The 72,089-nt window shown below is 39.7% G+C and overlaps 2 protein-coding genes across 2 annotated transcripts; one reads left to right on the top strand and one right to left on the bottom strand.

Annotated features, from left to right (window-relative positions):
- The first annotated feature begins 36,274 nt into the window (after positions 1 to 36,274).
- Positions 36,275 to 38,269, top strand: LOC146642523 (uncharacterized). The gene is made up of 4 exons (XM_085399214.1): positions 36,275 to 36,404; positions 36,546 to 36,797; positions 37,362 to 37,451; positions 37,623 to 38,269. Exons 1-4 carry the CDS (start codon positions 36,275 to 36,277, stop codon positions 37,880 to 37,882), a joined length of 732 nt encoding a protein of 243 aa, XP_085255340.1. The 3' UTR covers positions 37,883 to 38,269.
- Positions 38,270 to 38,517: 248 nt separating this feature from the next.
- On the bottom strand, positions 38,518 to 40,981 carry LOC146642522 (uncharacterized). Its single transcript, XM_085399503.1, has 2 exons — positions 40,659 to 40,981; positions 38,518 to 39,090 (listed from the first exon to the last, which is right to left on the bottom strand). Exons 1-2 carry the CDS (start codon positions 40,970 to 40,972, stop codon positions 38,706 to 38,708), a joined length of 699 nt encoding a protein of 232 aa, XP_085255629.1. The 5' UTR covers positions 40,973 to 40,981; the 3' UTR covers positions 38,518 to 38,705.
- Between the last annotated feature and the right edge of the window lie 31,108 nt (positions 40,982 to 72,089).

The following is a 72,089-nucleotide window of genomic DNA, read 5'->3' as shown; positions in this document are numbered from 1 at the left end:
AAGTGATATTATGTTGTTCAAACATGACATACTTCTATTCTTATTTTGCCTGGGTGGCAGCTCTACACTTCCGTAATAATCAGTTAATCAGGTGCATTGGATTAGCAGCACGTGGATGCTGCTTACCCTCTTTATTGCCTTGTAAGTAGTAAGGGTGTACTTAGTTTTTCACATGACTGAAACTTAATTTAAATTTTCAAAAAAAACATCCTCCTAAAAATGCAACCTTTTAACCTTAACAAACTATAATACAATATATATAATAAATCATTTTTAGATATAATTTTTACTTTTTGGCAGCCTCAAGTGGCAGTTTGAGGAACTGCAGGTTTTGGTTGCTACGTCATTAGCTTCATTTTTCAGGTTACTGCTTGGAATGCACAAAATCGTGCAAGAGTGGACATATGAGCATTGCTGTAGCCACAGTGAGTGAGCCAAATGATGACCACTTACATTTCTTGTTCGGTTATGACTGATTGAAACTCTTCTTTCACGGAGGAAAGAGGAAGGCAGAATGACAAATATCTGCTGTAACTGTACATATTACAGTGAAAGCAGGATGGTTTCTAACAAGCTCAGCCACTAAGAGGTTATTTATGTTCTATGCAACACACCATAGATACAGTCTTACCTGAGTGACTAATGCACACACTCATACCCTTGTACACACAAACCAATAGTTAGGTCAAGCATAAGGTGACCCAGCTAAGCAATGGGATGAAATTACAGTTCTTACACAGCCCTTGGCCCTGTGCCTGGTCAAAGTGATTGTCCCTGACACTGTGTAGTTGTGCCCACTCGTGTGTGTCTATACGGGAACGCAAGATTGTTTGCGAGAGTTCTTGAAAAGTGGGAGTGATTCACCTGCATTGAATATCAAGTAAATGAATTATTTTTCCACAGAGGAGAGAAAAAGGAGATGGTGAAATTAATCTGAGGAGCCAGCTGTCTTTGTACCCCATGCACTTCGCTGATGATGTATTCTCCCGTCGGAAAAGAGGACAAGATGAGTAAGTGAAACCTTCGATCTTAATGTTCACAATGACGCGATTTGCAGCGAGGATGTTTATTCAGAAGGGCAGCAGGTCAAATCAACTCACTTCCCTCGGGTAATTATGTTTGAATTGGGTTTAAAAGTGAACGGATTCTTCTTTGTCTAAATAAGAGCAGTTTTCTCTTAACCTTACTGCAATTGAAATGTTGGTCATTTTTGGAGATTTTTCTGGAGAAGCACCTAAACTTTTAAATCCAAAGTGCTATGATGTAATGAGGAAATCATATTTTGTTTGGATTGCTTTTTGCTAATGGAACACTTTTAAAATAGTCTTTATAGTTAAACATCATCCACAGAGAAGGAAAATGCAAGACGCACAATGATCTATGATCTTTATACTGTATACTTAATGTTTTACATGTACTTGCACGTAGAGACAGGAAATCCAAAGCCAGAATTTTGCTTCACACCACGACACGTCCAGCAGCCAGTAATAAAACTCAACCTCAGTCCTGCAGTAACGGTACTTCAAACATGTCTGCATCACTGAACTAATTGAGTGAGCTTTCTGAAAGAGCATAATTCAGCCTCAGAGAGAGATTACATGTCTCCAAAATGTTGAAAATGTCAAGTGAGAAAATATGAATTAACTTTTTTTTTAATCCTATCATTTACAACTAAATTACTGAATGTTAACTACTTTGATTTAAGAAAATAAGGCAACATTTGAGTAGGACAATATTTCAATAATTCAGCACTTCAACTTAGATTAGCCCCTAGATTCATAAATGGACTGACTTCTGTTTGCTGAACTAAAAGAATTTTTCCACTAGAAAATCCCCTAAAATTACATATTTATGGCTACCTGGTGCTTTGCTAAGCACAAAGTGGTGGCCCCAAACAGCGATTAGTTTGAATAAATATGCCGTTCGCATGCCCGTGTGCTCGTGTTAGGTTAACTGGAGATTCTAAATTTGGATACAAGGTAAATAAATTGCCTAAAGTGCTCAAAACAAAGCTCTGTATGGACATATGGGAAAATATTTTTGTAGTCTGAAGCACAGAAGGTGCCATATAAATACTATTATATATATATTAAACAAGTAAAGGCAAATAAAGAAAGCATTTTGACAATTACCACCATGTGTGTTAAACCTGCATTTTTTCTAATTGCCAACAGGGGGCAACTCGTCTGGCTGCAAAAAGCCCTCTGTTTGCATAGAAGCCAATAAGAAAATGTCGGCAGCTCACTTATTGGAGATTTATGCTTCAGTATGCTTCGTATATCTGCCTTTTAGTTTTTAATCTGTTTTGTCTGTTTGTGAATTAGCGCTTCCTATTTGGACAGTTACTGTGGTGCCCTGGTTTTCTTACCTCTGCCAAGGAAGTTATGTCCTTGCTTGTCAGTTTGAAGGATTACTCAAAGAAAGAATGTGCTATCAACAAACATGCACATCAAAGTGTTTTTCATCTAATTATCCAGTCATTTTCATTGCACATCTGCTACATGGATCGGTACTACTTATCTTGTTGACGTTTGTCATTTTGGATGTCTAGACTATTGGATGAATTGACATGACATTTGGTTCAGAAATGTCTGGCCTTAAACGATTGTTTTTTGATAAATGTAGTTATTTTGCTATAATATGCCATATTATTAATTGATCATAGCTATAATTTGTGGTTACTGCTAACTAGTAAATGTGGGTTGAACTTTGAGGTAGCCAGCCTGTAAAGTTTGTCCAGTTTAACTTATTCACTTGAAGGCCTAACTTTATATGTCCACTATGTTGTTTTCAGCTTAGTTTTCCTCAGAGCAGTCTACACTGTTTTAAACATCAGGAAGAGGCATTGTTAACGTGCTAATCCAATTTATTTCATGGGTACATTAACTACTTGACAGCTAAATCCCACACAGCTCAATTACTGCTATATTCTGCATGCTTTTATCCAGTTGTATTTACCCCGAGGACACACTGGTCAAGCTGTGGTTAGGAAATGCATAAAAATAATAACGACAGTTTTGTTCCCTTTTCCATGTGGGTATCACCCTGCATAACAAACAGTTTAGTTTAAAGAAAAGGGGGAAAGGGGGCTCTCTCTAAGTCCAGCTTTTATTTTCATGCATCTGATATCATCTGCTTAACTCATGCAAATAGACCACGTTTTTTATTAAATAAATTACTTTTTAATTCGATTCTCAGACACCAGCATTAATTGAAACGTGTTCTTGTTTGATGTTGTAGCATTTTATTCAATCAGTGCAATTATACGCACACAAAATATTTCACTATCATAATGAGTAGTCTTCGTCACAAGCGGATGATTTTTAATCTTGACGCTTTTTTTTCAATTCAGTAAGTCTACTTGAATGGTAAATAAGAAGATAGTAGTAGTGTAGTGTATGAAGTTAGATACAGCATGAAATGGAGGAGATGTGATGGATGTGGGTTGCAAAGTAGCTTACAGATGCCCAGTAACTTTGGCCTAACCAGCATGGCTTATATGAGCTTTGCCAAGTGGGTGTGCAGAAGGGTAACGTTTGATGTGGGCTGGTAGTGGAATCTGGGGGACTGTGGCTAGGCAATATAGTCAAGCTCAGCCAAAGACTATATTTACTTAGTTCTCTAATGTGACCATTAAAAACTTGTCAAGTTATAATATATACCAAAAGTTCTGTTTCTTTCTTTCTTTCTTTCTTTCTTTCTTTCTTTCTTTCTTTCTTTCTTTCTTTCTTTCTTTCTTTCTTTCTTTCTTTCTTTCTTTCTTTCTTTCTTTCTTTCTTCCTTCCTTCCTTCCTTCCTTCCTTCCTTCCTTCCTTCCTTCCTTCCTTCCTTCCTTCCTTCCTTCCTTCCTTTCTGTAGTCTTCAATGTAAATGTGCCACTTCCTTCCCAATCCTAAACTACTGACACACCTACTTTCTACCTTAATAGCTCTGTTTTTCCATCCATTCTTAGCCATTTTGCTCAGCTCAGTTTTATAACTCTAGTCTGTTTGCTCCTAATGAATGTAGCTCTTTGTTTATCTTCTTTGCCTAAGGGGGTCTGCCTCATCAGAAAGTCTCTCAGGATGCTCACCCAACAGATTCTTGATCCCAACTTGTCAAATACATTTAGTCAGGAACCCCTTCTCTTCAAATTTGAATTCAAGGGTCATCTCTTTGCCTAATTTTCCAATCCAGCTAATACTCTTTTAATGTCATTTTCTGACCTGCAGGGTACTGCTACATTATACTGTTTTGCTAGATTATACCTGTTTATTCATTTCCCTTTTCTGGGACTGTGTGGTTACTAATTTCACTGTTTACCATGGTTACTGGTCTCATACAGTGACCACTGAAGCTGAAGCTTCGGAGTTAGGCCTCAGTCACACAGGCCCAGAGGTCACTGGGAAACCATCTGCTAACCACCAGTCAGAAAGGAAATCTATGTCTCTCCAAACTGGTTGCAAAGTTTTTGCTGGCATTGAACTTTGTCGCAAAGACAGTGCTGCACTGAAAACCTTCTTGTTTGCTTTGGTCATTAGCAGATTGCCTCGTTTTCTTGCATTTTGCATTAAGATATCGACTTGTTTGTGAACAGCTAAACATTGAGTGGTTTTGAAACTTGTTTGGCACAATGCAAACAAGAAATAGAGAAATTAAATGCAAACATCCTCAGTTTCTTTGTTACATAACTCCTCCATGCAAGCTATAGATGACTGTAGCAGTCTGCTAGCAACCAAAGCAATTGCAAAGACCTTTTAGTGCAACACCTCTACAACCAGTTTCATAGCCAGTAACATCCAGCTGCCATTCGCCAAAGCCATGAGGAATACTAGCTGCCAGCTGGTCACTGACCTGTTCTTGGCTTTAACAACAGATTTCACAGTGACTCCTAGCAATCTTCAGCTGCTACTCACCAGCTGGTTGAGGAATACCCATTTTGCCAGGGGCTCCAAACCAGTCTATACGCCTGTGTCACTAAGGCTTAACACTGGTATGTGACAATATGGGAGGCAGAATAGATTCCACACAAATAGCAGTTCAAATGGCTCTCCATGTAATAGCTAAATAGCTTCATCACCAACATATATAGCAATAAATATAATTAGTAACACAATTTTATTTAACAACATATGTCTTTTAACATTGCTAGGATCCACCTCTTTGGCTGTACCAGTTTTGCATGTCTTCACCTATTATCAGGTTGTACCTTTGGCAAAAAACAAACAAACAAACCTGTGTACAAGCGATTCAATTAAAAGAATAATTTCCAATAATCTGTATTATGTGTGTGACAGTGTATTATCACACAGTTGAAAGATTATTTATTCCTTATTTTTGCCACCTTAATATATAATACTCAATTAAACATGGCTATCATATGGCATACTTGTCTCTTGATTTAGAGCCAACTGTCCCTTTTAAAAGGTCTGTGTCTCATTTGCATTGACCTGTTCCTCTGTGAGTATGCTCAGCGGGGAGTCGGCAGGAAGCACAGACGAGCCAAAGGAGGCAGTCATTTGAATGGCTGCATGAAATTAGTCAGGTGTTGGCACTGCATGGAGCATATCAATAGCAGCCCCCCTCCCGCCACCACAACCAGCAGCACTCCCCCTCTATCCGTCCACCCCCACCTTCCTCTCCTCAGTAATGTGAAGGAAACAAATGCACCACTAAAGACTCATCATTCCACCCAGATGATGTTTGTTGAAAGCCTAATGACTGTGTCTGTTAGCGCATGCGCACTCACGTCTGGCTGTGTCAAATTCAACCTGTCTAAATTTAGTTTGCTGCTTTCAAAATCCACTATGTGCTAAACCAAACACAGCGCAGGCTCATTTCCCACATCCTTCGAGGCACATTTCAAGCTATTAGCCACACTCTAAATAAGAAAACAAAAGGCAACATTGGCACCTTCATAAGTTCTATATTTTCTGCTTATATGGGAACCCACAAGTGTTTCATCTTTTTTTTTGTATGTCCGCTTTTGAAGTGGAGGTCTTTTATCCTCATGTTCAGTTGTGTTGCAACAGACTTTAATAATAACCACTAATTTATAGTATTTATACTTTGTTTGTCCTTTAGTTGAATTGTGATCTCTGAGTGTCAGTCGCTCTGGTCATTCTCCCTACAGAACTTTTCTAAAGCCACGACACGAGGAATATGTACATGTGTACACATGTTAGGGTTATTTTATATATAACCATCCAAGAATAGCGCTATATTTACAGATGCTTATACTGACCGGACTTGAAAACCTTGACTTAAAAATCTGTTGGGTTTTTTTGCACACACACACATGCAACAAACAAAACAAAAAAATTAATTAGTCATTTGTTGATATGCTTAATTTGACTCCTGTTTAATCTGGCAAGTACTGATACTGCCAAGTAGTTGTTGATACAGCGTTGGATAACAACTGACTCAACAAATGAGTGTTTCTGATGTCATCACTGGGAGGTCTGATGCAGATGCCAGCAAGGAGACTGTGTGGACGGCCTGAAAAACACAAATTACTTAAGACCTATGGCAAAGTTTTCATATTTAGTTGTTAGTTTAAACTAGTACTACAACTGTATTAGGATGACGACACATAATAATTATATTGAATATTAGTTTGTTAAATTACCTTTTTTTTTCTTGGAATGTCAGTCACACAGGTCATGAGGCTGGCAAAAACTTCTAGTGTGAAACTGGTCACAAAGAGGTAAACGGTGGGTGTAAGCCACGCTAAGCTAATGTCACCTTATTTTCATGGTAGACAAAGGCTAATCTACAACACTATTGTGCTAGTTAATATCATGTTAATAAAGCTGTAGTGTCACACTGTACCAAGTACATTTTAATGCTTTCATTTTGGTCCTCACTCATAATTTGTACTTGTTAAACAGATGTGTTTGATTGGCCTCATTAGCTGCATCAACATGTGACTTATCTTTTACTGTTTTAACAAAATATACAATATGTATGCCTTTATATTCTTTTACAATGTGAAATGGTCAAACGAGCCATCTGAAAGAGGTTTTAAGGACACATAAGCTCTTGTCGGAGTAATTTTAAGGATTGTGATGTTATGGTCATGCAAAACACTTAATACTTACATTTAATAGACAGAGAGAATGCACAGTACAGTCCTGAGATGTGGAAAAAGTCAAGAAATAGATTTTCAAAAGACAGAGGGTGGAGGAGGGAGGCTTGTTGACAACAGCTGGCAGACAATGATGCATCTCCTGAAAGTCTTCATCCCAAGGCTGATGGATGATAGCGATAGAAATGGAGGGGGTCTGCACACCAGCCGCTCTCATTTTTATCCTTATCATAAAAAACAAAACAAAAAAACCATTTGTAAACATTTCCATTTTTTACACAACAACAAGCATGTTCCACAGTTCACCAAAGCACTTTTTGTGGTATACAAAGACTATATGTCAGGTATAGACAATATGGATTTCTGCTCTATTTTTTTTGCAGAAGAAATGTGAGTTCCCTCCGGGCACTCTGGCTCCCTCCCACTGTCCAAAAACATGCAGTTTGTGGGGATAAGTTATTTGATTAGTCTAAATTTGCCCATAGGTATGAATGCGGGAGTGAATGTGAGTGCAAATGGTTGTCTGTCTCTGTGGGTTAGCCCTGCGACAAACTGGCGACCTGTCCAGGGTGTACCCCGCCTCTCGCCCATGACAGCTGGGATAGGCTCCAGCGCCCCCCGCGACCCTGAAAAGGATAAGCGGAAGCAAATGGATGAATGGATGAAAGAAATGTGACCATCTTGTGTGAGGAATTCTCACCGTCCTTACCGAGGAGAAATATCTGGGACAAAACTGTGTATATTTTTAATAGCTTTATTGGAAGCTTAATGGCAATATCATCAGAAAACCTACTGAGCCTCCTAATTGAAACCATTACAAGTCTGTCATGAAACTGGAGCAGTCAAATTCAACAACAACAGAAAATGGAGACCATTCAAACCACCAAAAACAACCCCCAGAACGCCATCCAACACATAATAGAAACAATAAAAACACGTGTCACTGAATGCATAAAATCCATTTCCTCAAACAGAAGAAAGAAAATCTAAACCACTAATAAGCAACTGACAGACATTTTTAGATATTTTACTATTCTGTGAAATTATTAGTAATGACTCTTCTTCTTTTTTTTGCCCTGTGACAAACAGTGTCAGTAACTGTGGTTGGCATCAATGAGTCAATCACGTACATCACACTCCAGAGTCCATATCTATATGAGTTATTTCTGACTTGTGTAGAATCCATAGAGCATCCTGCATGTATAAAATTCATCTCTTTTGACTGAGCAGGATTGTCAGAACAGAGCAAGAAAGTCACCTGTAATAATCATTCTGCTGGGAATTGGGTGAATGATCGATAGCACCTCTGAAAACTTTTCTAAAAATACAGCTCTCTGTTTTGGGTGGGCTGCCTAGTGTAAATGCTCTCACACTGGGTTTGCATCTCAATAAAATAGCAGGACATTTCAAGGATGAAGGTTCATTAAGTAAGTGAGAGGATGTGAAATCATGCATGTGCGTTTCAATAAAATAAATACTGTATAGAAAACAAAAAAAATAGGGAAAGTTCATTTTCAACGCAACTGGAAACAAACTAGAGATGAAAGAATTGGTGACACATGGTGATGATTCTTGCTGCAGACCAAGCAGCTTCCATAGTTTTATCAGAAAAAAAGGTGTTGTGATATAAAATTTTCCATTTGGATTATTTGTGTTAGCATCAATTAGTCCCACGAAAGAAAGGAAAACCAACAAAGTCACTGAATATTGTATTTATTGCGTTTCCTTCTGATGTACCCACAGTAATGAATGGAAACAGTGCTAGAAGTGTGTATCAACTCCAGTCAAACAGGGGCAAGTAGTGCGTATCTTTCACTATTTTGAGTCAGTGAATAATACACCCTCTCTATGTCAACGTCAGCGTGTAGGATTGACTTATATTACAATGTATTTGTATTAATTATGACGTCTTTTGTATTTTACAGCTGATTGCAGCAGATTTTGTTATTCAATTAATTGCTAAAGAAAAATGTTACTGTCCATGTTCTCTGCTTTAATAGAAAAAAATATACATGTATTAACAGATAGATAAATATATGTTTCTAATAACTGTATTTAATGAAATCTCTTAACAACCACACATAAATATCTGTTAAACAATTTAAGATTGTTGTTTGTCACAAACAACAATCTTAAATGAAGTATGGCTTTAAAAACGCAGATTGCAAATAGAAAATTGAAGCAGGCTATTGCTTTCCTTTGAACCACTTCACACTACAAACTGGAAAGGGCTGCGCTGGTATTACTGACACATACAAATACCTGCCTATGCAATAACTATGTAATACCTAAATAGTCCTTTCTAGGAGCCACTTCCACACATGCACTGCAGTCTTAAATGTTTCTAGACCTAAAGAAGGTGCATGTTAAATGCAAACGTTCAGCTTAGTCAGGTATGTGATATCTGATTGCCTTCTTGTAAAAATAGTGCAGGTAATTATATGCAGAAGCAAGTGGTCATGGTCATTACGTGTCATGCCTCTTGCAAGTTCTACCCAGGCAGTACCCTGGCATAAGCCAAGAGGAGTATTTCTATTTGTGGAAAACACATCTGCCTTTCTCCTGCCATGTGTGAGAAAAGGCAACTTTGTATAATGTCGCTAACAGATTCTCTAGAATTCATGTATAAAAGCACCTTATGAAGACTGACAATGAAAAGAAAAACATTAAAGTGACACGCTTAAGTTAAACTAGCATTCAAAATTCAAATTTAGCAATGCTAAATTTGCATTTAGCCTAGCAACGTGCTAATCTGGCAGACCACAGACCCAAGCTCAACTGCAATTTCATTAGATCATTGAGATCAGCTCAGTGCCAGCCCACATAATGTGCCTGTATTTGCTACAAACTGCAAGCTTCTTTGCAACCCACCTCTATCCCAACTCATACTTTCATGCTCAGAGTTGTTAATGAGGTCTACTCTGTTATGTAGTATGGGCCTTGTTGCTGCTTCTCTCTCCTACTGATTTTTTGTTACACCCTGGCTCTGCTAGGTGACGGGAGGGCCCAGAGACAGGAGGGTTAGATAAAAAGAAAAACAAAAGGTTTATTACCACAACTGAAAACCGTTAGTGAAACGACTTATTAGGCAATGGGGTGATTTAAACAAAAAAACTCATATATTCAAATAACACAATAACACTAACAGAACACTAATCATCTAGTCATCTCACAGGCAGCTACTCAAAACAAAGGTTCGAATTTCCATCAGGAAGGCGGGCCCACATGAGGCCAGGGGGCGTAACACCCCTCCCCTTAAAATAATAACAATTTATAAAAAGGTGGGAAGATCGAAGAACAATCATTGTTGGGCAGTACCTAATGAGTCTGACATTGCATCTGGTGACTGTCTTCCTTCCTGTAAGAAGGAACTCTTGTTTTGTTGCCAACTACTTTAAGGTTATTAGATCAGAGACTGCTGGTGGTACCGCGCACTCGTTTTAAAACTCGTGGTGATCGGGCCTTTCAGACTGTGGCACCACGGCTGTGGAATTCTCTCCCTCTGTCTCTTCACTGCACGGACTCCATTGATTCTTTTAAGAAACAGCTGAAGACATTTTTATTTAGAAAAGCATTTGATTAATTTCTTCTTATGCTGTTTTTATAGTTTTATTGTTTTACATTGTTTTATTTACTGTTATATTGTTTTTATATTCCCATTTCCTGTGTTGTAAAGCACTTTGTGATTTTTATCTGTGAAAAGCGCTATATAAATAAATTTTACTTACTTACTTACTTACTCATACTATAGTGAACCATTGGGTCATTGGGGTTCTCACTTCTTTTGCTTGCTGTTACAAGGGTATTTAAGTTGACTTACAATAGCACATTAAACTGCATTGAGAGAACTTGTTGTGCACTGGTGATTTATCAGAAATAAATAAATCTAAAGTGAAATGTCTATGTATGCAACTAAAATAGACAATTATACATAAGTATTTACATTTCGGACTAAAGAAATGTAACAATCCTTTCCATTAGATTATGCACATTCATATACAGATATTTGTTTATTGTAATTTAACTTTTAATATGAGAGCTTCACAACAACACTCCTGACTAACAAAGACATGGAAACCAGATGAAATTTGCAGACTGCAGTAGGAACAGCCAGTGATGTACACAATGACTCCCAGCTGAGTAAAGGGAGGGGGAAGGATTGGGATTGTTCAGAGGGAGTCATGAGACAGACGCAGGGACCCTAAGGGAATCAATAATCACAGTGGACAGTGGCAGACTGTGCAGTTGGCCTGTTCCTGTCAGTTATGTTGGCATAGCTGTTGAGCAGCAGAAGAGATGTGCAGCTTTAAAAGAAACAACTTCTCCATCTCAGGCACCTTCTTTCTCATTCTTTAATTAGGAACGACCTTGGCCAATAAATAAATGGCTCACTGACCTCACCATCATCGACCCATCTTTTAAGTGCAAAGTCACAATTTGCCCCACTGCTTTGTGCATCATGTCATAGTAAAATGGACCCTTTCATGGCAGGGGATGTGTAATGGTGAGCGATTGAGCCACTAATAGCATTACATTAGGCCAAGCAGAGGGCTGTATTACAGTATGTCATTGTAGTTAATGGCTAACTGCATGCATGGCTCATTCAAGTTATAACCATTTTTAAAGTTCATTCCATCTGCCTCTCTTTCTCTACAGCTATGTCTAATCCCTTAATGCTGCTTTATTTGGCCTTTTAAAATATTCTGAGCAGCAGCAGTTTGTCTGCCCGGACTATTTAATTCATGGGACGGAAATGTTTTCGATGCTTTGGTCGTGCTGTGATGTACTTAAAGTGGACCTTTTTTTGATCTCTTGTGGATTTTTTTGAGCATGCACTTGTGGCTGCTGCATGCTGTGCGGTGGATCAGAGTTCTAAAGATGGATTTCATTCACTAATCTGCCCTTTCTGTGAATGCAGGGTTCTTGCTCTAAATTGTCTATGTGAAAGGCACTTAGATTACATCACAAGGCAGCTGATTCAGAAATCCCTCCCTAATTGCATTAGTAAATGCAGTATCAGCCATGCAAATACGTCTTAAACTATAATCCGAAAAACTTTCTACTGATAATTTTTGGGTTTTTATCCATCCTGTGCCACAACTGGAAAAAAAAAAAGATTCAAGGTCGCCAATAGAACATTTAAGGTTTCATCTGTTATCCATATTGCCATCATATTTAGGCAGATGATGACTTTGGTTATTCTTTCTTTTTTTGTTTTATAGCAAGTAACAGGTTTTCAAAATGTACTCTTCCACTAATAGCAACTGGCCTCTGAATGTAGCTCAAAGCATCATAAAGTGGCTGATCCAGAATCAGTGATCATTGCACATGCTTGTAGTTATTAACCAGTTCAGAAATTTTCAGAGTTTAGGCTTTTGGCCCCTGGTGGGCTGTGACAGGTACTTCTTAATATCTGACACAACAACACACCATTAAGCTGGAAAATGTTCTTTATTTCATTCATAAATAAACTTTTAATAAAAATAATAATAATAACAATGGATTGCATTTATATAGCGCTTTTCCAGACCCTCAAAGCACTTTAGAATTCCACTATTCATTCAGTCTCACATTCACACATGTGGACTTTTATCCAAGTCCACATTTAATGAATTAAATGTAGAATGATTCATTTCTTTTGGTAGGTCTCACCCTCTAAAAGTGCAACTACTTATCTGATATTTGGATAATTTCTAAAAATAGGCCTCATGTATAAAGTGGTATAACTGCCTATACAAAGCTGTTCTCCTTGCAATAATGCTGCAGTCAGTACCACGAGTAGGTGCCCCAAGTGAAATGGCCAAATAGTTTGGAAGGTTGTTCACGAGATATGGGATGGTTTCATACAAATTGGTATGGCATGAACAGTAATGCGAGGTGTAGGAATCATGGCCAGAAGGCAAAGCTTTCAATTTCCCAGTCACTTTATCAGCTCTGATTAGCGACTGAAAGAATAAGATTGTGGATAAAAGAGACTGATATGAGTTTCCTGTGTAGGGTACTTGGCTTCAGACTTGGAGATAGGGTTAGGAGTTTGGACATCTGGATGGAGGTTGGAGTAGAGTTGCTGCTCTTTCAAAGGAGACAGCTGAGGCAGTATGGGCATCTAATCAAGATTCCTTCAGGATGCTTTCTCTTGGAAGTTTGTTGCTGTGGAAAAGGACACTGAGAATACCCTGCCAGTTTGCTGCCACTATGACCTGACTTCAAATAAGCCCAAGAAGGATGGATGGATGGATGGATGGATGGATGGTCTTACTTTGACGGAAAAGATGAGGCTCTTGGTGATTGATCACTGGAACAGCCTTTTTTATACTGGGATCATGGATGCTTTATTTAACCAAACTTTATTGGGTGTCAAGACCCTACTACATATGCTTCAGGACTCACTTACCACTTTGATAGGGACTGGTCTTAAACTATTCTGACTAAAGAAGTCTTGAGTCCACTTCATGACTCTCTATCAGTATTGTCAGTAGGCCTCAGAGTGTAGTGTTGTCCTGTGTTTGTCCCTCACTCCCCGCCTCTGTGCTTGTAATTACCTTTCCACCACAATCCCTTAATACTTCCAAATGGGCAAAGACACCTCCAGGGTTTCCATAAGTGTGTTTTGTACGCACGCTCATATGCACGTGCATATGGCAGCCCGTTCCCAATGGAGCTGCCATATGTGTTTGTGTGTCTGGGTGTGTGTGTGTGTATGTATAAGGTGTAGATTTGTGTGCATATGCTGGTCCTCTGGGGCCTTTTGCGCGCTGGATAAATAATGATGAATTACAGATTGATTACCCAGGAGTGAAAGCTCTGGTATTAAACTTATTATAAAAGGCTGCAACCTGTGAGCTGTGCGTGTGTTTGCACAGGAGAATGCCTTTAGCTTCTGCTTTGCTCATAATTAAAGGAGTAATATTTCTGGGTCATAAACATAAGGATTGGCAGCATGGGTTTTTAAACTATATTGATTGCATATAGTTTGCGTGCTCGGGCCTAGGCAGCAGCAGCTTTACAGAGCATCAATATTTTACCTGTATACTTCACACAGACACACTGAGTGGGTGGTCAAGTAGATGTAGCTTTTATGGCCAATGCAGAGTAATAACCTGTGTGGACCTGCATTTTGCAAAATGAGATATGTGTTGTTTTTATGTTCGGACACATTGGTGAATTACACAATTGAGCCCTGGAGAGCCTGTTTAAAGTAGCATAGTGAGAAGTTTAAATAGAAAAGGCAATTTATGAGAAATACTCTCTCTGACTGCAAATGTATGCTTCTGTAGCTGCCACACTTTTCTGCTGGCTGGTGTTCACTGATTGTTAGCTCTTGTACCAATTAGGCCCTTTATTCCTGGTGCAGAAATTGTCTATTTTTGTTCCAGCTTCACACAAGTTATGCCATGGTCAGACTGTATAGGAGGGATGACAGAGTAGAAAGCTTGTCCTGTTAGAACATATGCGTCCATATTTGTTTATATTATTCAAGCAATATTTATGATTATGTTCTAAAAGCATATAAATGTTTAAAGTAGCTTCCCAATTGCCTAGTCATAATTATAATTTACAGATGCTGTTTAGTTGCTATACAATGTACATGCTTACAATACAATTTCCCATAAAAATACGTTTTAAATATATTTTTGGTGAAAAAAAATTAGAACCTCTGATTTAAGTTAGCAATTCATGTTTAAATATGCTACCCATATTGCTACCCATACCAATATTGGTTTACACTGAACTGATCATGAACATTTTAAAAATCTCAAGGAATATTTATATTTTAGCTAGTTAGCTAACTTGTTATCACAGCCTCATTTACAAATATTAACCCTCTGTAGCCCATAATGGCCAAAGCCAGCTGACCTAATGTTAGCTAACATCTAGCTAGCTTACGACCAGCTGTTGTTGTTATAGCTGGCTGACTGTCAGATGTAAAGTTGCAGGTTAGTTGTCTAATCTCCTGACAATAGCTAACTGCAACACTATTTAGGAAAAAAATATGAATATTCTGACCCTGACGTCTGACGCAGATCAAGAATAAGAGGAGAAAGAGATGCTAAGAAAAAGATGATGAAAATATAAATGTACAAATCTTAAATGGTAATTTATAGTTTGACAGAGCTATTTGTGATCTTTAACTTAAAACGAACTTATAATAAACATTTTATAATCAATATTTTTTAGCTACATTTTAGACGTATAGTGTTTATTTGGAATATTCTTTTGGAATTCTTTCTTAAGTAACAGTTTCAGGTCAAGAGTGGTGTGAGATTACTCTGAGCCTGAAAGGTGTATCGGTCTGCTGTGACTTGAAGTCATGTTGATAAAGCAGATTTTAAAGATAAGCCCTCAATCTCTGTTCCATTATAACCAAATAAGAATGGATCCCTATGTTCCCATATGTGTATGTAGCATCAGTAAATAGAACAAACTATAAGGATCTCCATTCGCAAGAGTCAGTTGAACTGTTTGGACTTATTAGAATCTCACACCTGATGACTCAATCTGGAAGTACTCTTTGAACTCTCAAACAGGAGAAGACCCTTGAACCAATCTAGAATACACTGGAGGGATTACATATCCTATCAGGCCTGGGAAAGCCTCAGGGTCCCCCAGAAAGAGCTGGAGCACGTGGCCGGCGATGACGATTTTGCCTCGCCTGCTGCGACTGCTGATAAAGATGGATGGCGGGATAAAAATCACACTCCCACTTTGAGCTGCTGCTTCTGAAATTTGTCCAGGAGGGGTTTGGGATCTGATGGTCTCTCGTAAGATTAAAGTTTGATATTTATTTGACATTTCCAAGCAATCACTTTAATGTGCCCTATTAAGCAGTCTGTTGTTTGATATTTTTGTCTCACTTGTTTGAAAAAATAAATGCTTGTATTTTTGTGTCGCAATTTTTGTACAGCACATTTCGCGTAATAAATTATGGTTGAGGAAAATGCATCTTCATATGACTCACGTCTTAGAGAGGGAATGAAATATTAATTCACAACGAAAAAAGAAAAAAAAAACATTATTCCCTAACAAATTTTCATTGCCCGAGTTTTTTTTTCTCACCAAATAATCACTGTAACAAAACGGTAAAGACATTAAACCATGCTTTGTGTGAAAAGAAATTGTTCCTGTGGTGATAATATGTCTGCATTCACTATTCAGATATGATCATATTTTTCAATTGAGAGCCTTTATACATTCAAATAGCGAATATGTATCTTATTACTCTGTATACTCGGCAAGGCACCCATGTCAAATTCAAAAATGGTTCTTTTTATTCACCATTTCACACTTCTTTACTGGTCAACATTTTTGAAATCTCTATTATCCTGCTGTATCCACAAACGGACAAACAAGAGATTTTGCACTTGTTTCGTAACCTCAGCTTTACCCAACATAATCTGCAAAGTTAAGACATTTATTTACTTCACCATCCATATCTGTTCCAAATCACTCAAACTAAATCCAATTAGCTAAACCAACAGCATTTACCTGTGTCTTAATTTAATCAAATCTAATCAAGTGGAAGTTAAAAGCCAAGTAAGTGGTATTAACCTCTGTCTTTAGCTTTTATTTGCACTGAGATTTGTTTTATTCTCCCCTTTCTTTTCATCGTCACCAGACTCATGAATTCGAATTGTCTCAATGCAACATTGATGTATACTTTATTAAGAAAAAAAGAGTTGTATGAGGCGAGATAGAAATCACGTTTTTTGTGAATCTCCAACTAAATAATGCAAAAAGCAATCAGGAAAAACAAAATTCGGGAAGAAAATGTGTGAGATGCAAGGAATGACACTCACAGTAGGTAGCTAGCCTGACAAAATGATAACACAAAAGCTAATTGGCTAACTGAACAAACATATTCTGTACTGTAGACACTTTGTCAAATTTGCCCTTGAAAAGCGCTATAATAAATAAAGCTTACTTACTGTGTGGATAAATGGAGGGAAGAAGACAAAGGCAGGAAATAAAAACAAAAGAAAGCTTTTTAAAATAAGAAATACAAGTGTCAGGTTCAAGGACTGAAGGAAATAAAGAAACACTGACACACACAAAAAAATGCCAAAGACAGGAAGGCATAAAAGAAAGGGAAGAACAGAAGAAAGCGCAAAAACGACAACAGAGGTGCATAACAAAGACCTTAACACAAGGCCTTCTCTCATATCTCCAGTCATGGTTAACATGAGGTAAACAACATCCACACCAAAGGAAGCAAATACTATAAAATGTCATAGTCTTCTTTGTAGTGGTAAAATTGCAATTTAAAGAATCATTAGAATCATCAAGGCCTGTTTAAATATGACAGATTCAGTTAGCAACTGTGGCTGGAAGTTATAATTTGTCTTCCTCAACATAAAGTTAGCAAGAATGAAAATACAGTGAAAGAATTTCTGGCACATTTACAACATTCATTATGCAGAATTGCAGGTTTTTGTTTGCATCATACCAGGCTATGCACATCTTATCCAATTATATGTTCTATACAAGTGATTTTCACATATGGCAGCTTTATAAACATCTGCTTATAAGACAACATGTGAAGTACAAACTGTGAGTCATATTTTAGTTCCCCCAATTTGTAAACTACTTAGTAAACATCCAGTTAGTGTGTTTTTGTTCCTGTGTACGCCTTGGCACACAAAAGCTTGCAAACAGTTTGTTCATTCTTGGCATATGTTTTATTTTTCAACACGTTCTTCTTGCCAAACAATTTGTAGATTTTGTTGCCAGCGCACCTGCAAATTGGGTACTCGGTGGCCTCTTTGGAACACTTCCTCATGTTGCTTTAAAAAGTGACATTAAAGAAGTTGTTGTCAAACCCCTGTTTAATCAGACCCATACTGCTGACTAGCATTCAAATTAATGACTCTCCGGTGCATTTCTAGCAGTGATTTATTTGCCTCAAAGCTGAAATTCCACCCTTCGTGTGACGTTACCTTAATTGTGTCCACTTCTTACATACCACTTAGTCAGTGTTTGTGCAATGTGGGTTTCGGAGTGCATTAATTTTTGTCATGCTGAATAGGGGGAAATTGTTTCCCATAAAACAGACAGCGGGCAGCATAACCTCCCTCAAACATTTCTCTCCATTGTAGTGGTACGAATGACACATACTTTGTTTTGTATTTCTCCATCACTGTTTCCTATTATGAGCCAAAGGATGCACAGTTGACTGTACTCTTTCAAGAGTTGGATCCTCTGGGTACCTATCAAAGACCCATGGGAACCTTACCGACTCCTTCAGGCTTAATTATCCTCACCATCAATATTACAACAATGTGTTGTTTTTTCAAACTCAGTACAATGATCAATAGTTCAGGCGAAAACAAATGATGCTTTCAAAAGCTTTGGGATGTTTTCTGAGTTCTTACCACAGAGGCCAACTGTGGTTATAATAGTTCATTAAGACTAAATTAAAACTAAAACTTATGCAGGCCGTCGGTCCAACACTGAGATGAAAATGTCAAAACAAAAAGGGAAGAAAAGTACAAGTCAGTTTTTGTTAAGTACGAAAAAAAAAATCTTCTTTTTGCATGAAAATGTGAATAATTTAGTATTTTCTGAAACTGGTTGAAAGTCAGCTAAACAAAATATGATAAAGAAAATACTCAGCATTTTACTGTGGATGCATCCTAGTTTATTGTTATTTTTTATTAGTCAGGGACTATGTACAAAAACACTGAACTGAAAAAATGCCAGATTTATCTCCTAGATACAGTTTTTGTAGTTATGCATTTTTACACCACCACTGTGGTAGTAAATTGAATCATCAGTATGTGATTGAAGTGTAGACCTTCAGCTTTAATTAAAGGGATATACTTTGCACCCTTAAAAATAATGGACTTTTTTATACAGGTTCCCATTTTCAAGGGTTCAAAATGGCACTCAGTGTCTTCTTCTGCTGCTATAGCCCATGCTTAATGGTTCAATGTGTTGTAGATTTAAAGATGCTCTTCTGCTTTCTGCTTGGTTATAATGAACAGTTCTTTAAGTTACTCTTGAGTTCCTATTAGCTCAATGCTTGGTTCATATCTTTAAATCTCTGGCAACAAGAGGACAATTTCACTCCCCCTCTTTTGTATACTTTTTTTCTCAGTAAACCTTAGATATGATGTGCAAAAATCCCAGTAAATTAAGTTTCTTACATACTCAGACCAGCCCAACTGGCACTAACAATCATACCCCATTTAAAGTCACTCAAATTTCAGCAGATCGTTTTCATCGTGTCTACATCACCAAAATTCATCGAGTTGTTTCCATGTGATTGGCTGATAAGTGTTATTGAGGAGTTGAACAGGAGTGCCTAACAAAAAGGCAAGTGAGTGTACGTTGGAACAATAATGTAAGGTTTCCATTAAACCCTGAGCTAGACCTGGACTTGCCTCATTGCAGACCATTTTGGAAACACTGTTTGAAGGACTGATTCAGTGGATTCAGAGAGCTCCTGTTTGATCATCTGCAAGCAAAGTTGATCCCAGTGAAGCCGGCCTCCTGCTGCCATGTCAAACTCAGGTAAAGTGGGCTTAGAGATCTTTGTGCCTGAAACTGTGCTGGCTTGCTAGCATTAGCAGCTTTCTACTAAGCCTACTGAATGTGTGTAACCACTGAAAGTTTTTGTTACTTCTATTTTGATATTTGAACATTTTATTTTGCTCCATTTAACCTCATATTAACAATAACCTACAATAGCAGAAAGAAGAGGGAAAAAAACAAAGAACACAAAAACATGTCGCAGTATGTGTAAAGACTAAAAAACGATGGCATTGTTCGTTCAAAGAGGAAATGTAACAGAACAATTAACAGCTTCATTTAGTCAGTAAATTAATTGTGAAATTAGTCCATTATGAAATCAAGCATGTTCTTTATCAGTTAAAGTGCTGTCAAGCAGCAAGCAGTTATACTGCACCTGCTGGTTGCGACCATTCACCTTTTCTAATCTCATCACCTTACTAAGTGGTTACAGATTGTAGTTGAAATAAATTACACGGTTAATGATACGACCTAAGTCTGGGATTTACTATCATTAGAATTATTTCATTACCCACACTAGACAATTAAACCTTGAACCTGACACCTGTATACCGGTTTAATAAGTTCTTGCATTCCTTGCTATGTCATATCTCGTAAATACATGTAGCGTGCCGCTGTTTCATGTGTCATGTCAATATTTTGTATTCATATTTTTGTCTTTACACGGTTACAATTTAGGCAACAAAGCCAACTTAGCTTTAAGAACCTAAGTTGTTAAAATTTTAGCCCACAATCTGGGCTAAAATTTAAAACAAGAACCAGCATGCTGAAAAATTATGGCAAGGTTAGCCAGTGCACAACCAGTTCAATACCACCAATGGGTTCAAACTTTCTTTATGAACTGGATACCTATCTGCATTATTCTAACATGAGTGAAATTGGACATTGGCACTCTCATAAAATCTTTAAATTTACTCAAGTACTGTAGATCATAGTTACAAACAGACAATTCCTATATCATTGCCTTCTGTCAGACCTCTCAATGAAGCCATAATGACTTTATTGCCATACATCCAGTTAAAGCCCCTGTTACCATTAAGGCCTGAAGACCCTGCTGGCAGTCACTGTTGGGAAAGTTACTTTGAAAAAGTAATTAATTATAGTTACTAGTTACTTCTTCAAAATAAATAACTGAGTTAGTAACTTAGTTACAAGATTCTAAAAGTAATTAATTACTTGAAAACTAACTATTGCGTTACTTTGAAAAAAAAGTTTAACATTTTTTCCGGGGTATAACTGGCCATTTTTAGCTACTTTTGATTTGACCTCTACATTTTACTTTTAAAAACTATTTACTTTGCTTGTTTGGTATCATCCTTTTCAGCACAACCTCACGTGTCTGAATTTACATTTATGTTTTCATGTTGGCATACTCTATTAACACAATTGATCTAAAATCAGACAAAAAAAACATAAAATCCGAGTAGAAAAAGTTATATTTTTACTGTAACAACCACAAACATCTTTAATGAATCATATTTCATAACTTTAAATGCAAATATAAATTGTCAGTTTTAAAATCATATGAACAAGTTTTGCAAACAACAAAGTTATTTGCAGCCATTTACCCTTTTACCCCCTTTTTAATAACCATTTCAAACTATTTACACAACAATCAGCTGTTCTGCATTCAATAAGATGCCACACAAATTATTTGTGCCACCCCAAAAATTTCTGTCCACTATAAAGGAGAACATCACAGCCTGATACCTGCAGGTCTGACAGCAGCAGGTGTATCACTCCTCCTGTTTTCTACCCGGAGACAGCAGTCACCTCATTGTTCTGACACACAACACAACACTATCTACAACACTACACACTAACTACACAAGACAACACATTAACTACACAATCCAAACATGCTGAACGTCACAAATCTCTCACATCTCAAAACTCACTCTCTCTCTCTTTTTCTGCTGTCTTTCTTTCTCTCTCTCTCTCGCGATCACTCCTAAAACGTCCCCCTCTTCCTAAACAGCCAAATGTCATGTTGCCATATCACTTTTGATTGGTCGACATGGTGCATTTTTCCACCAACACGAAAGAGCTGTTGTTTGTTGGTGTTTGTTTTAAAGCTCTAGCAAGCACTCTCATAAGCAGAAAGTGCTTGCTAGCGCTGTCCTTAGACAGTAAACATGACGAAACTATTCAGGAAAAAACGCGTATATACTGTTTATCATGACTGGTTTTACATGACCTGTCAACACAATTTAGAAATTGGTATATATATATATATATATATATATATATATATATATATATATATATATATATATATATATATATATACACATATCACCTTGTTGCTTTGTCATCTTGAAGTGGTCATGTGATTGGCTTACCACGATCGTGGCTCAAGAGTTGGCAGTTCATCTTGTAATCGGAAGGTTGCCGGTTCGAAACCCAGCTCCGGCAGTCTTGGTCGTTGTATCCTTGGGCATGACACCTCACCCGTTGCTTACTGGTGGTGGTCAGAGGGCTCGGTGGCGCCAGTGTCCGGCAGCCTCACCTTTGCCAGGGCAGCTGTGGCTACAATGTAGCTTGCCATCACCGGTGTGTGAATGGGTGAATGACTGAATGTACTGTAAAGCGCTTTGGGGTCCATAGGGACTAGTAAAGCGCTATGCAAATACAGGCTATTTACCATTTTTACCATTTTGACCATTTTACCACGTCTACTTTATTCTTCCTCGGTCAAACAGCAGCACTCATGCGATTGTTTTGCCCCCTAGCTCCAGGTGTTGTACCAAAAAGTGATCGTCGGGCAGAAAGCGATTGCCGTCCACGGGAGTGGGCGCAGCTGCTTAAAGCTGTAGCGCCCAGATTACTTACGTAGTTCCGTGCAACTGATGCGGCAAGGTGCGGTAAGCTGAAGACAGCTTAAACCGTCTGTTTGTTGAAAAATAGTAACGCAACCGCACCGCATTTTCTTGTTAGTAACGGTAACGGCATTGTAACGATAGAAGTAGTAATTAGATTACTCATTACTGAAAAAAGTAACGCCGTTAGTAACGCTGTTACTTGTAATGCCATTATTCCCATCAGTGGTCACTGTGAAATTTGTAGCTAAATCCCCAGTCATGCCTAGACACCAGTCGGTGACCGATTCCAAAGACAGAGGCTTTGAAAGTTTTGTAGAAGTTGGTAAAACAACTATGACACATTCTGGTACAGTTGATGTTATATTTAAGATGCCATTGATATCAAAATTCTCCCCTCTGAGGGTCCATGGCCTGAAAAAGCTTGAGAATTCACACAGTCAGTTCGCTGATAAGGATGCCAAGAAGCATTTGTCAGGTAGATCACCTGTCGGTAAGAAATCAGAGAATTTCAATGTACTTATCCTTAGAATTTTAATCAGAATAGAGTTTTTGTCCAACCCAGTGAAAAATGATTTTGACAAATAAAAACCATCATTGAATTCAATTTACACAAGTCAGTTTTTAGTCAAGTCTGTGCTGGATGATTTGAATGCAAAATCTGTGACACAGAGGGAAGGATCAATGTGGTTATTTGGCAGAAAACAAATGGCCTGTGTCAGTATGTTCCCGCATTCAAGTGAGAGGCTTAGTTTCAGCCAAATCTATAGGTCTGCCAAATTAACACAAACCTATTGTTGTTTGCAATCATTATGATAAAAAGCAGAGTGTTCAGTGCGCTCATCCCTTAAATGTATCTAATTTTTACCTCTCACTGGCCTATTTGAGTTTCATTGTTCATCTGGCACTGCCCTCAGATTTGCTTTGCTGCAATGCTTTGATATTTACTGTGACGTCTATGCTAATACCTTTCTCCCTTGTTGGTATTTGTGTTTCGTTTTGGTGATTTCCTAGCCAGCCAATTTAAATGTCTAGTATATAGCATATACAACTTTTGTATAGCATACACATTTTTAGGCACTTTTTAGGACTAATTGATGAACTACAAGCAACAGAGCAAGTTAAATGATTTTGGTGATATGATATGAACAGTTCAGTCACAGAAAATTTGAGACCACCACCTATAGAATGTATTAGGACTACAGACTGACTTGCGTAGCTTCTGAGATTTCCATCCACTCTTTCTATCTTCTGATAATACCGCTGCTACATTCACAACAGGCCACATCAACAGTCATAGGGAAATATCCAGGTGCTCCCAAACTGCAGCCAACCAGAGTTCTGCTCAATGTATTATACATTTTCTGTGTGTGTGTGTTTTTAATGCCGATCTTTTCTGTGTCTTTGTGCAAATAAATAAATATATAAAGAAGTGGTTTAGCAACAACAACAGCTGACGCTGCACAGACAGCAGCTGCATGCCTGTTCTGCAAATTGGGTTGTGAGTTGCCGGGTTGTGGTGACAGAAAGGTTCCCATTATGTGCATTGTGTGTGTTTGTTTCATAGACGGTCTGGCGATTTCGGCGACATTCAATCAACTCACAAAATTTATGGATGCTTGCATCACGGGAGTTTATCTGGAAGTTGGGGCACACTGTGGAGATATGGAAGAAACCCAGGGGAAAAAATTAAATTTTGCCAGGTGTGCTGTTAAGAAAAAGATGAAATATTGCAATCATTTACCAACAACCTCACCTGGACGCCCATCTGATCGCAGGCTGACAAGCGAGCTGGAAACATTGTGTGTAAAAGGACTAAAGGACAGGGCCTTCACATTTGACATTTGTAGCAGGTTTCCGTGCAGATAAATACTCATATTCCATCATTTGGCCCCCTCTCTCTCGCTCTCTCTCTTTCTCGGACTGTCACATGGCTCTATCCCCCGGGGGAGACATCCACTGCCTTGAAGTCCGCTGCACCACCAATCGCAGTCTTCCAAGGCTCAGAGAATAGAACGACTGCACCCTGCTGTATCTAAATATCACTGCCACTGCTTGAGTGTGTGTATGTGTCTTAGTCACACAGATCTTGCCTTAGCATAGTGGAGCCAGCAAATGATTAATTCTTTCTCCCTGATTTTTGGCCGGTTCTCCTTATTACCATCACTAACGACATCACAGATAACGCAAACTAACGCTTCTGCTTCGCCAGCAGCCAAGATATATTTACACCAAGCTTGGTATCGAGATGCACGAGCACATATCACATGAAGCCACAATAAGGCTCGCTGACATCATCTCCAATGATCGGATCAAAACCCCAGAGAGTTGTGATACACAGACGGAGAAGGAGTGTGATGGAATAAAGGGAATCAAAAGGAGGAAGTGGAAAGGAAAGATGCAAAGCAAAATGAAACCGAATGGAAAAAGCAGAGGAGGGAAGCAGAGAGTGGAACAGAGGGAGAGGCTGAGAGTGGGGGGGGGGGGAGAGAAGCAGTCTGACTAAGCAAGACGAGCATGTTATGAAACAGCAACGGGCTGCGTAGCGACTGGCTTCTCAGATTGATTTATAAATGTGAGCTGACAGCTGAAGACGAGTGAAAACAAACTTTCTGGTTTTGCTGCCAACAGTCGTTGGAAGCTCGCAGGCATATTATTCACTGTCATGTGATGCAACTTGTAACAGTTATTCTGGCTCACACTCGATTTGTCTGAATAAAATGTTGGAAAAAAATGTAGAAAGAAAAGCGTTTGTATACATTTACATGCTCTATGTAGACATACCCACTGTTGGGTATCACAATCATGGTACAGGAAGATGGGACCATAGTGCGATGCTGTATTGTGAGTTCAGCCTTGATTTCAGAGCCCTGCTAAATGAATACATAAACATAATAAAAGAGACATTTATATTTTTTTTCAAATAACTACATGAAAATAATGTTTTCCTCCCCTTACCACCAACCTGAGCCTGTTCTGGCTGAGGTTTCTTCCTGTAAAAAGGTAGGTTTTCCTTCCCACTGTTGCCAAGAGCTGTTAATCTGATTGTTGTAATTTGGTGCAGTACTAAAGCTCTGAATAATCCATTAATATTTATGAATGTACAGCATTTATTCCATCCATTAACATTATGACATAGCTTTACTACCTTACAAACACTGAGTCGCTAAAACAAACATTCAAACGCAGTCAGTCAAGGGTCTGATGACTCTTTGTTTCTGCTTGCTGGCATGACTGCCATGTCACAGTAGACTGTGTAATTCTATGTATGCTTCCTTTTTTAATTTTAAAGGCTACCAAAGTTTTCCTTCATAATTGCTGCTAAAACTCATAAAATAATTACACTTTAAATGTGTGGGTGGCAGAGCCGAGTTTCTTAAATGGGGTGTCACAGTGGGGACCAAGAACAAGACCAGGGGCGTCGAGAAAAAGAATACAGTGTAGTAAACTGTAGAACAGGCTGGATTGTCAGGCTGTAGAACTGTTCCCAAATACAGATGGTATTTCATGAGAAGCAGTGTTGCATAAAGTTGCATAATCACTGTTTTGTGTTGAATAACTGGTTCACAAAATGGTAAAACAAGTATTTAAACTTTTTACTTACATTAAAGCCATAATGTTGTTTGTTGATCAGTGTTTCCCAGCCACTGTGCTGTGGCACATAGGTATGCCATGAGAAATGATTAGTACTCTAAGCGATCGACGTGAGTAACCGGCAGAACGATTACATTGTCTTCCACTAGAGGGCAGTACAACTACCTGCTCTACTTAAATGGGTTGCCAACAATGTTCCCTCTAATTTTTCATTTGTCTGAGCAAACACACAAACTCCTTGAGCGACCCCTTGGACCACTGTGAGCAACAACAGACGTGTGCACTGTGGTCACGCCAGCATCGAATCCATCCAAGTTACATGGTTTATTAAATTAATCAAATTACAGCATTTACATTTGTGTTAGACTCCTTTTAATTGTGCTTTAGCCCACTTACAATGAAAATTTAAAAAAATCTTGTACATGACCTGTGTAGTATGTTCACACTATTGGAAGTAAAAATAACTTGAACTCCAATTTATAAACACAACTCTCTTTTTTTAAAATATAAAGCTCTGACTTGTATTATGAGTATGAGTCTGTGATCTGGGAGAGAGTCCTGTAACTCTGTCTGCAAAATACAGTATATAATGACCAATGTTGGGCAATTAATTATATAGTTACTTCTTCAAAAAAGTAACTGAGTTTTGCAAACAACAACCTTTTTTGCAGCTGTTCACCTAAAAATGCAGCCAAGGCGTTTTTTTAAATAAACACTTCAAACTATTTACAGAACAATCAGCTGTTCTGCATCAAATTTGATGCCACACAAATTATTTATGCCACTCCAAAAAATAATTTCTGTCCACTATGAGATAAAGGAGAACAACAGCCTGATACCTGCAGGCCTGACAACAGGAGATGTATCACTCCTGTAACACCTGTAACATTCAGCAGTCGCCTCATTGTTCTGACACACACAACAAAACTATTGACTACACTACACACTAACTATATAAGATTTGTGCTAAACGTCGAAAATCTCTCGCTTCTCAAACCAACGCCGTCACTCCTAAAACTTCCCCCCTTCCTAAACAACTAAATGCCATGTTGCCATATCATTTTTTGATTGGTCGACATGGTGCATTTTTCAACCAATAGGAAAGGGTGGGGTTTTTTGGTTTTGTTTTTGCTCACAGGCGGAGTGTTTTCCTTATAAAACGCCGTTTTTTACCGTTTCTTCCCGCAGTAATTCAGGAAGAAAACCAATCATTGCATATATTTTTATCATAACTCTGGTTTTACGTGGCCTATCAACAACAATTTAAAAACTGGTATAAAGTTCACACTTTTTCCGTCAATCGTTCCGTCCGTCCTGCTCACATCTCCAATGGTTGTACACGTTGTCATTAATGTGGCTTCACTCCACATCAGCCACGCCGCTTTGCTAGCTAAAACACCGGTGTTAGCACATAAGGACGTTGTCATAGCCTGTCAACGACGTTGATTAGCTGCGTATATACGAATGTGAATCGCATTATTGGCTGGACTATGGGATAAGGTGGCATCGTTCTAATCCCATACGGAATTCTGTTTTCTGCAAAACAGAATTGTTAAAGTATTCATTTTAATTTCAATTCAGGTTAGATTTTTTTTTTGTGTGCGCAACACAGATTTTTTGTGCGCAGAGACCGTGCCAGCAGTGCGCAATTGCGCACGCGCGCAGCTTAGAGAGAACATTGGTTGCCAACTGCCAGTAAAAGAGAAGAAGTTGAAGAAGAAATTACATAATAGTCATGCTGTGAGAAATAGATAAATATTTGAAAAGAAAAAGTAACCAGTCTGAACTGGGTCCTGGAGAAAATTCCGACCTAGATGAAGGCCCTAGCATAAGTAGTGGTCAGAAGAAAGCAAAAAAGGTATACTGGGGACACACTGAGCCAATTCCACTGTGCCTGGGGCGCGGGGAAAAAATGATCAATATGCTTTTTGTGACATTTTTGTTTGGTGGTGTGCCGTGTGATTTTTCTAATGTGAAATATGTGCAGTGGCTCCAAAAGGTTGGGAAACACTGCATTAGATTACTGGAAAATAATACTGTTGTTGAGATTTGTCAGAGATTTACAGTTAACAAACAGTCAGGTGAATAAACAACACTGAGACACTTGTTACTGATAACGTGCGGCACGGGTGAATCTCAGACAGAGAGACACACCGAACTGCAGTATTCGTTTATTTTTATAGGTTACATCGTCAATATGCAAATATAATCACATTTCCTGTTACGCAGGTCCTGATGCTGTCTGTGTGTAAGCTGTGTATGTGTGTGTGTCACAAAGTGTGTGTGCTACAAGTCAATTTCTAAGAATAAGATAATGCAAGTCAACTTCTGCGGATGTGTATTTCTGTGCTGATCTCTTGCGGTAAATGTCACAGTGTCACAGGGTCAGCTTCCTGTTTCTACAGAAAGCTGTGTCTGGTGAAATATGTGAACATAAGCATAACATAACATTTGAAGCATAATCAAATAAAACAGTAAAAAATCCTTAACAAGATTAAATTGCTGTATTAGACGAAAGCTACCCAACAGTTGGTTAGATCCATCCATCCATCCATTCGCTTCCGCTTATCCTTTTCAGGGTCGCGGGGGGCACTGGAGCCTATCCCAGCTGTCATAGGGCGAGAGGCAGGGTACACCCTGGACAGGTCGCCAGTCTGTCGCAGGGCTAACACACAGAGACAGACAACCATTCGCACTCACATTCACACCTAGTGACAATTTGGATTATCCAATTAACCTATCCCCATAAGCTGCATGTCTTTGGACGGTGGGAGGAAGCCGGAGTACCCGGAGGGAACCCATGCAAACACAGGGAGAACATGCAAACTCCACACAGAAAGACCCCGGCCTGGTGTTGGAATTGAACTCAGGACCTTCTTGCTGTGCGGCAACAGTGCTAACCACCGTGCCACCATGCTGCCTCAGTTGGTTAGATTTATAGTTTAAAATCTAAAAAAATAATGAGGAATTATTGCTTTGAAATAAATTGTATACAGTACAAAGTACACTCTTAAATATACTGGAATAAAAGTAGCATCCATGCAGTCACCAATTCTTGTTGGTCAAGTAAGATTAATAGTATTGTGATATAGCAAAATGTTATAAATAGGTTGTTTGGGATGTCCAAGCTTTAGTCACCTTGGTCAACCCTCTATGACTGAAGTGGGTTTCATAAGTCACTCATTAAGTTGAACTGTGGGAAATGTCCACTTTAAGAAAGTCATTCAAAGCTATTTCAAATAGCGATGGGATTTACGGAACCGGCTCTTTCGGCTAGGCACACTAAAAGAGCCGGCTCTTCAGGTTGTTTTGTTGCTTTAATTAATTTATTATTAACAACAATATAAAATTATAAACAAAAGGAATTACTAATGTAAAAAAAAGTGGTTTTATTTATATATGTTTATATATAAATATATACGGTGGCCCCTAGAGACAAAGCACGTACAAACTCCAAAGCACATTCCTAGAGTTAACTGAACTTCCAAAACAGCTACCTAGATCACTTAAATTACACAGTTGAAAGTATATGTGTATTGTTTGTGTATTTATACACAAGCACTCATATATATTCCAATAATTAAAAAAAATTCATTTACCTGTTACTACCACACACCAAATCTGGTTGTTGGTACTTCCTGGCTTGTGTAGCCGCTAGGTAATCAGAATCAGAATCAGAATACTTTATTGATCCCTGGGGGAAATTATTTTTTGTTACAGTGCTCCATTTTAAACCAACATTAAGACAAGACAGACAATACACTAACTAAGAATAGTACAATATATACATATATATACATACATACATACATAAGTCACTCATAAATAAATAGTTGGAAAAGAAACATGTGTAGTTGTAGCAGCAAACAGTGTGTTAAGTGGATGCGTTGTACAGGGAGATGGCCACAGGCAGGAATGATTTCCTGTGTCGTTCAGTGGTGCTTTTCGGTAATCTCAGTCTCTCACTGAACGAGCTCCTGTGACTGACCAGCATGTCATGGAGTGGGTGGGAGGTGTTATCCAACATTGTCTTTATCTTGGACAGCATCCGCCTCTCCGACACCACCTTGAGGGAGTCCAGCTCCATCCCCACAACATTGCTGGCCTTACGCATTAGTTTATTAAGTCTGTTGGCATCTGCGACCCTCAGCCTGCTCCCCCAGCATGCAACAGCATAGAGGATCGCACTGGCCACCACAGACTCATAGAAAATCCTCAGCATTTTCTGGCAGATGTTGAAGGACCTCAGTCGCCTCAAAAAATAGAGATGACTCTGGCCCTTCCTGTAAAGTGCTGTGGTGTTTTTAGCCCAGTCCAGTTTATTGTCAATGTGTACTCCAAGGTATTTATAGTCCTCCACAATGTCAACACTGACCCCCTGGATTGAAACAGGGGTCAAGTGTTTCCTGGTCTTCCTGAAGTCCACGATCAGTTCCTTGGTCTTTGCCACGTTGAGCTGCAGATGATTCTGCTCACACCACGTGACAAAGGAGTCGACCACAGCCCGGTACTCTGTCTCATCATCCCTGCTGATGCATCCAACCACCGCAGAGTCATCAGAAAACTTCTGAAGATGGCATGTCTCTGTGCAGTGGCTGAAGTCTGTGGTGTAGAGGGTGAAGAGGAAGGGGGAGAGGACAGTCCCCTGTGGTGCCAAAAAACTCAAAAACTCAAAAACTCAGGTAACAAAAGCTCAACACTGCCCCTAGCATCCTGGAGCACTTCTGTTGTGTTTTTTTTTTTTTTACGTGTTTTGGAGTTCGTACGTGCTTTGTCTCTAGGGGCCACCGTAAATATACTTTTATTTATTCACACCAAATAAAATGTAATAAATAAATCATATAATACAAAAACCAACTATTTACATTTCAACTTTATCTATTTAAATTTTCAGCTTTTTCCTTTTAAACAAATTTAAAGTGAAACAACACAAAACACTGCAAACCACAACACAATTAAATATAAATATGAAAAAATATGAAAACAAAAAGAAGATGCACATTCTCTGTCATAGGCCTGCATGAATAAATCCTTTATCATCTGCAACTGAAAATAGTTGTGGATGATTACTATACCTTTCTAATCTGACGTTGTCGTCACTGGCTCTCTTTCTCTCTCTTTCCCTCCCGCTCTGTTCCTGTGCTACTGCGACTCCAACTACCGCCCCTCCCCCCTCTTCCCAGCGCAAAGCACAAGGCTCGCGTGCTGAGTGAAAGGGAAAAAAATGCGAGAGAGAGGGTGAGAGAAAGAAAGAAAAAAGGCGTCGCTCACTTCAAAGGGTCGGCTCTAAGAGCCGTTTCGTTTGCGACCAACACATCACTAATTTCAAATTTACTGTCAACTGTCAACATTCAGTTGTTTTGTACAGTTGTAGTGCAAATTTCACAAGAATTTATCCCAAATTTCTATTTTCTGAATTTTGGTCTCATCATTGAGTGCATAACTATATGTCATTAATTATTCGCAACATCTGCTTGCAGCGCACCAGGAAAAAACTTTTCCATCTCAACCAAGTTAAAAACAAAACAAAACCAAAAAAACACTATTCAGTATTCCACCCCATTTCAGTGTGGCTTTTACATGAATATCGTATTCACTGTGTTTCTTCTACTTCTAGACTTAATGTATTTTATGGAAAAAGCCCTTTTTATTGTGGTTCAAAGGTGCTTCATAAATAAACTCGCCTTGTCTTTTCTTTTCTTTTATAGCATTTCCACTTAAACTTTTTAAAAATGCACATAATAATGGGATGAAAATAACGTGAACCTTAGCACTAGTTTTAATACATACACAAACATACTTCAAATTTTGACGTCTGATCTAAAAACAAATCCAGTCGGAAAGAACAACAACAATTTGTTGCGATTTCATTAACAATTTCCTCCCCTAGTAAAGATGTAGATAACCATATGTGTTTGGTAAATAATGCTAATAACCCCAACATGAGCAGAAGGATCTTATTCAAAGCCTTATACATCCAAATGAGTTAAAAACATGAATCTAAAGTCTATAATTTTCATATATAGCTTCTATTAATTTTTAGCTTAGGAACCAAAAGTGTTATCAGTTTAAATATTATTTGATGTGATACAACCAACAAGCAAAGCCCTGTCAACATTTCGCTCACTGCAGCCAAGACATGTAACCTAAGTTTGCATGTGCTGCCAAAGAAATGTCAACTGCCTTTCCTCACCCCTCCAGCCTAAACACACTCACACACACACACACTTTCTCTCCCTGTCTCTTGCGCTACCTCGTGCTCTTCCCCTGGTTCCCCCGGGAGACTGATGCAGTGGCTGATTGTGTGGGAAGTTCCTCTGTCATCGTTAGCGAGGTTGGAAGCACTTGTCAGGAGCCGCATTAGGAGTTTCCTATGAACTCCTCTTTGCCTCTGTCAGTCATGGAGGAATTTACGGAGGGGTCAGCAGTGCACTCATCGTATCAAAGGAGTACGTCAATGAAGGTCAAAGACAGCCAAGAGGGGTCATTCTGCAGCACATGTTTGCTTGAAGCATTCTGTAACACGTTTTAAAGGAATTTCCCTTGTCAAGTACAGTGTGACGTGCAGCACAGGCAACAAATCAGCTGCCTATCTGGTACTTAGCCATTAGAGGTAAGAATTTAATGGGGGGGAAAAAATAAAAAGTAACGGCTTTGTATCAGCAAGGAATGCAAATGCTACCTCCTCACATGCCATATTGATTTACCCACCAAAACACCTTTTTATTGGCATTTAACTTGCTGAGTGCTTATTTCAGTGCTGCTGCCATGTCAGCTTTTAATCCCAACCAGAATCTTTTGTAATACTTTAAAAGCAAGCAATGAGTAACTCTCTAAAGATGCCCTTGAGCAAGGGAACATGCTTTAAGCTGTACAAGAGGACTGTAGCTGTGCTGTGCAGCTGTAGGGCATGAAATGCAAATTAGCATTATGCTGAACCAGCAGCAAAATGGACCTAGACAGTGCAACGGAACCATTGGAGGAAACCTTCAAGACAGTGAAAATGAGGAAAATGTGTCCTATCTGTCCAAACCTTCAATTTCAAAATTCAACACCCGTGATTGAATCTGAACAATTCTCAAATGCAAGAAGAAATAAAAACACAAGTGTGCACGAACTAACTCGAACTTTCAGCCAATTAATTTGCCCCCCTGCAAGCCATGCATCACTTGGCAACTGAAGATTAAAGAGCAATACATGGATAAATAAAAAAAAGTAGCAAGGGTAAGCATATACCTTGATATAAGGTGTTATGGTGGGAAAGGCAGTCACACTGTATATGTCACATTTCTATATTGAGATGAATCTGCACTGTACGAAAATATCTGAGAAATCCGCAGAAACTATAAAAGGTATCTATAAAATATATCTCATATTGCCTGCAGTTACCATCAGCTGCTGAGGAGGTGAGAAGCTGTGGACAGCTTTATGTCCTCTTAAAATTGTTTGATATATATGTGATTATTTTATGAGCCTATCTGTTATTATTATAGCATAATACAGCTTTGAGAAATACATCAATCTGAGCTTTAACCTGTGCGTTTATGAGTGCATAGCTAGTGATAACTTAAAATAAAATGCAGAAAACATTTTGACTGGATTTTATAGCCTAACTTGATTAGCTGTTTCTAGGTCCAAATTCGTCTATGGTTGCCAAAAGCAAACAATAAATATATAGGGTAAATAAATAAATTTTTAAAAAATAGGATTTTGGATAAAAATAAAGATGAAAATTGAATTACACTATAGTCCTGAGGGCTACTTGACACCTAAAGCTGTGCCAGCCCGGGGCCAGCTACAGATGCACTGTCAGCTTAACAAACACAGCAGCACAGGAAACAGATAAAACGTTTTGGGATGCGGTTTAGATTGTTCCCACTGAAAGTAGCACAGATTGGATAAAAGTAGCGACTCCGATACCTTACATTTTGTTTTGGACTTTTTGAAACCAAAAAATTTGAATTTCACCAAAAACTGAAGCTCAAATTTCTCGATGGGTGGCACACAGCAAGTGATATCATTAGTCAGTTTATGCTGTTGGTCCCTTTTTAATGGAACAAAAATGATCAAGGGGTCATTTCACTGATTCCACTTAGTGAAGGTGTAGCTTAGCAGCTGCCTGCATCAGCACACCTGTTAATCAACATGGCTATGCTCCTAACTCCAGCATCAAGATGGATGATTTACTAAAAAATTGGTAGGAAGAATACAGCATGCTGTTTTTATGCTTTGGGCATTTTAGCATGAGACTCACTTAAGTTGCCATTACTAGCGCTTCAGTTTTTGTTACTTTGTGGCTTTATTTTTTTTAGCCCCAGGTTGCTGCTTTGATAAATACACAATAAAGAGCTCTCTGTGAGGTGCAGCACCTGCCAGCGCCCTGTGGGCAGAGTCAAGAATCATCATATGACATAAAGGAAAAATAAAAAAATGACAAAAGTCTAGCCAAGAAATTGTCTGAGATGACCTCTTTTAGTTCTTTCAAAGAGTCATGATGTCTATACTGAAATCTTAGTTGGCCCGGATGGAATTCATTTCTTACCTGTCACAGTGTCTGGAACACAGTGAGGCAGAAATCTGTAGTGCAGGCCATCCTTTGCTTTCTTTCTTTTGTAAGAGTTTAGCTTAGGTGTGCTGCACATGTAAAGCACAAATTAAGAAGGAAAGAATGTATATAGGAGAATGACAACTGACTGAGATTTAAGGGACACAGTGCTGCAGCATGCTGAAAGGACAAGGACCTCAGCCAACTCAGCAGAGGCTTGGATCCTGAAAAAGGTTCAATATGTCATCACTTAACAAGCAGATAATGTCAATACAAGACCAACGCCAGGGCGAACATTTGGACTGAACTAGAAAGTTTCTCAAGTTTTTCATTTACAGACTGCATTTTCTTTCCTTCTTCTGCAACGAGTCAGTGACAGATAACTGGATAATTAGCATGACCAGGTATTTGATTTTCTATTGAACTCCTGTGTCAATTGTTTAAATGTGAATGTTTGTTACATTTGCGTAAAACATTTGGACTCAAAGAGAATCATCACATCACTGCATAAAGAGCTTTTAGAATCTTGCTGTTTTCTACATGCTTAAATACTAAAAATTCAGGTATATACATAATGTGAAGGATTTATCTCCTAAATCCAGGTGTCTTCCCAACCAGTTACTTACTTCATGTGCAAATTGCTTTACATTGCTAGAGCATTCATGTTTAGCAACTTTTGTATTTTTTTCACCTTCTATCCTCCCCTCTGACAAGAATAAATATTAATAGTAACAACAATAGTTACTAATAATAATAATACTAATAATTTCTGACTTTCCAGAGTATTGTCATTCAAGTGAAAAAGCTTTTGGTTTTATCCCAAAATTTTTTCAATTTTTCACCTCAAATTTCTACATATACTACCCCGTAATAACAAAGTGAAAAAGTTTGCTAGAAGTTTTTGCAGATTTATTAAAAATAAAAGAACAAAAATATGACATGTTCATAACTATTGACATTGATGACACTCAAAACAGAGCTGAGGTGCATCTTATTTCCACTGATCATCTGTCAGATGGAGTCTACCTGTGGTAAATTCAATTGATTGGACATGATTTTGGAAGGCACTAATCTGTAGATGGTGCATGTTAGAGCGAAAACCAAGCCATGAAATCTGAGGAATTATCTGCAGACCTCTGAGACAGGATTGTATGGAGGCACAGATCTCGGGAAGGGTACAGATTTCTGCAGTATTGACAATCCCAGTGAGCACAATGGCCTCTATCATCTATAAGTGGAAGAAGTTTGGAACCATCATTACGGTGTGTTCACACCGAACGCGATGGACGCGAATAGAGCGTCAGGTTTACATGTAAAGTCAATGGAAAGGCGCGATGACGCGCGATTGCGGGTCCCGCGAAAATTCGGAAGCAGATTTGCGTCGCGAAAACGCCAAAACGCGTGAAACGCGCGTCAGTGTAGCGCGTCAGGCGCGTTTGACGCGCGAAACGCGCGTCAGTGTAGCGCGTCAGGCGCGTTTGACGCGCGAAACGCGCGTCAGTGTAGCGCGTCAGGCGCGTTTGACGCGCGAATAAAACCACGCGCGTGAGTTTTTGTGTTGCACTTTGTGCATACGCGCGTTTCGCGTCTACCGCTCGAGTTGGAAAAATCTGAACTCCAGCGTCAAATCGCGCCGCGACAACCAATCAGGAGCCTGGTGACGTGGCTCTGACCTAGGTCAAAGGGGCAGATCCAGCCAAAGCCCTTCATTCTTCATTCAGTATGGAGGAAAAGCTGATCAGCGCCGTGGCTAACCACCCCGAGCTATATGATGCCAGCTCCTATTTCTACCAAGACAGGAATAAAAAGGACCTAGCTTGGAGACACATAAGTGAGGAGATCGGGCAACCTGGTAAGTTCATTCCTTCTTCTTTTTAATTTTCAGACTGACCCGATGAAGCCGTGCAAAAGCTAGCAAGCGCGCCTACTGTCCCGCGATTTTCCCACTGTTGTACAAATACCTTTCCGCTAACCAGATAATGCGTTTATTCAGAGGACATCTGCAGGAGAAAGTGGAAGAGCCTCAGGGACACCTATAATAAGGAGAAGAGGTCAGAGAAGGAGAAGAGGAGTGGGTCTGCAGCAGGATCGGGGAGGAGATGGAAGTTCTTCGCGGTCATGGGGTTTCTGGACCCCTTCCTCACCCCGCGGGAGACCAGCGGTAATATGGTGCGGACCGTGGAGAACTTCTCCCCCGAGGACCAGGGACAGCCCGAAGAGGCAGCAGGGGAGTGTCAGTCAGAAGGTATGTTTACAATTAATTAATGTAGGCAGTTAATTTATGCGTGTTGTCATACAGGAATATATTTTGTTTATTAATAAACAGTATAAAGTAGTCCCGCTGTTCATCCGTCACTGCCTCGCCTTTTCGCTGATTTTTTTATTGCACCGTACAGCTTTCAACGATGCGCATTGCATTCTGCAGCCCAAATGACAAATCTCCTCCGTGTCGTGTCTCCTGCGCTTGCCAAACTTATCATGTTTGGTTTTGATAACCATCACTTCAAATAGAAAAAAACAGCACAAAAACACTCATAACTATGACCCTCATTCGGAAATAGACACCTGCACCGGGAGCAAAAAAGGCGCACAAAAGTGGCGCCGCAGACGGAGAAAAAGCGCGGCATAATACTTTTACGTTTTAAAATCGACAAAGGTTTGCACTTTGAGAATCAACTTGTGAGAACTGTGACTACTGTTCATGTGCTGCAATAAATGGGAGACCACTGTATATAATAAGTATATAATAATATAATATTCTCTATGACTATTGTCTTCAACCTGTTAACATTTAATATTGTCTTGATAGAGTCAAGTTATCATGCAGCAGAGTCCTCCCCTGTTGCTTCTCCTGACTCCCCAGTCCCTGGTCCCTCCACTCCTGCTGCTGCACCCACAGGTATGAACATCAAGCACTGATAGCTTTTTACTTGCTTGGATTCCCTTGTGATCACCTTTACTAAATATCTACAACCAATCTGTTCATATCCTGGTTTTTTTCAATTTTGAAAATGACAATCTAGTAGCAGCCTTCTCATTTCTTTGTGGTGTTTTGTTCTGTTTTTTACAGGCCCACAGAGGAGGAGAGCTCGAAGGCGGTCGAGGGAAGGGTCCCAGGATGGTCCATCGGCGGTGGAGCTGGCTATCCTGGAGTCCCTAAAGAGGCCACGCCCGTCTGCAACAGAGTATTTCCTCCTCGGCCTTGTTCCTGCTCTGGAGAGCATGCCGCCTCAGACACGAGAATTCGTGAAATTCCAAATTCATAAATTAGTTTTTGACAACAGCACAGCTGTGCTAAATTTGGAAACATTGGACCCTAATGATCAGTAGTTTTCTGATGAGGCAGCAGCTCTCCAGGGCAGAAACAATGTTCTTATTCTTCTCCTCCTTCTCCCCTGAGGCTCTTCCACTCCAAGCTGGGTCCTTTTTATTCCTGTCTCTCTGTAAATAGTTAAATTTCATATATTTATGTTGAATCTTTTTATTACTGAATTTATATATTTTATCAAATAAACATTTATAATGACAAATGTCTCTGTTCTACTACACAGCAAATATTGGCACCCGACTTGACACAAGTAGAATTTATTTCATATTATACTAATGACAAAATATACTGATACAGTGGGATGCAAAAGTTTGGGCAACCTTGTTAATAGCCATCATTGTCCTGTACAAATCGTTATTTGTCACAATTTAAATTGTCAGTTAAATACATCATATAGGAGACACACACAGTGATATTTGAGAAGTGAAATGCAGTTCACTGGATTTACAGAAAGTGTGCAATAACTTTACACTAAATAAAGCAGGTGCATATATTGGCAACACATAAAAAGAGAAATAACATAAATATGTAGTGTATATTAATGTGTGTGTCTCCTATATGATATATGTAATTGACATTTTTTACTGTAACCGATTCATACAGGAAAATAATGACTATTAATAAGGTTGCTCAAACTTTTGCATCACACTGGTTATAGGAACATAGTGAAGACAAGTTACTTAAGAGAATAAAGAGAGGTTAGGTTATTTTGGAGTAGAGATCCATTTATTAAGAAAATTTTAAAAAGACAGGAACACTCTTTAGAGGTTTGTGGGTGGCTCTTAAAAGAGCCGTTGTGGGGAAGTCACTCAGACTTCAAACAGGCTACTCCTTTGGTTGCCAAGACACAGCTCCCTCTGCCGAGAAGTGGGCCATGAACTTCTCCCTCACCAGGACAGCCTCTCTGGAGGAGTTGTTTGCTGCTACACGACCCAGGCCTTGCAACGGCTCCACCACAGCAGGTGCCACACCCCTCACAGCAGGTGCCCCTCTCTCGTCCACACAGCGCAGAAAATTGTGGAGAACACACGTTGCCTTCACACACTCTGCGATGGACCGCCAGTCTTCAGTTGAAGGCACAGCCATGAAATCGTCCACTAGACAGTCCCAGATGGCCGTCGCTACCTGGGGGATGATCTGGCTCACCGTGGACACACCGACTCGAAAACTGAACGTGATGGTCCTGAAGGAGTCCCCGGTGGCAAGGAACCTGGACAAAATTGTTTAAAATGTGTATTATGTGTACTGCAGTTACAAAATACATTATTGAAATTCCAAAATTACAAATTCCAAAACATAAATCTTACATAAAACATTTTGTAATTATAAGGATAATTACATGATATATATTTGATATAATCTAAAACAGTCTGCAGTGATTATATACAAATATTCAACTATCCCAGAAATTAAACCAGGTATAAATAAACAAAAGGAGTGTGTATCACTACAAAGATTAACCCACAGTGGTCCTAATACCAGTTTGATATCAGCAAACACCGAGAGCATACCTATGACACCACAGCCATGCTATCATTCAACCACTGATAACAGCATAAATCGAATTAAATCGGGACTTGATGAGACCATCTGAGTATCACTAGAAATATTATAAACAGTACCAGTTTGCTATCGGTAAACACCGAGAGCATTCACTGTTATAGCACATCCATGTTAGCAGTGTATACACGATACACTGCTAACATGGATGTGCTATGCCATCAGTAAACGCCGACAGCATTCACTGTTAGCATAGCACATCCATGTTAGCAGTGTATAAACGATAGTTTATACACGCCGACAGCATTCACTGTTATAGCACATCCATGTTAGCAGTGTATACACGATACACTGCTAACATGGATGTGCTATGCCATCAGTAAACGCCGACAGCATTCACTGTTAGCATAGCACATCCATGTTAGCAGTGTATAAACGATAGTTTATACACGCCGACAGCATTCACTGTTATAGCACATCCATGTTAGCAGTGTATACACGATACACTGCTAACATGGATGTGCTATGCCATCAGTAAACGCCGACAGCATTCACTGTTAGCATAGCACATCCATGTTAGCAGTGTATAAACGATAGTTTATACACGCCGACAGCATTCACTGTTATAGCACATCCATGTTAGCAGTGTATACACGATACACTGCTAACATGGATGTGCTATGCCATCAGTAAACGCCGACAGCATTCACTGTTAGCATAGCACATCCATGTTAGCAGTGTATAAACGATAGTTTATACACGCCGACAGCATTCACTGTTATAGCACATCCATGTTAGCAGTGTATACACGATACACTGATAACATGGATGTGCTATGCCATCAGTAAACGCCGACAGCATTCACTGTTAGCATAGCACATCCATGTTAGCAGTGTATAAACGATAGTTTATACACGCCGACAGCATTCACTGTTATAGCACATCCATGTTAGCAGTGTATACACGATACACTGATAACATGGATGTGCTATGCCATCAGTAAACGCCGACAGCATTCACTGTTAGCATAGCACATCCATGTTAGCAGTGTATAAACGATAGTTTATACACGCCGACAGCATTCACTGTTATAGCACATCCATGTTAGCAGTGTATACACGATACACTGCTAACATGGATGTGCTATGCCATCAGTAAACGCCGACAGCATTCACTGTTAGCATAGCACATCCATGTTAGCAGTGTATAAATGGATGGTTTAGCATATATTAGCACAGGTATCAATAAAGGACTACCGTATTGACCACTTTTACTAACCTCAGGCAGACGGACAGGCGCTCTGCAGGTGGGATTGAGCGCCTGTAATTGGTGTCTAGGCGGGCGATTCTGGGACCGACGCGGGAAAGCAGGTCCTCAAACTGGCCGGGTGACAGACGATGATATCGCTGGAATCTGCCGTCATCCAGGCGCAGCTCCTGGAGCAAATGGTGAAACTCACCAAACTGCTCACGCGCCTGGAGGACTTGATGGACCCAGGTACGGCGAGGACGTCTTTTACGCTGCTGCTCTGCTCTCCACAGTAAATAGAGAAGGGAGACTCTCTCTTCAAGCGCTAGCTCGACAGCTGCCATCTTGCAAAGATGGAAACTCCCACATTTCCGGTTCACGCGCGTCACGCGCGTCAAAATATCATATTTTGACGCGCGATGGATTTTTCTTGGACACGCGTTGAGACGCGAATGTACACGCGTCAAATTAGGGGCGTTTGGGGCGTTTTATTCGCGTCCATCGCGTTCGGTGTGAACACACCGTTACTCTTCCTAGAGCCTGCCACCTGGACAATCTGAGTAATCAGTGTAGAAGGGCCTCAGTCAGGGAGGTGACCAAGAGCCCGGTGGTCACTCTGACAGAGCTCCAGTGTTGCTCTGTTCATAGAGGAGGACCAGAGAGAAGCCACTTCTTATTAAAAGGCACATGACAGCCCACCTGAAGTTTGAGACCATGAGAAACAAAATTCGCTGATCTGTTGAAAGAAGGTTTGTATGCTTTGGCCTAAATGCCAAATATCACGTCTGGAGGAGACAAGGCATGACTTATCATTGGGCTGATACCATCCCAACAGTGAAGCATGGTCGTGGTAGCATCATGCTGTTGGGATCTTGTTTTGGCAGCAGAAACTGGAAGACTATTCAGGGTTGTGTAAACGAAGAATAAAGCAATGCACCAAGACATTCTTGGTGATGGTGACCTGCTCCAGAGTGCTCTAGACCTCGGACTGGGACGAAGGTTCATCATCGAACAGGACAATGACCCTAAAGACACAGCCAAGATAACACAGAGTGGATTCATGACCACTCTGTGTGAATCTCGTTGAGAGGCCTAGCCAATCTGCAGACTTGAACCCAATTAACCATCTCTGGAGAAATCTGAAAATGGCTGTACACTGATGTTTTGGACACCAGTTGTGTCCTAATGCTCTGTTAATAGCTTTCATTTGTAAGGGTTTCAAAACCTGAGCTAAATCATTGTCTTTGGGTGTACTCATAACTTATAACTATACTACTTTAATCAGCAGTTTACTTTGCCTGGTGCTTACTACCAATAACCAAAAAAAGAAATAAACTAATCAATAACAACCAATAATTGCAAGCCTTAAAAAAATAATACCTGACCCTTGTTTTTGACATGTATACCACACATACCTATATTTAGTTACTATTAGTGTAATTGCAGTTTGCACATGTTGTGTATGTGAATATATTATATGTGAACTCCTAATATATTTTTGGAGAGTATAGCCTTAGATAGTTAGAGGGCCTCTGAATGGGGGAAGTGAGTGTTTTAAAGCCAAAGCTTGTTATGCCAAGGAGATTAATGCCCTGCTATTGTCTCCGACTCTCATCAGAACACTTTTATCTGCAGAAAATGACAGAGCTTGCACTTTTCATTATGTACGTTAGCTAGCAAGCTGCGCTCCAAACCCCTCTCAGCCCCCCCGCTTTCCAATTCAAAAAAAAAAAAAGGGATTGCTTATGGGGGTGAATGTGTGTGTGTGCATGTGTAAGATGGGGGTATTTGTGTGTCTGAGGCAAGGAAAGGAGGAAGAAGCATAGCTTGCATGCACATTTGGAATAAAGTTTGTGTGTGTTCCCGTGTGTGTGTGTATGTGTATCCAGGACTCATTTGTATGCCCTACTTGTCATTCTTGACTTCAGAATAAAATTTGACACAATAATTGATGTTTTATGTCTTGCAAACACGGATATGGAGAATATGGATTACTCTGGAGAGGACATTGATTGTTTAAAGTGTCTCTGAAAAATAGGATGACAACTGCAGAACCAGAGTGTGCACATGTGTCTTTGTTCTTTCCTGCAAAGTCCCTTAAGCCAAGTGGCTATTAGTGTGTTTGTGTGCACTTGTGTTAAAAGTACTGAACTATAACACTCCAGGCGTTGTTCATCCAATCAAAGCATGAAAGTGCTGCAATAAAGCTTATACACATCCAACTTTTAAACAGCGTGGGAGCTTTTGCTTACAATTAAGGTTAGACTATTAGTATTCTCTCCCATCCAAGAACATTATTCACTTAAAAGAACAGATGAGAAATAATGTACGTGTGTAGACCCTCTTTTTGGTTTGTAGCTAAAATCCGGGACTACTACCAGCAACTACCAGCTGCCTTATTTTATTTTATTATATATAATTTAATTTTATATATTTGGGGGTTGTAATTTATTGGTAAATATTACAAAAAATAATCCAAGCTGATGATTGAATTTAGCAAAACAAACCATGGGGCAAAACAGAAAATGATGAGTCATTTTCATAAGGATTTACTCTTAAACAGAAGTAGAATGTGAAATTTCAGCTCCTTCTGTCAAAGCCCTTTTGTAAATTTTGCTTTTAACAGGTGCTATGCTGATGCAGCACAGGAAAAGCTGGCCACAGACGCAAACTGAGAAACAGCCCATCAATGAAGCAATCAAGAAAAAATGGACTTTTTGATTTTTCCCATCTTTGTTATCTTAACGTCACTGTCTGCAAAGTTTTTGCAAAGCTATGTCAGAGAAATCTATTTTCCTGCATATACTGCTAATTAAAAAACAGACTATTTCTCCCTAAATCCTCAGCTACGAGGGGAGCCCCGCTCAGCGCAGCCACAAATAAATGGGGGTCATTTGCCCCAAAATGGTGCTGGTGACTTTTCTACCTTTAACCTGTAACAATAACGCTGTTTGATTGCAACTGATCTGCAGTTTCTTGTTAAACGTTAATGTTTATATCATAAATGTAATCACTTACAAACATGCTGTGACTGTTAATCTAGTTGCACCATTACTAAATTACAATAATTTAAAGAATTTACATCGTCAATATAAAAATTGAAAGAAAATAAAAATAAGTAAAGATAGATACATGATATGTGTTTTTTGCTTTTTATGCTAAAAGTTTTACAAATTTAGAAAATGAAATTTAAAAAAAATACATGGAAATGAGTTTTTACAGCTTTTCATGAATATTTAGACCAGTGGTTCCTAAATTGTCTTCCAGGAAGCAAATACCTGTGTCTCCAGGGACTGTGATATCCACATATTATTCCACTATATATTCCCCTGCAGTCAGTATCTGTATTTGTATCTACTAATTTGCAAATATGCACTTCTATACTAGAAAACTGAAAAAAAAAAAGTTTTTTGCTAAGGTGAAATTCAGGAAGTTTGTACAGATGGTGCAAAACATGACCCATCAAAGGCTTGTATTAACAGAGAGGAGGATAACAGTATGTCAGGGAGAAAACAGACAATATTCTTAAGTCAGCAAACAAAATCTGTGCCACCCACTACTTAGAAAAAAGAAGTAAAATACCAGGTAAAACAGACCTCAGCTCAAGTGCATCACTTGTTGGGAGAAGCTACTGTGGGCCAGGCTATTTATGAGGAACTAAGAACCAAACTCTTCTCCAAAGAAAATTTGACCTGGGTTAAATTTATGTTGTTTTGGCACTTGTTGAAAAAGAAGATAATCTACCTTCAGATAATCAAAAGCCCCTTTTTTCCTGCTAATGCAACCCAAACAAGAACTGACACTGGTACGTAAGCTAGCATAAATGCTATTCAAGCAGATATGAATACAGGCACTCCTTGAAAGTTTGGCTAGGCCATTGGTGTGCCTTGGGGGAAAAGTACTGTTTGTATATATCACCAAAAGACACATAATGAAACACTTTCCCCAAAATATGTGTGCAAGCAGATAAAACAAGAAAATAATCTTTTTTTTATTATGAAATGAAATGAAATGCCATTTATTTTACAACCCAGTAATTAATAACAAAGATGAGCCAACTCCTATTAAGAAGCAAATACACGTCTGGGTTTTCAAGGTCAAAATAACAAATAAAACCCCACACTCTCTGGAAAATTAATAGTTGTAATTATCTATGTAACCAGAAGAAGAATGAGCCAAGAAACCCCTACAAAGCTTCCTAATCTAATAAAACTTCTCATACAAACACTTCTGATAACTAAGACAAGAGCACATTATCAAAAACTCTAATTCTAGGTTGGAAAAAAAAAAGCAGTCTTCTGCAACTAGACAACAGGTTATGTATACACCTGGTTGAATTAGATGATTCACCAATAAACTGATAAGAGTGAGCAATTGTTAACTTAACCAGAAAATCCGTGACACAGTATGTCATCTGGCTCATAATCCAACTGTAATGTGTGAAGTATGGAAAAAAGTTGTGTGTTCTTTTCATTCAATGGCTGTATTGAAGCAATGATAATTAAAATTCATTCAGAAGTCAATGAGGCTTTTGGCCAGTACTCAAGCAGGCAAGGTGATATTTGTGAAATATGACAAATGTTGTCAGGTCAGGCTCCAAAAAGGGGCCATAATGTGGCCCACAGTGTTTTTGAGGCAGCACAATGCGGAGTTAATAACCAACGGATGTAGTTACTATGGCTACACTGACAAATGCTGATATTCTCCGTGTCTTTCCTAGCCTTTAAAACTCAGTATTACAATTATTTTGAGGACATTGTAGTACAGGAACAGGAAACGGCAATGAACCCATCAAGAAAATAAAAATGTCCCTACCTTTTCGAAAACAGTAGTTACTGTGTCAGACCAGGCAATTCCTACTTTATGTTTTCCAAATGTCATTGAAACATTGTGGCATTTTTGAAAGATTCTGACATTCCCCAAAAACTGCAAAATAAAGTATTTTTATAGACCATTACATTTTTTTTCTTTGATCAAAGCAGCTATTTTCATACTCTGGGATATGATGTGAATTTATATAAACGATCACTTCTGAAAGGTAAAAAAAATGATAAGCCAAACTCCTTGTTGCACACTTGAAAGACTTTTTTCTTTGTACATGGATGCTGCAGAGTGTTTTGTCACTGATAATAAGGCAATAAAAAAATCTGTGTGTGCATCACTGTTAGTTGGAAGTGAGATCAAGAAGCCACATGGGGACATGAACAAAGGAAGTGCTCAGTAGTAGTCAGTCCCAACATTCATTTGATCAAAGGTTTGAGATTTAATAACAGGAAACGTACATGCTATCATGACAGTGAAGCTGCCAATCAATCTCTTTGACAGTGATCATCACTCTTCAGTTTAGGATGGTCCACTTTCCTCAGATGTGCTTTTTTTTTTTTACTACAAGAACACAGGATCTTTGCCGTGGAGCAGTATACCTGCATTGGAATGCATTGCATTCCCATAGAGGCTGGCATTTCAGTTAATCCTGCGCCAACGCCTGGCCACTAATAGATACATTTAAGTAATTATTTAGAGATGGAGAGAAATGGAGACACTGCAGAAGAAGAGGGAGAAAGGCGGTGGGCAGGCGAGAAAGATCAGGCAGGCGTGCATCCGTCGGTTATTAGGTGTTGTTCACAAATCCTAAAGGAATGCAACAGACAGCTATCATGGAAGCAAAAAGGGAAATGGGCAAGACAGAGTGACATTATGCGGAAACTTATTGACCATCTACTGTGTGAAAAATGCAATGTGTCACTGAGAGCACAGGGAGAGTGCAACTGTGCATATCACCCACATTAGGAGTGTCAACAGTGACACACAAACAGCACCAACAGCGCCATTAGGACCATTTTGAATATCAGCAACCATAACAGGTACGGAGCCCCAGACTTGATTAGATTTTGCACTGACAGTGCATATGTCTTCCTCCAGCCTGCCAGTGACTTCGGAGAGTGAAGAAATTGAATTGGGGAGGGGAGAGAGGCGCAGTAAATTCTGTTGTTATCGACAGTGGGAGGGTCTGGATGGGAGACAAAAGATGACAGTTTCACAGTAAAACTGCTACAGTGTGATAAACATATTTAAGACCCCCATTAGTTAGATCACACTAAAATAAAATTAAATAATTCAATCTGCTTAAATATCCATTGTTGTTAATATTTAATTGATAGTTAATCTGAGTTACTTTGCAAAGTTTAAGTACCAGTGGCTACTAAGTAGTTAAATTTGGGTTTTAAACAATCTGACTAACATTACTTGAATGGCTGTCTGTTGAGAGACTGAAATAGGCAGCTTTCTATTTCCCATCACTTCATATAAATTGGCAGCACCTTTACAAAATATTTGGTCACAACTATTAAGTCAACAAATCATAAAAAGAAAGTACACCTTTAAATTCCAAAGTTTTCAGAGCCTGATAAAGGTTATCTGCTCTTAAAATTGGGAAAACACAACTGGAGAAAAACTCCAAAACACGATGTGCTATATTGCAATTGATTATCTTTTAAGAAGGCAAATAGAACCCAGGTGCTGATAATCAAATGCACTTGATTAATTGATTATCTGGATGTCTGCGCCTATATAAAAGCATGTATGTGTTAACATAATGCCAAGGAGGAAAGTCATCAGTAGTGATCTTGGAGAAACAATTTTTGCTTCCCATTAATCTGGGAGGGTTAAACCCAAGAGGTCCATCACACACCCTCCAGCCCTCAGTTAGCATCTTCAGTATTAAGGGACATGGATTTACAATTAGAAAACAGTACACCGCCTACCAGCTATCATGCACAGTGGTGATGATTTGGGTTTGTTTAGCAGGTACAAGACCTGGCAACTTGGCGTCACTGAGTCAAGCATGAGCTCATCTCTGTGTACCAAAGTCTTCTAGAGTCAAATGTGAGGCCATCTGTCCAACAGCTACAGCTCAGCTGAAACTGGGACAATGATACCTAGGTGCATTAGCAAATCTACCATAGAATGGCTGGAAAAAAAAGATAAAGGTGCTCCAATGGACCAGTCAAAGTTCAGAGCTCAACCAAGGCTGAACTGAAAAATTGTTATAAAGAAGAGCAGGCCAAGGTTCTTCCACAATGGTGTGAGAGAGGGATAAAGAACCCATTGCTTTAAATTATAATAATAATAATAGATTGGACTTATATAGCGCTTTTCAAGGAACCCAAAGCGCTTTAAAATGCCACTATTCATTCACTCTCACACACTGGTGGAGGCAAGCTACAGCTGCCCTGGGGCAGACTGACAGAAGCGAGGCTGCCATATCGCGCCATCGGCCCCTCTGGCCAACACCAGTAGGCGGGAGGGTAAAGTGTCTTGCCCAAGGACACAACGACCAGGACAGAGAGCCCAGGGATCGAACCGGCGACCTTCCGGTTACAGATACGCTTCCCAACCCCCTGAGCCACGGTCGCCCAGTCATTGCTGCTGAATGAGGTTCTAGAGATTATTAAATCATTATTTAAGATAAGAACTTAACTCTTCTGAATTATAGATGAGCTTTTATTCAGTAAATACCAGAAAATTGATTTTGTTCATCCGGACGTAGCGTTTTCAGTGGGAGAAACATTTCATGACTTCCACTCCCACACCGAGCTCCAAGTGAAGACAATCTCAAGACTGACGAAGTTTTCTTTCACTTTAACCCGTCCTAGCCATATCATTTAATGTCTAATTAATGGCCTTCATTTAAGCAAACTGACATAAGCCATCTACCATCCCACCTCTCTCCTGATATGGATTATTGTGGGTTTTTGCTGTTCCTCACATTGGAAGCTAAAGCTCCTGTACTGAAACATAAGAATCTTTTACAATTTACTTGTTTATCACAAATAGTTTCCTAGTATTTTGTTACAAAGAAAAATGATGCTGCTTTAACATTCAGTCATTGCATGTAGGTGGGATTCTGTTCCAGCAGCTAGTAGGTCTGCTGTATTCCCTTACAGACTGATGCTTGAATAAAACACCCCAGTGCTTACCTCCAAACACGCAGTTTACTATCCAGTCATGCTGCTAATCTGTGAATAAGTGCAGAGGGAAGATGAATACAGCAGTCAATGTATCACAGTAGGCAAATGAATCCTTCTTAGCTTATTGCACAACTGAACTGGGACATACAATGTCAGCCCGTCATTTAATTCCAATTTACCATGGCTTGTCGTGGGTTATATAATAATTAATCATCTGTCCCAATTAGTCCAAAATAAACTGCTGAGTAGAGATAATAAATAGATGCATGGTATTGTGCTCACTTTACGTTTCAGTGCGTCCTACTTAGCAGCAAACACAACGAGGAATTTTCAGATTTACTTTTATTTACACATTGAGCCGTCAGGATTGGATGCGGCCCACTGACACGGCACGACGCAGCGCTGTAATCCAGGCACAGAGAAAGTGCTGAGGTTGATCGGCCTGATGGACACCGTGGGGCCTTTAATGCAGTAATGACAGGCTAATCATGAGGACGGGGAGTGATTCAAGCGGGCTGCTTGGAGTCGTCTGGATGGAACAGATTTCTAAAGTGACCAGGTTGACTTGCTGCGCCGGACCACTGCTGGTGGTCCATATGGCAGCCTGTCATTTCCTCTGTGTGTCCGGCTGGCACACGCAGAGCCATGTATACGTTTACAACCCTCCAAAAGGGAGGGATGAGATTCCTTTCCCTTCCTGCGCCGGTCAGGCTCAGGTTTAGTCTGCAATGTGATATGCAAGAAAAGGAAAAATGACAATACGAGGAAGCTAATGTGTGGCAGCGTAAAAATGAAGAAGATGCCACACTGGCTTACACTGCCAGCTGCCAGCTTGTAGGCACTATTAATAATGCTGATGAAGAAAAAGCTTCTTTCTTTTTTTTTAAAATTTAAATGGCATTGCTGTTGTAATCATCTACAGCTTCAAATTTGAATCTTTACCCTCCTTTATGTTCTTGACTGTTCATTGGATTTTTTTTTTTATTGTAATCATTAGTTTGAGTATTTCTTCGTCTTCCTCTTCTTCTTCTTCTTCTTCTTCATGCATCTCACTGCTATTTTTATGAATTTATTCTTGGTCCCTGTTCGAGCTTCTTTCCTCTTTTGTTTTGATAAACAGTTCCACATTGTTGTTAACTTTTTCGCAGCATCTGGATTGCAGGAGAACTAAAAGACAGTCCAAAGAGTGTGATAATAAAGTACAGGTAAACTCAGTCTTTGTCAGGTTGCTGCTATTTCAGTGCTTCCCTGTTTCCAGGTTTACCTACTTTCTTGTTTCTCTGTCAGACTTCCTGAGCTCCCTGCCTGTACATATGTATATTGCCACATGCGGGTGTGCCTTTACCAACTTGACCACTAAGTGTGACATTAAAAATAAACTGCCAAATAAGTAATTTCTGACTGATTTTGTCAGTTTCCAAGCCAGTGATTGAGTTGAACATGAAAAAAAGATGCCTGTCATTTTGGATAGGAAGGCAATAACAGATTCAGTGTGTCCTCATGCTTCTTTCCCTCTGTGTCAATCACAAAAAACCACAGACAAGGTCACATCTCATGTCCCCTAAACCCTGCTTCTTTCAAATAAAATGCGATTCACAGCTTTAGCCCCTCGCTCCCACAGTATTTCAAAGCCGCCAAGGCAACTATATCTCTCCCTTGTCGCTGAATATGGCTACCTTCAGTTAAAATGATGAAGGGGAAATAGTAATTGGAGGCATACGTTTTTCCTTTGATGGTATTTTACTGATGCTTTATGTGACAAAATGTACCTAGGGGGATAAAATGCTATTCAAATGCAAACTAAGTTCTAAAACCTCTCATTTGAGCAGCATATGTGAAAATTATTCACAATAGTGAATATGGTGGGAGGATGGGAAAAGGCGAGAAAAGAGAAAAAAAGATTTCTGGTCTAATTAGAATTTCGGTTTAGTCCAATATTTTGTGAATATTAATTCCAAATATTAATTTATCTCATATTCCAGAGTGTGATTACAAAAAACAACAACAGTTCCACCACCTGTTCTCAGATTTTCATCTTCTCATTTTTCTGTTATTTCTGTACAGCCTGTTTTTTTGTTGGTTTTTTTTTTTTACCAGGATGCACAGCTTCAGTTTCACAGCTGCATTATTTGTTCTTTGATTCTGAACTTTGCATCCTCGCTGTAGCTTCACCAAGGTGACAAGCTCTTTGATTATGTTAACTTTTGCTGTCATCTATTGTTTAATGTCTGATACAGATTCTTTTAGTGGAGCACAGAAAATAAATGGTATGTTCTTAACTCGTTGTACAAGCTTAACCTTTTAATGCTCTAAAACATAAAGAACACATTAGTGAAAAAAAATAGTTCCAAGCTAAAATACCGGTCTTATTGTGAAACTGTAACCCTTGTGTAACACAGTAAGGGGAATTGTTGAAAAGAATATATGAAGAAAGAACCAGACAACTTTAGTGAAATAAACCATAAGGTTGACAAGCACAGGTTAAAGACACTTTACAATGGTAGAAGGGTTACTAAACTTACAAAAATTAAAAGAAAAATAAAATACATAAACTACTAAAGCAATGACTTGGCCAAGTGTTACTTTTGGTTTTCAATGTTGGGTTTCAATGCTCGGGTGCACCTTAGTAACCTGACTCCTTAACTCTTATAGAAACAAATTACACAAATCCAATGTACATTCAAATGAAAATCTCACACTCTTTTCACATGTGGAGAATGTTCTACACAACAGCTCATTATTTAAAGTCCCAAATAAAAAATGTCCAAGGGGTAAAGTCCAAAAAATTCCCAGGGTGTGAAAGAAAATAGGGATGAGAGAATGTCAGTCAGTGGTCTCATGTATAACCAGCTGTGTGTGAAAGTGTGAGTGATACAGTCCTACCACACCGCAAGGTGCAGCAGATCATCAAGTGGAAAAGAAGCGAATCTACCCATATGGAAAAGAAATAGTAAAAACTTATATGATTTACTCATGAAAGTGGCCACTTTCCCATTACTTTCATATATTGTTCTAGTGAGTATCCAAAACATACAAGTTTCATTATATAATTTTTTCAAGGGATCTTATATCTGTTTTCACTCTTGTATGCTTTTCATACAAGTTTCACACAAGACAGATACAAACTTTATAAGAGTTATATATATCTTTTCCATATGGGTCAGTCTCTCTAAGTCCAGGTGGGAAGGCACGCCATCTATTTCACCGGAGGAATCCACCTCAGGAACAATTCAGCATACAAAAAAAAAAAAACCCCTGACCTGTCAACAGACAGGGTCAGAAGAGCAATTCAAATATTAATTATGCTGTTCTAGCTATAATTCACAACTTAGGATTTTGTTGAAATCACATTCAACATAAATTTGCAATTAAAATACTCAAATTTGCAAAAATAAAACATCTCTCTTACACAAACTATGCATTAAACCAAGTAAAGTCAGTGCATATACGACAGTTATTACTGAAACAATTAAGATAAATTCAGTTTCTCAACAATAAAATGCAAAACAGACTTAACTGAGACATACAATATGTGCTCACCGATCTCAGTGCATCACGGCCGAAGACAATGGTATGGTGTCTCTCGGTCAGAAAATGCGGGGCTCTAAATAACATAACAGGACATGTTGTTTTTCTCTTTAATAACTGTAATACAACATGGAGGAAAATAAACATAAGTTGCGCTTCAAGTGTTACCTAACTTCTGGAAGCAGATTGAGATGAACTTTCAGGCAGTTGATAACAACTAGAGCTAATGAAGGCTAACAGTTTAGCTCCACGCTGTCGGTCCCAGAATCGCCCGCCTAGACACCAATTACAGGCGCTCAATCCCACCTGCAGAGCGCCTGTCCATCTGCCTGAGGTTAGTAAAAGTATTTAATACGGTAGTCCTTTATTGATACCTGTGGTAATATATGCTAAACCATCCATTTATACACTGGTGCCCATGGATGTGCTATGCTAACAATGAATGCTCTCGGTGTTTACTGATAGCAAACTGTGGTACGGAGACGACTGTTTATAATATTTCTAGTGATACTCAGAAGGTCTCATCAAGTCCCGATTTAATTCGATTTATGCTGTGTGAATGTGTGTGTGAATGGGTGGATGACTGGATATGTAAAGCGCTTTGGGGTCCTTAGGGACTAGTAAAGCGCTATATAAATACAGGCCATTTACTATTTTATGCTGTTATCAGTGTTTGCAATGATAGCATGGCTGTGGTGTCATATCAATGTATGCGCTCGGTGTTTGCTGATATCAAACTGTAGCATTAGGACCACTGAGTTAACCTTTGTAGTGATACTCACTCCTTTTTATTTAGACCTGGTTTAATTCTGGGATAGTTGAATATTTGTATATAATCACCGCAGACTGTTTTAGATTATATCTAATATATATCATGTAATTATCCTTATAATTACAAAATGTTTTATGTAAGATTTATGTTTTGTAATTTGTAATTTTGTAATTTCAATAATGTATTTTGTAACTGCAGTACACATAATACTCATTTTAAACTATTTTGTCCAGGTTCCTTGCCACTGGGGACTCCTTCAGGACCATCGCGTTCAGTTTTCGAGTTGGTGTGTCCACGGTGAGCCACATCATCCCCCAGGTAGCGACGGCCATCTGGGACTGTCTAGTGGACGATTTCATGGTTGTGCCTTCAACTGAAGTCTGGCGGTCCATCACAGAGGGATTCCAGGAGCGCAGGAACTTCCCTCTGTGCTGTGGAGTTCTGGATGGGGAGCACGCCCAAAGGAACCCCATATATCATATAGGAGACACACACATTGATATACACTAAATATTTATTCCATTTCTTTTTTTGTGGTGCCCAAATTTATGCACCTGCTTGATTTTATTTAAACAATTATTGCACACTTTCTGTAAATCCAGTGAACTTTTGCATCCCACTGTATTAGTATATTTTGTCATTAGTATAATATGAAATAAATTCTACATGTGTCAAGTCGTGTGCTAACATTTGCTGTGTAGTAGAACCGAGACATTAGTCATTATAAAAATTTATTTGAAATAATATTAAAATTCTCACACAGAAATACATTAAACATAAATATATAAAATATAAGTATTTAAAGAGAGACAGGAATAAAAAGGACCCAGCTGCTCTCCAGAGCAGGAACAAGGCTGAGGAGGAAATGCTACATTGGAGACTGGTGTGGCCTCTTCAGGACTCCAGGATGGCCATCTCCACCGCCGATGGACCGTCCTGGGACCCGTCCCTCATCTGCCTCGGAGCTGTCCTCCTCTGTGGGCCTGTAAAACAGCACAAAACACAAAGAAATGAGAAGGCTGCTACTAGATTTTAATTTCAACATCGAAAAAAAAAACCCAAACAGGATATAATCAGATTGGTTGTAGACATTTAGTAAAGGTGATTTACAAGGGAATCCCACCAAGTAAAAAGCTATCAGTGCTTGCTGTACATCTGATGCTACAATTACATACCTGTGGTGCAGCAGCAGGAGCTCAGGGACTGGGGAGCCAGGAGAAGCAACAGGGGATGCTCTGCTGCAGAATCAGTTGGTTCTATCAATACAGTATTAAATGTTAACAGGTTGAATATAATAATCATAAAGTAGACAGTGGTCCCTCATTTATTGCAGCAGGGGTTCTCAGAATAACTAGCCCTTCGCCACACACTTTATACACTTTTTTCCCCACACACATGAACATTGGTCACAGTTCTCACAATTGATTCTCACAGTGCAAACCTTTGTAGATTGCAAAACGTAAAAGTATTATTATGCCGCGTTTTGTCTTCATCTGCCTGCCACTTTCGTGCGCCTTTTTCCCTCGTGGTGCAGGTGTCTATTTCCAAATGAGGGTCGTAGTTATGGGTGTTTTTGTGCTGTTTTTTCTATTGGACGTGATGGTTATCAAAACCAAACGTGATAAATTTGGCAAGCGCAGGAGATTTGTCAATCAGGCTGCAGAATGCAATCAGCGAAAAAGCGAAGCAGTGACGGATGAGCGGGACCACTGTGTGCTGTTTATTAATAAACAATAAAATATATTCCTAAATGACAACATGCATAAAAGCAGAACGGTATTTGTACATCAGTGGGAAAATAGCAGTGGCTTGCTAGCTTTTGTGCGGCTTCCCCGGGTCAGTGAAAACTTTAGAGAAAAGAGAAATGAATGAACTTACCAGGTTGCCCGATCTCTTCACATATCTTCCTCCAAGCTCGGTCCTTTTTATTCCTGTCTCGGTACAGAAAGCAGCTGGTGTTGTACAGCTCCGGGTTGTTTGCTACAGCATTGATTAGCCTTCCCTCCATTGAAGTATGAAGGGCTTTGGCTGGATCTGCCCCTTTGACCTAGGTCACAGCCACGTCACCAGGCTCCTGATTGGTTGTCGTGGCGCGATTTGACGCTGGAGTTCAGATTTTTCCAACTCGAGCGGTAGACGCGAAACGCTCGTATGCACAAAATGCAACAGAAAAACTCACGCGCGTGGTTTTATTCGCGAGTCAAACGTGCCAGACGCGCTACACTGACGCGCGTTTCACGTGTTTTGGCGACGCAAATCTGCTTCCGAATTTTCACGGGCTTTTCCATTGACTTTACATGTAAACCTGACGCTCTATTCGTGTCCATTGTGTTCGGTGTGAACACACCGTTAGAGTCGGATCTTTGACGTGAACGACGCGAGCCGGCACCTTATCGCCAGCCGGTGGGTTTTTTTTTTTTCTTTCTCTCACCCTCTCTCTCTCTCTCACACTTTTTTTCTGCTCCCCACTCTTCCCAGCGCTGGGAAGAGAGGGGGGAGGGGCGGTAGTTACACTCGCAGTAGCACAGGAACAGAGAGGGAGGGAAAGAGAGAGAAAGAGAGCCAGGGACGACAACATCACATTAGAAAGGTATAGTAATCATCCACAACTATTTTCAGTTGCAGATAATAAAGGATACAGAAAGTTTATTCATGCAGGCCTATATGACAGAGAATATGCATGTTCTTTTTGTTTTCATATTTTCATTTATATTTAATTGTGTTGTGGTTTGCAGTGTTTTGTGTTGTTTCACTTTAAATTAGTTTAAAAGGAAAAGCTGAAAATTTAAATAGATAAAAGTTGAAATGTGAATAGTTGGTTTTTGTATTATATGATTTATTTATTACATTTTATGTGGAGTGAATAAATAAAAATATATTTACGGTGGCCCCTAGAGACAAAGCACGTACAAACTTCAAAACATGTCCGAACTCTGAAGCACGTACAAACTCCACAACACATGAAAAACTCCAAAACACGTACAAACGCTAAAGCACGTACAAACTCCAAAACACGTACAAAAGACAACAGAAGTGCTCCAGGATGCTAGGCGCAGTGTAGTGGCTACACAAGCCAGCAAGTACCAACGACCGGATTTGGTGTGTGGTAGTAACAGGTAAATGAACATTTTTTTGAATTGTTTGAATATATATGAGTGCTTGTGTATAAATATACAAACAAAACACATATGCTTTCAATGTGTAATTTAAGTGATCTAGGTAGCTGTTTTGGAAGTTCAGTTAATGCTAGAAATGTGTTTTGGAGTTTGTACGTGCTTTGTCTCTAGGGACCACCGTATATATTTATATATAAACATATATAAATAAAACCACTTTTTTTTTTACATTAGTAATTCTTTTGTGCATAATTTTATATTGTTGTTAATAATAAATTAACTAAAGCAACAAAACAACCTAAAGAGCCGGTTCGGAGCCGAAAGAGCTGTCTCTTTTTATTGACCCGAGCCGAAAGAGCCGGTTCTCTAAAAAGAGCCAGAAATCCCATCACTACTCCACACATAGCAGCTAACACAGCGAACGTGGGTGGGAAATACAGCGGCAGCCTGCTCTCCCATTGGTCTAAGCATACTGGGACCTGTGCATTTCGATTGATTGGGCAGGCTGTCCATCTCTCCTCATATCAGTCCTTAAAGTGGTACCTTCATTGTATGTGGGTTACACTTGTGCAGCAGAAAGTGGATCTGTCACAAATGGACACAGGACCTCAGGGTTGGTCCTACACTGTGTTGTAAGCAAGGTTGTTCTAGAACATTCCAGCACATCCCATTCAGTCAGACATCTTCCTGTTAATAGGGAGTTTTTCCTTCCCACTGTCTCCAAGTAAGGTTTTCTCTCCATTATTGTAAAGTCTTTACCTTAAAAGAGACTTGAGGCAACTGTTGTGATTGGGGCTTATATAAATAAAACTGAATTGAATCAAAATATTCTGCTAAGAGAGAGAATGATTTTATTGTTGTGGTTGACTGAATAAAATATTTCACTTTCCAGTAAAGGACAATATTTCTTGCTCTGCTAATAGATCAGTGTATACTGCAGAGTTTGAAAGGATGGAAAAGGACACTGTTAAAATGTACCCTGATGATAGGACAATCACTTTTTGCAATTTTCAGTATCCCTTTAACATGGCAATCCTTATTCTTTACAACATGCTTTCAGGGTGGCAAGAGATATTTTAACACCATGAGGATAGTTGACGGCATTATGCAGAGTTCTGCCCGCCTGTGTTATGCCGAGTTCACCGTGCTTGCCAAAGAGCCTTGTTATACAATCAACAATACGGTTTTCTTTGTAATATTCAACAGTGGTAATGTTTTGGCTGTCTGTAGATTCCTAACATCTTTTTAAAGAATATTGTATTACGATAGAAACAGGAAATTACAAAATAACCCCCCCACCAAAAAAAAGGTGAAAAAAATAAATAATATACCAACGCCCTTCCTGTAAAGCGAGAACTTTTGTTTTGAACCTCAGGGCCATTGTACTCCATTGTAATCCCCATCGTCTAATATGCGGCCACCTTAATTGTCCTCACTTTTGATCGACCCACAGCTTATTTATTCCATTTTGTGAAGGAAACCAGTAGCATGCAGAGCAGTAATGACAATAATTGAAAATAGGGAAACTGATTGAATAGACAAGTTTTACACGAGCATATATTTCATGGCTTCCCGGATGAGTAGCTTGAGAAGAGCCATTGAACCCTGAAATGGGATTTCTCCACAGAACATTTGAGATACTCGTTCGACAATGTTCACATGCTGGAGTTACATCCATTGCTAAATGGAGAAATGCATTCAAATCAAATGCAAATCGCACTGAGGCAACCACTTCAGGAGTGTGTGTAACTGCACCGTGAATGCATATTTCTGGTGCTGTTGTGTAGTGGGGAAATTCATCACGTTCTTTCCCTTTTTTTGTACAATATAAACTGTATATTGGTGTCTGTGTAACATACTCCGTGAAATATTTGCTTTGCAATCTATAAAGTAGCAAATGCAGCACTTTTTATTTTTCGCCTTGGTGAAGTACTCCGATGTGGGGTTTGCCTTGGCTCGCTGCTGAACAGTTGTATCAACCGGCTCAATCAAAGAGAGCTTGCGCGAAACAAGTGTATCTAATCCCCAAAGCAAATTGGTTCCACTTGAAGATGTATAGGCCCGGCAAGTCATTAATTGTTATCCCAAAGTAAGGCACAACTCACTCCCACCACCACTGGATAGCTCCACCGGGAGAGAGCTGGCCAAATTAAGATTCAGGATCTGAGCAAGTGCCCTTCGCAAGTGGAAAAAGGAATCTATCCAGTCTTTTCCTAGGTGACGCTGGATTTGGTGTGACCATGGGGACCTCCATATAAGGAAAAGCATTCAGGGCAACACTTGTGAGATTGAGCGAGGAAGAGGCTGAGGGAGAGGAGAGGAACAAGGGAGGGACAAATCCTAGAAGGGCAAAGGGGCATTTTTGAAGCAGAAGAGGGCCCGCGGGAAGGAGTGAGAAGTTCCAGGAAAAAAATAACTTTTGTTTAGTTTTGTAGCCGAGAGAATTTACACATTTACACGAATTTCCCCGGACGGATTGAAAGGACCATTTTTTGCAGAGGAAAGAAGTGGTGGGGTGGGGGGTAATGCATGCAAGCATTTATTCCTCAGTAGAGCAAAGGATGCTTCTTAAGCCTGTCTTTGTTTTTGAAAGGTTCCTGTCAAAGGGATTTATTTTTTTTTTTTTTAAAAAGCTCCTATTATACCTGTACCTAAATAACATATCCAGAAGGTCTTTGTCCCTGAGCTTTCTCTTTTTTTTTTAAAGAAAAAGGTATGCCTCCCAGTTTGGAATATAAGATGCAAAGAACATAAAGGTTGTGCTGCAGCTCTTTTGTAATTTATAATACGGGCCTGAATCCAATCTGTCGCATTTATCTGCGCACTATTTTTATCACCTTTTGATCAGAGCAGCTCGGGCTTTTAAAGACGAGCAGGCGCATAAAGATTTTCGGCAAGAGAATGACACGTCTGTATCGGCGTTTGCGGATGAAAGCGATTTTTGAATATTCAGGCAAACATCTAAATGAAAGAAAGAGTGTTCAAGCAGGTTCGTTAGTGATGAAACCTGTTTGATGTTTTTGACAAGAATAGGCACGGTGCCCTGCCCAGGGCTGCCCTAACACAGCAGGCGGTAACGGGGGGGAGGGGACTACAGATGGGAGGCAAAAAGAAATAAGATGGCAGCGAGGCTTGTTTTTGTGTGCATGGCTTTGGAGTTATTCATAGAGGTTTAATGTAGTGTGATCTGACAGCAGACTCCATTACGGTGGAGTTCAGCAAAAGTAAGTAAGCCACCCTTAGTGTCATCCAGGAATGTAATTACAAAAAAAACCAACCTACCAAGACCTGAAATATGAGCTCATGGCAAACTTCCTGAACACTCAGGTGTCAATAATTTCTCATGAAAACCATAAAAATGTCAAAAAAAAAAAAAAAGGTATGACAGACCTCAGTGTCACTTTCACAGCACAAGTCTAAGCTGGATTACTTAAATGTTGACTTGTGTCATTTGAAAAAAAAAAAGAAAGAAAAAGGAAAGAAAAGAAAAAAGCAGTTGCGTAACACAAACAAATCAGCTGTGTGCGAGGTTGTGCGGTGCATCGTGTGGCGGCACCCCTGCACGCACCTGTGGCTTATTTGTGTCTGGGATGCAGCTCAAAAATTTGCCAGTTAATCAGACAGAAGTAATTGGGAATTGTTTGCACAGGCGGAGGACAATTGTTTGCCAGATGGAGAGCTCATACCTCCCAAAGTGTTACCTGCTCGGCATCACCGGCGCACGTTTAGAAATTCCATCACAAATTAAATCTCAGTTTAGCTCGTGATATCTCATTCCTTCGACTCATCTTATCTCCTGTTCCTACTTAAGAAGTTGCCTCAGAGCGGAGATAAGGGAGCAGGGAGAGAGGAACGCTGCGATCCTGCTCTTGACAGATTAATTCATTGGGGTGGGGGGTGGGGGGGTTGTGTTCCTGCTAACGTGGCAGCTATAGGCATGTGATAATGTATGTGATAGCGTGGAAGGGAAAGATGGAAATGTGCCACAGCCCACATGTGTGCTTGTTGGATGAGTTGTGTTGAGCAAAAACAAAAACACACTAAAAGCCAAAAGACCAAGTTGACTGTTGTCATGATCGTGAAAAAAAAATGCAAATACCTGTAAAAGAGAGAAAATACAGTGTTCAGGCAAAATATTGCAATATATGTAGGCCACAGAGTTTGGTATATTAAAATCTGATGACCTCTGATTGCAGCTCAGCTGAATGTTTCTCATTTTAAACTGCTTGGGCCTAACAAAACAGCTCCCTTGCGGTTTATAATGGAGACGGAATTTATTAGTAAAATAATTTTCATTAGCACCGTATCTCAAACTGCTACTAAAACAGACAATAAAACACCAAAGACTAATACAGCCCGAAACTGCTGAACATAAGTAGTGTTTTCAGAAATGCAAATCAGTTTACTTGTTATGTTAAGTCGTACTCAGTGAAACCATCTGCCTAATGTTATAGAATTTACCCTCATTCTGTGAAATACATGACCCCTTAGGACTTGGACCGCTGCAGGGATTCTGTAGTGGACTGTGACATTGGATCCATTGGATCCTGTGGGTTGCAGGATAGGACCCTCATGGATCGTGCTTGTTCCACCCCATTACAACAAGCAGATGCTCGATTGCTATCGGAGCCAGGCTAACGACTACAACTCTTTCCTCTTTTCCTAAGAAACATTCCTAAACAGTCTTTTGGGTATATCACCTAGATGAGGCCGCAGTGATTGTTCAGTGTTTGTGGTGTCTTTTGGAATATTTTTAATGGAATTACAGAAGTCTTAAGCCACCTCTTGTCACTTTGCTTTCAAGGAGTCAGACTGTCAGTAGTAGCAGTAGCTGTCCAGGCTTTCTGAAGGTCTTATAAAGTTTTTCGTTGGACATTGTCAGCTTTTTTTGTGGAGTCACTTAACACTCCCCTTCGGCTTATTCAATGCACAACAGAAAACTCAACTAAGAACCAATTTGTAAATTGAAATTCTTGTATTTAAAAGTTGCTTGTGACAAAGATAACACAGTTTTTAAAAAATTGCATTTTTGGACCAAAAAGGTGATTACCAAAGAGCTGTTAGTTGTAAACTTCAGCCAATGGTGATCACCAAGACAGCTCAGGCTGTATTGATAAATGAAGGTGGCCATGTCAAATGTTGACTTTCAAACTTGTCAGAATTGCACAGACTTGCACAGTTTTTGCCTTATATGCTGTATTTTAATGTATGCTGAATTGCTATCATTTTACTAATGTTACTAGTTAATTAATTATGACCCCAATGATGTCATCAGTTGGGTTTAGAGATGCAAATGTCTCGAGTGATGTTTCCATTTCTCTGTAAATATAAAGGGAAACAGTAGGATTGTGTAACAAACTTATGGTTTTTATCATTCAGGATGTTACAAACATATAAAGCTGTGTTATATAAATTGTCCCCACTGTAGACGGGGGGCTGTAAAGTGGCTTCAAAAATTACAGCAACCCTGGGCAACCTGAAGCATCTTAAATAGCATATCCTATATGACATAGTGAATTGGATCTGTAAGGCATTAGCTAAGGCATCACCTTATATTATATTGAGATAAGCTGCTCTGACAGGACTGTAGCTGAACTTGACTTTGTGGCATGCCTGAACTAACGCTGTGCTTGATTTTTGTAGGGTACGCCAATGTCAATTTTATTTATAAAGCCAAAACCCACAAAGTCGCCTCAAAGGACTTTACAGTCTGTCTAAGGCTCCCTTTATCATTACTTTGATTCATGACTTTATTTAATGTAAAATATAATGCATCGTGACAGTTTTATTCTTGATTTATTACCTATATTGGAGAGTTAACTTCTGTGAAAAGAGCACCTTCATATCACAAAGTATATAAAAAAACCCACTAACTCACTGCCTGTGTGTTGAAGCCTCTTTCCATTTCGCTCTCTCTCTGCCCTCCATCCAGATATTATTGAGCTTTTTGTAATTCCTGTTTCTATGGCAACGTGAGCCAAGTCATCCTGTGGACAGTGGGGGGATGGACTAAGAGAATCAGCAGGTAAGTGTCTGAGTGTACCAGCAGTTATAAGAGTTCCTTTTTGCCTTAAAAAGTTCTGCACTTGTCTTTCCTTCCTTACCTTTTTATTATATTTTTAACCCTGAAAAATTACAACTCATGTTCATGTTTTGTAAGTCGCTGATTATGGATCTAGACACTAAATGCTGTAGGCTAACAGAAATTCAACGTAACTTTGCTTTTTTGTAAGCATTTGATGACGCTTTCTCAATTACCAACTGGTTCCCTTATGTGCTTGTGGCAGTCCAAATATGACCCAAAAACCATCTGAAAGGCACTGATTTGGTTCTAAAAAGTGGGTCATACAGAAGAAAGAAACAACCCCCAATTTCAGATGAAATCCATGAGGCATTTCTGGCTTGGCTTAAAAGGTTAGCCATAGTTTTCCTGGATATAAAGAAAGTGAAAGTGTATTGCAAACAATGAAATATTAACAAAGGGGTTTTACAATCTTGCATTCAAGTCTAAGAAAGATACAAATATGAGTGTGAATATGAGAGCAGCTCAAGCTTGTTTTGCATAGTTTTACCTTCTCTCTGTCCTCAAATGATATGACACACTTACACATGTCTCCACAAGCTCAATTGTCCCCAGGCCATCAGCATCTCACACTGCTAGCTCCTTATTTCTAAAGGGAATAATTCATAATGAAGTTTCATTCTCCTGTGTAGAAGGGAAATATATAAGCGCATGATGTTGCATGTAACATCATGCGCTTATATATTTCCCTTCTACACATGACCCAAGATGCAGACAAAATAAGTGAATTGCAATTAAATATCATTTTAATGCTGTAAGTCTGAAATTTAATACAGATAACTTTCTTACAGTTTTGTGTAGTTATGTTACACTTTTAAAATAGTACTATGTTCAGGTTTAAGTAAAAACTGTGTATTAAATCCTTAAAAACTGAATTGTCAGTGAATCTTTTGTCCCCCTTTGACAGTTGTGACTGCATTTGCCTGAGCCTGGAGAGCCTCAAGAGCACTTCAGCAACACTAATGCAGGGTAATAACAGATCAGGGCTTAATGGCTACAGAGTGTCTTTAAATGGGAAAAAAAGACTGACTTTAATATTTTGTTGCATTTGGTGTGGTTGTGCAAAGAAAGTTCAAGTCAAGCCAGTTTATAGTTTGTCAAGATCAGTACAGTAAAAAAGTGAGTTGAAACAGGGACAGTAATAGATAGATAATAGAACCAAAAGGTAGGCAATAAAATATAAACAAATATAGCTAAAAGCAATAGTCTTTGAATGATATAAAGTTGGATAAAACATACAAGAAAATCTTAAACATCAGTGGAAACATCTTCCAGGGGAAAAAATGTACAACGCTGAAAAATATATGTTAGGTTGGTCAATCAGGAACACTATGGTCAAATGGATTTTGACATTTGATGGAATGGATTTGTTCCAGGACCTCCCGGACCTTCCATGTTCATACATGGAAAGCTAGAGCAAAACCCAAGCACAGTAGTGACAACATACAGGGAGTGCAGAATTATTAGGCAAATGAGTATTTTGTCCACATCATCCTCTTCATGCATGTTGTCTTACTCCAAGCTGTATAGGCTCGAAAGCCTACTACCAATTAAGCATATTAGGTGATGTGCAACTCTGTAATGAGAAGGGGTGTGGTCTAATGACATCAACACCCTATATCAAGTGTGCATAATTATTAGGCAACGTCCTTTCCTTTGGCAAAATGGGTCAAAAGAAGGACTTGACAGGCTCAAAAAAGTCAAAAATAGTGAGATATCTTGCAGAGGGATGCAGCAGTCTCAAAATTGCAAAGCTTCTGAAGCGTGATCATCAAACAATCAAGTGTTTCATTCAAAATAGTCAACAGGGTTGCAAGAAGTGTGTGGAAAAACCAAGGCGCAAAATAACTGCCCATGAACTGCAGCTGTGCAGCTGCCAAGATACCACTTGCCACCAGTTTGGCCATATTTCAGAGCTGCAACATCACTGGAGTGCCCAAAAGCACAAGGTGTGCAATACTCAGAGACATGGCCAAGGTAAGAAAGGCTGAAAGACGACCACCACTGAACAAGACACACAAGCTGAAACGTCAAGACTGGGCCAAGAAATATCTCAAGACTGGTTTTTCTAAGGTTTTATGGACTGATGAAATGAGAGTGAGTCTTTTTTTTTTTTTTTTTTTTAAATGACATCAGAAACAGCAGTATGCGACATTACGTGATGGCAGAGCTTCAGTTCATCCTTTGTCATTTTTTTTTTTTTTTTAATAAATAGGACAGGGGGAATGAATGAGAGAAAGAGGGGGAGAGAAAGAAAGAAAACCAAAGGGGAGAAGAGACGGTGAGAAGGGGGGGGAAGAGAGAGAAAAAAAAAAAAAGAACTCCTGGGTCACCTGTATGGAGAAAAAAAACAAACAAACAAAAAAAACAAACAGAGGAGACAGCAAACAACAAAGAGTAACATAATAATAGAGAAAACAAAGCACCATCACAATAAACTAGCTAGTCATAGATATCAATATTTACTAAATAATAAACGATATTGTGCAGCTCGCAAGATAGACAGCGCACAGTGTGCTTTGAGGCAGCAGCCAAGAAAGCTTTAGTCCGCGTCTGTGAATACCCATGTGTGCATACCTGTGTGGATCAGCATGCTTGCATTCCAAAGGTTTCTCCATGTAATGATCTGCTAGGGAGTGTGGGGGGGCCACAGCCCCGTCCTCCAGGGTGTGAAGCGGGTATGGAGGAGATCAAAACTCCAGACATCCAGAGGCCCCGAGAACACAAGAGACCATGGAAGACCAACAGAGGGGCAGCCGCGCCACTGTTCCAGTAAGAGCTGAGGAGAGTCCCAGATGAGGGCTCGCCCAGCAGCCGCGGAGCAGAAGCCAGGGGGAGTTGCAGTGACGCGCCCGTGAGCTCCGCCGGCCCCCAGCTGTGCCTGAGTGACCGAGCCCCAGGCCGAGAGGCCGGGGGCACCCCACCTCCAAAGGGGCCCGAGCGAGCCCCAGGCCCCAACAAGCGGCCGCCAAGGAGTGAGCCGGTGTGTACCCGGACGCCCACCCCCAGACACAAAGAACCACCAACACACCGACACCTGAGGGAGTCCGCCACCGGCAGGGGAAGTGGTGGTGGGTGGAGATAGGCCTCCAAACCTTGGAGGGCCTGAGGTGTCCCCAGAGAGGTGGCGTCTGATACCCAACCTGACATATAGACACAGACATACAGGCACACACAGACACAAACATCCATTCCCACCCTCATGCTCTCATATGCACTCACTCCACACTCAACCAACGTGGAGACAGACATAAAGAGACGCTGTACACACAATCACACTCCCCAAGCGTACTCTACAAACCGGGTCTAGGTACCCCCAAGGTAAGAAAGGCTGAAAGACGACCACCACTGAACAAGACACACAAGCTGAAACGTCAAGACTGGGCCAAGAAATATCTCAAGACTGGTTTTTCTAAGGTTTTATGGACTGATGAAATGAGAGTGAGTCTTGATGAGCCAGATGGATGGGCCCGTGGCTGGATTGGTAAAGGGCAGAGAGCTCCAGTCCGACTCAGACGCCAGCAAGGTGGAGGTGGAGTACTGGTTTGGGCTGGTATCATCAAAGATGAGCTTGTGGGGCCTTTTCGGGTTGAGGATGGAGTCAAGCTCAACTCCCAGTCCTACTGCCAGTTTCTGGAAGACACCTTCTTCAAGCAGTGGTACAGGAAGAAGTCTGCATCCTTCAAGAAAAACATGATTTTCATGCAGGACAATGCTCCATCACACGCGTCCAAGTACTCCACAGCGTGGCTGGCAAGAAAGGGTATAAAAGAAGAAAAACTAATGACATGGCCACCTTGTTCACCTGATCTGAACCCCATTGAGAACCTGTGGTCCATCATCAAATGTGAGATTTACAAGGAGGGAAAACAGTACACCTCTCTGAACAGTGTCTGGGAGGCTGTGGTTGCTGCTGCACGCAATGTTGATGGTGAACAGATCAAAACACTGACAGAATCCATGGATGGCAGGCTTTTGAGTGTCCTTGCAAAGAAAGGTGGCTATATTGGTCGCTGATTTGTTTTTGTTTGTTTTTGAATGTCAGAAATGTATATTTGTGAATGTGGAGATGTTATATTGGTGTCACTGGTACAAAAAAATAATTGAAATGGGTATATATTTGTTTTTTGTTAAGTTGCCTAATAATTATGCACAGTAATAGTCACCTGCACACACAGATATCCCCCTAAAATAGCTAAAACTAAAAACAAACTAAAAACTACTTCCAAAAACATTCAGCTTTGATATTAATGAGTTTTTTGGGTTCATTGAGAACATGGTTGTTGTTCAATAATAAAATTATTCCTCAGAAATACAACTTGCCTAATAATTCTGCACTCCCTGTACTGATCAAAGGAGGTGCTGGAGCAGGGAGGTGGGTTGCGAAGCAGCTTGCAGATGCACAGCAATTTTAGTTAATCTGATTTATACCCCCACTAAAGCAGATCTAATTGGCTATAGGAGTTGGTCAATTAGATCTGTAGAAAGGTATGCGCTAATGTGGGCTGGTGCTGAGATGGGTTGATCTGGGGAGACTGATCCTTTGCATTTTTTCTAGAACTGAATTGAATATACCAGGGTTGACAAGCCTGCCAGATGTCAGACAGAACCTTTGCTTGTACAAGCTGTTACAAGGGCTTCCACATGGGGAGCGATTCACTCGTTATGCATCACAGATCTTCCCGGCTTAAGTTGCCTAGGTTGCTCTATGACAGATGACTGGGTAATAAATACAATCAGTGGTTTCCTCTTCTGCCTTCTAAGGTAGCTCCTCAAATTGCTGAACCTGTAACATTTCCACCCGTATAATTGAATTAATGCTCACAACAAACTCACTTGGGTGTCCACTTTTCACCACATCCGGTCACAGAACTCTCTCAGTCTACAGTCATCTCAAACCTGTTATGCATGAAAGTAATATTGGCAAGAATGTATCCCAACAACCTATCTTCTTTCCTCTGGCAGTCATCTGGAGATTACCACTCTTGCTCCTAAAAACCTTACCAGTTTTATTCCCAACTACTGAAAACCGTTCCTGTTATAATAACAGTAAATTCATCATTGGTCCCTTGTCCTGCATTTGACTCCCATGCTATTTTAAATGCTTTAAATGCTATTGACTCTCTGTGCTCACTACATGAACTGGGAAATGCTTTTTATATGGACACAAATTAAGTATACCCAACTGTGTTGGGTGGGGGTGTCAACAAAAGCCATCAACTATAGTGCTCAAATACTATGGTTCATCATGGCAACAGGTCAGTAAAGAGCAGGGCTTCAGTTTGACTTGTGCTTCTAAATGTTTTGATCAACAGAATTTAAAGACCACAATTAAACATTTAAAAACAACGTGTGCCCTCTAAAGCATTTTCTAAATTCATTATCTTACAAAGAATTGTGTTTGTTGTGCAGTTTATTGTACCTACAGACCCTCCAGTAAGTCAGCTCTCCAATTCTGTTGAGTGAAACTCTATATGCATGTTACACTGTTGCTTATTAGCAACTATCTTTGTCTGAATGATGCACCAGTACAGTTTATGGATGCAGAAAACTGATTTTCCAGAGCACATTCAAAGTTGCGAGTATTTTTTTTTTTTTTGCTCGAAGAATTTCTCCATTTGACACGCCACTGCTTCGCAAATGGGGAACGCTGTTGTGCGAGTGGTCCCTGCAATGTGCTCTGCCATTTGGGATTTGTGTATGCACATTTCCATAGCGTAGTGCTGCCCGTGACTCTCACCGCTGCGTCACTAAGGTCATATTACACTGAAGGCAGATCTTTAGATAACGTCCAAATTGGAAGCAGTCGCAGCCTCGCGAGCCAGTGGGAAAGACGACATTGCTTTAATAGTGACACTAATGAACACAAACGATGCATACGACTAAGACCTTTCCTATGTGTCTCCTTGGTGCCCGTACTGTGGACACCAAAGGGCAAACCTAACAGAGGACAAGAAAGAGAAAAAGAAATAAGTGTTCCTCATTTATTATAATATAAGTGCTGGCCTTCAAACCCCCCTTTTGCCCTCTTTACTCTCTACATATCTGTATTAATGAGAAATGTAGAGAGTGCAATTATCAATTAATATTGTATGTGAGGAGTTTGGATAGAGGCTTGTAAAACGCAATGTTTGATTCCTCTTGCAAATGACTTTCATATAATTCTGCACTTTATGCAATTCCTCTATTTTGGTTGCTTAACAACAACACCCCCCCCCCAAAAAAAAGAAAGAAAATGTGGGCAGGGGGGCATCATTAATTCTGTTTGAATTTTTTATGATGTGGTGGCAATGTTTTTGTCTCAGATGAAACACAGCAGGGTTAAGTCAGGCTTAAAAGCCTAAAAAGTTAATCCAGCTTCTTGCCGATTGTAGCAGCCTCTAATTCCCTAAGTAGTTTAAAATCTACCAGCTGGCCATGACCAACGCTTCACACCCCAAAATGCCTAGTCACCATAAAAAGAGCCTCCTCTTATTTAACCACAGAGATTAATCACTTTGTTTCCTCACAAGCGTGTCTTTTGCACAACTGTAAAAAAAAAAAATCAATGAAATTGTAACAGAGTCAAATTACGGAAGAGAGGTTATTCTTGACATAGTATGAGTTGACTGCGTTTACCCTAAATCCCAGCATGATGTGTGTTTATCCTCTTATCCTCTTTATTCTTGCACCCCCACACCCACCATCTCCCTGCTCCTCCTTTAATATTGCCCTATCATTATCCTTCCCTATCATCCATTCTTATTCACCCGTCCCTATTCATTCACTACTACTTGTCTTTTTTGTCTTTACATCTAGTGCCCTAACCCTTCCCATTTTCACCCACAATCTTTTTATCCCCTCCAATCTCTCCATATATTCAAGATTTGTTTATTTTTTTTCTTGCCCTCCATTTCTGTAATCTGTAATACACCTTTCAGTGCTGTCTTTGCACTGCACATCCCCGAGATTGTTAGCAGAGCAGTAGGTGTAGGTGACCTTACTCCCTGTGGGTGTTGTGTTATTGCCAATAGGCTCCCACTTGCAGCTCACTATGCAGTGGTGTAAAATGTAAGACAGAATCTGATTTTGACTAAGATAATCAAAGTATCTCTCAAAATCACAGTCAACCATCTAGCAGGACAAAGAGCCCAATGTCACACTGTCATCATCCCGCTGAATAGCCATTTATAGTTGTAATCACTCCCATAGATATCACCAGTAGGAGCCATCCATACGTAATCTCAGGGCAGAAGGTGCATTACCATGCATTTTAATCAGTGTAATCAGTAGGAGACCTGGTTATGGAGACTATTAAGCTCAACCAAGTCATTCTGGTGTCCCACCCCCATGACCATAACTAGCTATTAGGTCACCGATGCCCAGGCTGCTGAAATTTATTTTCTTTTCCAAACAAATTAAGTGCAAGTTGGCTAAACCTTAAAAGTGACAATATAAATGGCTTTTACTTTGAAAATACACTGAAGGAATTATATAGAGCTAAGGCCTGCCTTACAATGCCACTAACTGGTAAGTAAGGAAGGGTTAGGCTGACCTATGAGGAATGATAATTGGTTGGTTGAATTAGTCCCATCCATCCATCCATCCATCCATCCATCCATCTTCATCCGCTTTATCCGAGGCCGGGTCGCGGGGGCAGCAGCCTAAGCAAAGAGGCCCAGACCTCCCTCTCCCCAGCCACCTCCTCCAGCTTATCCGGGGGAATACCAAGGCGTTCCCAGGCCAGCCGAGAGATATAATCTCTCCAGCGTGTCCTGGGTCTGCCCCGGGGCCTCCTCCCGGTGGGACATGCCTGGAACACCTCACCCAGGAGGCGCCCAGGGGGCATCCTTGTCAGATGCCCGAACCACCTCAGCTGGCTCCTTTCGATGTGGAGCAGCAGCTGCTCTACTCTGAGCCCCTCCCGGATGGCCGAACTTCTATCTCTAAGGGAGAGGCCAGCCACCCTTCGGAGGAAGCTCATTTCTGCCGCTTGTATCCGCGATCTCGTTCTTTCGGTCACATTGAATTAGTCCCTCTGAGGGTAAATCAGAGGGACAGTGGGGACAGAACTGTACAGTAAGGACCTTCTTCTCATGCTAGTTTTATTTCAAGTAAAGGCATATTTCTGTATATTGTTATTTGATTTCATTATTGTGTACATAAAAAGGGTCACCATTATTCAACAGTTTGCTTCTGACACCAGTAAATGCATCACTTCCTGTGAGTCAGAGGTTACTCATCCAGAAAGTGTTATAAGAGTTGCAGTGAAATGTTCACAACTTGAAGCAGAAAAGCTCTACCAAGGTCAAATATTGATTATTCAGAATATCTTGACCTTAAAATACAAAAAAAAATGTTTTGTGGACCCTTTTACCATATCTTGCAGCCTTCAGAGTTAACGCAGATGGAAACAAAAGCACTCATATATGTAAAGCATCTTAGTTTGTGTAAAATATGCTAGTTTAAAATTCACAGAAAGCTGTTGCTGTTTTTCTAATGTTGCAGTTTTACTATACAACTACCTACATGCACAGTTTTTGAAAATCTGATGAATTACTTGATTATTCAGATACTAGAGGTAGCAATAACTATTATTATTAATTATAAAAATAATGATAATATTCTTTAGATGATATTAGTGACATAACTAATCATGCTTAAAGTAGAACTAAGATTTGGTATTATTTTTTTATTATTGTTGTTGTTGTATTTGCTTCTTGCAGTAAATTATTTTTAGAGTCCACGAACGAACAGTTGCCCACATATGGGCATGTAAATATGTCAATAGGATGCCTGCTAAACAACAGTTACACTAATTAATTGGGGTTGAAAATCATAAGCGAGGTAAAGGAACAAAAGCAGGAAATGAAAAAAAAAACAACGCAAAATAAACCAAAGTAAAACCAAAGAGAAACAAAAAGATAAATAATTAACTAGCAGCATGTATTTCCCGTGCCTCTGTGGGTTCTTTCTAGGTGCTCCAGCTTCCTCCCACAGTCCAAACCATGAACTATGAACCATGAACCATACTTGCATAATATTCACTTACTGTGATATAAGAGTTATTTTTTGGACTTAAGCCTCATCTTCTTTTTTCACTAATCTGCCTCCATCTCACCCTGTCTTTAGCATCCTCCTCTGTATGTCCTTCACTACATCCAAGAACCTTCCCTGTGGTCTTCCTCTTTTCCTCCTGTCTGGCAGCTCCATACTCAACATCCTTTGTCCAGTGCACCCACAATCCAATCTCTGCACATGTCCAGACCATCTCAACCTTGCCCCTCTAACATTATCTTGAAAAAGCTCAACCTGAGCTGTCCCTCTGATGTACTTATTTCAAATCCTGTCCATCCTGGTCACTCTTAATAAAAACCTTGCCACCTTCAACTCTCCCACACCCAGCTCCGCCTTCCATCTCTTTTATTAGTCCCACCATCTCCAAACCACACATCATAGCAGGCCTCACTACTATCTTGTGAACCATCACTTTCACTCTTACTTCTGAGCGAAATCACCCATGCACACTAAGCCATCTCCTTAGTGTGCAGCTTCACATACAACTCACTATTATTGTAGGGTCTTGAGTAAAACTAAATTGAACTGAATCTTTGACTGTCATTTTCTTTGATGATCTCTTCATTTAAATATTTTCTCTTTGCCCTTTTTTCTCTGACCAGAGATTGCACCTTCTTGGACGTTTCCTTTAGCACTATATTTCCCCCAGTCATCTTGTAACTCTTCACCGCTTCAACTCTGTGCAACATTCTTACATCTTCTTTTTTTTTTTTTTTTCATTCTTACATCTTCAACTTTCACCATTTAATCCTTTGCTCTACCTTCACTTGCTTCCTTTTCTTGGTGTCCAAAGTCATCCTAGAGAATACCATCTGATGCTGCCTAGCTACATTATCCCCTGACACCTACCTCATTCAGAGATCATCATCTGTATAAAATGTAGTCCACCTACCTCCAATCTGTTACCCTATATTTTCCCTGTTCTTAAAGTAATGT

This window comes from Rhamphochromis longiceps, linkage group LG23 (assembly GCF_057381845.1).
Source record: "Rhamphochromis longiceps isolate RC_006_pf linkage group LG23, R_longiceps_female_GT1.1, whole genome shotgun sequence".
NCBI classification, from domain to species: Eukaryota; Metazoa; Chordata; class Actinopteri; order Cichliformes; family Cichlidae; genus Rhamphochromis; species Rhamphochromis longiceps.
The sequence above is the reverse complement of the archived record's forward strand: the minus strand, read 5'-3'. Positions and strand labels throughout refer to the sequence as shown.

Excerpts from the sequence above, each read along its gene's own strand:
- LOC146642522 (XM_085399503.1), bottom strand. The coding sequence starts at position 40,972 with ATGGCAGCTGTCGAGCTAGCGCTTGAAGAGAGAGTCTCCCTTCTCTAT. Across the intron at positions 39,091-40,658 it reads CGCCTGTCCGTCTGCCTGAG|GTTCCTTGCCACCGGGGACT; the intron begins GTTAGTAAAAGT and ends AATTTTGTCCAG.
- LOC146642523 (XM_085399214.1), top strand. The coding sequence starts at position 36,275 with ATGGAGGAAAAGCTGATCAGCGCCGTGGCTAACCACCCCGAGCTATAT. Across the intron at positions 36,405-36,545 it reads TGAGGAGATCGGGCAACCTG|AGGACATCTGCAGGAGAAAG; the intron begins GTAAGTTCATTC and ends GCGTTTATTCAG. Across the intron at positions 37,452-37,622 it reads TCCTGCTGCTGCACCCACAG|GCCCACAGAGGAGGAGAGCT; the intron begins GTATGAACATCA and ends TGTTTTTTACAG.